Consider the following 72,089-nt stretch of genomic DNA (forward strand, 5'->3'; position numbering starts at 1 on the left):
CTTTTCCTGTGTAATGCCCACTGCCAGATTTCTGCCATGTTTCACATGGTGGAACTCCGCGTCATTATGCCGCAGCTATTAGGTTCTAACAATAAGATGAGCCAATGTTAGCTGTTAATAAGCCTGCCTCCCTAATATATAAGGCTCTGGATGTGATGGAAGAGGGACCCAGAGATTGGGATTTAATAAACAAACCTCCCTCTGGGTCCTGGACCTTACAATAAATGTGTGTTAATTAGCTATGTGCCCTGGGTATACAGCAGAGGTCAGATAGTAGATCAAGACCACTAAGGGATTTCTGACGGATGACATCTCAGGCACCTTCTGCAGTGACAGGAAGAAAGAAGCACAAAGTCCTGTTTGTAAGTTCATGTGAGAAAAAACCAGCAATGTTAGTGGTCAGGCGGCCCCCCTAACTGAGGGCCCGAGTGCAATTGAGACCCCTGTATGTGCGTGTGTGTGTGTATATATATATAATGAACAATAAGCTTGATGAACATCTACTAATAGAGTATCAAATTTAAATGAAGGGTAGGAGGCCCCCTGCATAAGTGTGAGGGGAGGAGGCAGTAGCTGGGGGTAGGTGCTCATCTTGTGGGGGCAGCGGGGTTACGGTAGGTTGTAGCTTGTCTGTGGAGGAAGGGTTTTCAGGTTCCTTTTAAAGCTTTCCCAGGTGATGGAGGGTCTGAGTATAAATCCTGGAGATGATTGTGTGAGGGGAGAGCAGAGGACATTTCGTGAGGACCGGAGGTAACATGTGGGGAGGTATCAGGATATTACTGTAGGTCAGAGATATATGGATGGGATAGGTTGTATATAGGAGGTTATATGTGGGGAGGTATCAGGATATTACTGTAGGTCAGAGATATATGGATGGGATAGGTTGTATATAGGAGGTTATATGTGGGGAGATAGGATATAACTGTAGGTCAGAGATATATGGATAGGATAGGTTGTATATAGGAGGTTATATGTGGGGAGATATCAGGATATTACTGTAGGTCAGAGATATATGGATGGGATAGGTGGGATATAGGAGGTTATATGTGGGGAGGTATCAGGATATTACTGTAGGTCAGAGATATATGGATGGGATAGGTTGTATATAGGAGGTTATATGTGGGGAGGTGTCAGGATATTACTGTAGGTCAGAGATATATGGATGGGATAGGTTGTATATAGGAGGTTATATGTGGAGAGGTATCAGGATATTACTGTAGGTCAGATATGTATGGATGGGATAGGTTGTATATAGGAGGTTATATGTGGGGAGGTATCAGGATATTACTGTAGGTCAGAGATATATGGATGGGATAGGTTGTATATAGGAGGTTATATGTGGGGAGGTGTCAGGATATTACTGTAGGTCAGAGATATATGGATGGGATAGGTTGTATATAGGAGGTTATATGTGGGGAGATATCATAATAATAATATAATAATAATCTTTATTTGTATGGCGCCAACTTATTCCGCAGCGCTTTCAGGCATGGATAAATGCAAAACAATACAACAATTGCAACAATTACAATGTGAGATACATTGGGTTAGACACAAATGGGTTGGGGGTGGTACAGGAGGTGCAGGGGGTGGGGAACACAGGCAATAGGAAATTTCATGTACAGATCATTTATCAGAAGGCAAACAGGGTGGAGCACCATAGGGAGGGGCGAGGGACTAGGTCAGGGGATTTGGTATGCCTCCATGAAGAGGTGCGTTTTTAAGGCACGTCTGAAATTTCGTGCATCTGGAATTGTCCGGATGCCTTGGGGTAGAGCGTTCCAGAGGATGGGTGCTGCTCTAGTGAAGTCCTGTAGGCGAGCATGTGAGGTTCGTATTACAGGGGTGTTAAGTCTGAGTGTGTTAGCCCATCGGAGTGAGCGGGCTGGGTGGTGTACTGACAGGAGGGAGGTGATGTATGGTGGCGCAGCGCCATGCAGAGCTTTGTGAGTGAGGTATAGCAGTTTAAATTTAGTTCTGCAGTGGATGGGCAGCCAATGCAGCGACTGGCATAGTGCAGAGGCGTCTGAATAACGGCTGGATAGAAAAATGAGCCCAGCTGCTGCATTTAGTATGGATTGGAGTGGAGCAAGTCTACTGCGGGGGAGGCCGATGAGTAGCGAGTTGCAGTAGTCAAGCCGATGAGGGCGGCCACGAGTGTCTTTAGCGTGTCCGTGGTTAGGAACGGACGTATTTTAGCAATATTTCTGAGGTGCATGTGGCATGTTTGGGCCAGAGATTGGATATGGGGGGCAAAGGAGAGGTCAGAGTCCAGTGTGACCCCAAGGCATCGGGCATACTGTCTGGGGGTTATGATGGTGGCAGACACTGGAATGGAGATGTTGAGGGGAGGTCGGTTAGAAGGTGGAAAGACAAGGAGGTCAGTTTTAGAGAGGTTTTGTTTGAGAAAAAGGGAGGACATAGTGTTAGAGACAGCGGACAGACAGTCGGTGATATTTTGGAGGAATGGTCCAGAGATCTCACGAGAGGAGGTGTATAGTTTGGTGTCGTCAGCGTAGAGGTGGTATTGGAGGCCAAATCTGTGGATGGTTTATCCAATTGGGGCAGTATAGATAGAGAAAAGAAGGGGACCAAGGACCGAGCCCTGGGGTACCCCGACAGCGAGAGGAAGTGGAGCAGAGATAGAACCAGCAAAGGAAACACTGAAAGAGCGGTCAGAGAGGTAGGAAGAGAACCAGGAGAGAGCAGTATCCTTTAGACCAATAGAGCGGAGCATAGTGAGAAGGAGATTATGATCGACAGTGTCAAATGCAGCAGACAGGTCAAGGAGGATTAGTAGGGAGTAATCACCTCTCGACTTTGCAGTCATCAGGTCATTTGTTACTTTTGTAAGGGCAGTTTCGGTCGAGTATAGAGAGCGGAAACCAGACTGGAGGGGGTCGAGGAGCGAGTTGTCAGAGAGAAAGCGAGTAAGGCGGGAATAGACCAGGCGTTCCAGTAATTTGGAGATAAAAGGAAGGTTTGAGACGGGTCGGTAGTTGGCAGCATTAGTCGGGTCAAGGGTTGGTTTTTTAAGCAGAGGGGATATAATGGAGTGTTTGAATGAGGAGGGAAAAGTGCCAGAGGTTAGGGAGAGGTTGCAGATTGTGGTAAGGTGAGTGATGAGAGCTGGGGAAAGGGAGCAGAGGAGGTGAGAGGGGAGAGGGTCGCTAGCGCAGGTGGTGGGGTGGGCAGCGGAAAGGAGCCTGGAGACTTCTTCCTCTGTCGTTGGTTCTAGCGTAGATAGTGAGTAGGTGCTGGATGCAGTGCTGATGAAACTGGGATCAGGGCTAACCATGCAGCTTTCAGAGATTTCTTTTCGAATGTGGTCGATCTTTTCTTTGAAATAGGCAGCTAGTTCTCCGGCAGTCAGGTCTGTCGCAGGGGCCTGTTCCTTGGGGCTGAGGAGGGAGTGAAAGGTCTCAAAGAGTTGTTTAGGGTTGTGGGATAGTGAGGAGACAAGGGAGGTGAAATAAACTTGTTTGGCATGGTGAAGGGCTAGGTTATACGTTTTAAGCATGAATTTGAAGTGGAGGAAGTCTGCCGGCAGCTTTGACTTTCTCCACAGCCGCTCGGCGCACCTAGAGCACCGCCGGATGAAGCGCGTTTGGGACGTGAGCCAGGGTTGCCGTGGTCTGCGTTTGACGGCTCGCGTCACAGGCGGTGCCACTTCATCCAAGGCGCGGCTGAGGGTGGTGTGGTAATATTCGGCTGCCAGGTTAGGGCAGGGGAGGTGAGAGATAGGCGATAGGGAGGATTGAACAGTTTCGGCAAACTGTTTAGTGCGGATCGCCTGGAGGTTCCTAGAGGTGCGATAGATAGGAGGGTCAGGAGAGATGCTAGAGTGCCTGATGGAGAAAGAGAGAAGGTTGTGATCTGAGAGTGGAAGGGGGGAGTTAGTAAAGTGAGAAGCAGAGCAGAGACGGAGGAAAACTAAGTCGAGAGTGTTACCATCTCTATGAGTGGGAGAGTCAGAGATTAGTGATAGGCCAAGGGAGGAGGTAAGCGTTAAAAGCCGGGAGGCAGATGAGGAGCTAGAGTTGTTAGTAGGAATGTTGAAATCACCAAGGATGAGGGTTGGGATTTCACAGGATAGGAAGTGGGGGAGCCAGGCAGCAAAGTGGTCTAGGAACAGGCGGGTAGGACCTGGGGGGCGGTAAATAACTGCGACACGCAGAGGCAGTGGGCGGAAGAGTCGCAGGGTGTGGACTTCGAAGGAGTGGAAGGTAAGCGAGGGAGCTGAGGGAATGACCTGGAAGGTACAGTTTGGGGAGAGGATGATGCCTACTCCGCCACCACGTCTGTCATCCGATCTGGGGGTGTGGGAGAACTGCAGGCCATCATAGGACAATGCAGCGGGGGAGGTAGAATCGGACTGCTGTATCCAGGTTTCCGTGAGGGCGAGCAAGTTCAAGCGTTTACTGGTGAAAAGGTCATGGATAGTTGGGAGTTTGTTACACGCAGATTGGGAGTTCCATAGGGCGCATTTGAATGGGGCAGGGGGGGCATTTTGGTAGAGAACAGAACGGGGTGGGCCTGGGTTGGGGGGAGATGTCCCCTGCAGCTAGGAGTAGCAGAGTAGCAAGGGTAAGCAAATGGCTAGGGGATTTGTGTGGGTGGCTAAGGTGTTTCTTTGCAGTATTGGGGGGTTGAAGGCGTCTTAGGAAGTTGAACAGTGCATGGGAGCCATACATAGGTGAAGAGAGGAGGGAGGGGCTGATGTGGATGGAGTGTGTTGGGGCTGGGCATTGGAAGAAAGAGTGAAGGCTTGAAAAGAGGATAGTGAAGGAGATTAGTGCAAAGAGGAGAATATTTCCCTTCAGGCTTTGGACAGTTGTGGATGTTACCTGTCTCCTGCTCTGTCGAACTGCGCTGTCTAACTGCATCATTCAACAGCATCAAACACCTGTTGCTGGACACTTAGTGCTGGAGACATCAGGTGAGGCAGCCTCTGGGGAGGCATGGAGGGTAGAACTGACTTTAAAGTTCTGGCTACAGGACTTCAGCTGGGAGTGGCTTGTTACATTTCACTAGTCAACCAGCTGACCTGACCCACCTTTAGATGGCTAATGAACAAGGTGTGTGCGTGCGTGTGTCTGTGTGTCTTTATTGCCCTCTTACAAAAACAAACTCTGTCCAGCAACACTAAGATGAGACAGGGAGAAAACTATTTGGGGGAGGTGATGAGGAAAATACATACAGTACAAATAGAGTCTATTCAATTTATATGAAGCAATGGGACATACCATTGCGCATAGATTATGACAAATTTAAAGGTATCACAGCAGAGTCAGTGGAAGGAAGGCGGAGCAGTCAAATTCAGATGGAGTGGAGCAATGGATGAGTGAAACATACCTGTTGGTGAAAGAGAGAAGGTAGATGATTATTAGTAACTGCGCTGTATAACTGCATCATTCAACAGCATCAAACACTTGTTGCTGGACACTTAGTGCTGGAGACATCAGGTGAGGCAGCCTCTGGGGAGGATATTACTGTAGGTCAGAGACATATGGATGGGATAGGTTGTATATAGGAGGTTATATGTGAGGAGGTATCAGGATGTTACTGTAGGCCAGAGATATATGGATGGGATAGGTTGTATATCGGAGGTTATATGTGGGGAGATATCAGGATGTTACTGTAGGCCAGAGATATATGGATGGGATAGGTTGTATATCGGAGGTTATATGTGGGGAGGTATCAGGATATTACTGTAGGTCAGAGATATATGGATGGGATAGGTGGGATATAGGAGGTTATATGTAGGGAAGTATCAGGATATTAGTGTAGGTCATAGATGTATGGATTGGATAGGTTGTATATAGGAGGTTATATGTGGGGAGGTATCAGGATATTACTCTAGGTCAGAGATATATGGATGGGATAGGTTGTATATAGGAGGTTATATGTGGGGAGGTATCAGGATATTACTGTAGGTCAGAGATGTATGGATTGGATAGGTTGTATATAGGAGGTTATATGTGGGGAGGTATCAGGATATTACTGTAGGTCAGAGATATATGGACAGGATAGGTTGTATATAGGAGGTTATATATGGGGAGGTATTAGGATATTACTGTAGGTCAGAGATATATAGATGGGATAGGTTGTATATAGGAGGTTATATGTGGGGAGGTATCGGGATTTTACTGTAGGTCAAAGACGTATTGATGGTTTAGGTTGTATATTGGAAGTTATGCGTGGGAAGGTATCGGGATATTATGGAAAATCTGAATTATATGGACGAAATAGGTTGCATATAACAGGTTATATATGGGGATGTATATACAGGTTATATACAATTGGGATGTTATGGAAGGTCAGAGATGTATGGACGGGATAGTTGTATATAGAAAGTTATGTTTGGGAAGATATCAGGATTTTATGGAAGGCATAGGTTGTATATGGAAAGTTGTGTGGTGAGGTATTGGGATAATAATGTACGTCAGGTGTATGGACGGGAAAGCCTGTATATAGGAGGTTATATATGGGGAGGTATCTGGATATTACTGTAGGTCAGAGATATATGGATGGGAGAGGTTGTATATAGGAGGTTATGTGTGGCGACTCTGGCGAGGTATTGAGATATTTTGGAAGGTCAGAGATGTATGAACAGGACAGCTTGCAGATAAGTGGTTATATGTGGGGAGGCATCAGGATATTACTGTAGGTCAGAGATATATGGACCGGATAGGTTGTATATAGGAGGTTATATGTGGGGAGGTATCAGGATATTACTGTAGGTCAGAGATATATGGACCGGATAGGTTGTATATAGGAAGTTATATGTGGGGATAACAGGTTAGAGATGTATGAACGGGGCAGGTTGTGGATGGCTTTGTACATCAATGATCATAACTTGAAATTAATTTACAGGCCAATATGCAGCCAGTGAGGGGGTTATCAGAGGGTAGACGTAGGGAAGTAACGGGGGAGTTGTGGATAAACTGGGCAGCAGCCTTGAGGATTGATTGGAGAGGCACAAGAGAGTTGAATGGGAGGGCACAGAGAAGAATGTTGCAGTAGTCTAGATGGGACATGATAGGGGCATGTATTGTTACTGACTTGGAGTTGAGGGTTGAGCCATATCTATCTTGGATACAAGATATGATACAGGTGGGCATGGAAGCATACAGTACAGGATCCGTATGGTATCCTGCGGTATATCGCTCCACATTTGCGGTAACTGAGCCTCTAGATTGTGTAAACTCATACACTGTGTAAGTTGTCATCCCAGATGGCCCCATACATGTTCTATTGCCAATAAATCTGGCAACCAACCATGCCATGGGAGTGTGCAAAGTTGTGAAGGCATTCCTTTGACACCCTTAAGTTGCGGTCAGGAATTATCCTGCTGGAAAAAGCCTCTTGGAAGCCGCCATTAGAGGAAACACATGTTGCGGCAGGATGCCCTGACCATTTCTCTGAGCTGTCATTGTCCCTTGTAAAAATACTAGAGGTGATCGACTGTCTTATGCCATTGTTACCCCAGATCATCACATCACCTAGATTGTGCAAACTCATAGACTGTGTAAGTTGTGATCTCAGATGGTCTCAGATGTTGTATTGCCAAAAAATCTGGCAACTAGGCAAGCCATGAGAGTGTGGCAATGCTGTGAAGGCATTCCTTTGACACCCTTAAGTTGCTGTCGGGCATTATCCTGCAGGCATTATCCTGCTAGCCCTGAGAGTGTGGCAATGCTGTGAAGGCCTTGTGTTGTGGTCGAGCATTATCCTGCTGCAAAATACCTCTTAGAAGCCGCCATGAGATGCAACACATATGGCTGCACGATGTCCTGAACATTTCACTGAGCTGTCATTGTCTCTTGTACCACTATTAGGGGGGACCGACTGTGTTATGTGATGGCCCCCTCATACCATCACAGCAGCTATGGCAGCAATGTGCTGCACCATTGCAAAGACAGAATTTAGGCGCTCACACCTAGGTCTTTAGACATGAACACAACCGTTGTCGGTGCGCAAACAAAAGCGGAATTTGTCACTGAAGACAACCTGGTTTTATTCCCTAGTTCATGACATTCCTGCAAACGGAGGCGACAGTGGTTGTCAAAGGTTGTACAAGTAATGGGCGCCATGAAACAAAATGTCCTTCAGCCAAATGCCTGGAAATGGGTCTGACAGACACAGGGGTGCAGCGATGGCACCGCCATCTTTGGATGGTGGACAGCGAAGCAGTTAGAGCTGCTCGTAGCTGTCGGATGATTGGACGATTCTCTCTACTGGTGGTCTGTCAAGGGCATCCTGAGCCTGGTCACCTTGTCTGCCCTCACGCATCCTCTGGTCCCACCAACCCCTACCAGCTTGGTCAGAACGGTGCGGGTAGTATGTCGTTTGTTGATACGACCATCCAGCTTCTTGTATTCCAATAATACCCCCCCCCCCTCCAACTCTGTTTAGGCCACTCTCACACAAGTATTGTTTTACTGTGTATTACGATTATTATTGCACTTTCTTGCATAATACTGCATTTTGCACGCAAATTACTATTACTCCAGGAGGGCATAAAAAAGTTGTGACATCATTAACTTGCATGCCGTCATTGTTACTGAGCAAAAAAATGCCGTAAAAGCGTTGGGAAATGCATTCAACCTCAAAGGGCAATCACCGCCTGCGGGTGACACCACTGCCTCTTCTCCTGGGTTACATGCTGGCATTGCTGTCCAATCCCCCGCACAAGCCTGCGTCCACAGCGCACACAAAATTTTCCCTGCACAGCATTCAGCAGCCCTCATGCCACACGCTTGCTTGATAGCCACACCACCCTCATGTCTATTTATAAGTGCGTCTTGGATGAGGAGAAACCGGAGACACACACTGCAGAGGGTTGGCAAGGCCTGGCAGCGACCCTCTTTGAAATTTTGGGCGATAGCCCACAATGCCCATGAGATTTGCTGATAAATTAATGTATGATCATAATTCCAATCCCGTGCCACCTCCATCACAAAATTGTCAGGAGCTGCAAATGAGGGCATAAAGGGGACTCAGATGCCAGTACTTTTACACATCTCCACAATGCAGCAGCGCATACTTACACCAAAGATTGGTTTGAAGCAGGAGGTGTCACAAAAATAGCCACCACAGGTATACAGTGACCCTGTGAAAGTCTCATTAAATCAGTTACGCATCCTGTGAATGCCCCAATCCAGTATCTCGGATAATTGTGGTAACAGAAAACATGAGAAATAATACATGCCGACCAGCGCTGACTCCCAGGGATGCGTGCGTTCATCACATCTAAACCAATCCGACTGTTTACCACTCAGGGCATTATACATCAGTGGACACCCAAAAACAGGCAGTGTACAATGAGTTGACCTGTTATGCAGCCAGGATGCTTGCGAAAGCCTAGTGTGCACTACCTGGTACAACAAACGTGGGCATAAAGTGGACTCGGATTCTAGTACTGCTGTCAACGTCTCATTAATTCAGTTACGCTTCTTTTGATTGGTCCAAACCAGTGTCTCAGATAACTGTGGTAACATGAGAGCAAATACATGTCGACCAGCGCTGATCCGCAGACCCCAAGCAGGAGGAGGAGGTGGCATAATAAGCCTGAGAAACCATGACCGAGGTAGGACCCGCAATCCTCTGTGTGAGAAGCACGTGAGTGGGCCTAGGGTCAGACTCGGTCCCAGCCTCCACCTTGTGTGACCCAATGTGCTGTCAGTTACGGTTTCTTTCATCGCTCCAAAGACTGGATGAACCACAAAGAAATTCCACAGGCCAAACCTGGCACAGTTGCATCCCCCCCAGGACCTCGGCCTCTACAATCGTGAGCATAAAGCGGACTCGGATGCTAGTACTGCTGTGAACATCTCATTAAATCTGTTCCAGCCTCCACCATGTGTGACACAATGTGCCGTCAGTTACATCACTATGGGAAACCCTTGTGTACCCACACAATTCATTCTGTGTGTGAGTCATATAGCTCAACACCGCAATGGGCAACCCTTCTGTACGTCTCACAATTCATTCTGTGTATGTGTCAGATAGCTGAACATCGCAATGGGAAACGCTTGTGTACCCACACAATTGTATGTGTCAGATAGCTGAAGACCGCTATGGGAAACCCTTGTGTACCCACAGTATAGGCGAGCCCCTGAAACCTTTCGGTAGCAAGAGTATAGGCAAACCCCTGAAACCTTTCTGTAAAAATTCCACAGGCCAAATCTGGCACAGTTGCATCCACCCCAGGACCTCGGCCTCTGCCCACACCCTCAACAATCGTAGGCATAAAGCGGACTCGGATGCTAGTACTGCTGTGAAGTCTCATTAATTCAGTTAGGCTTCTTTTGATTGGTCCAAACCAGTGTCTCAGATAACTGTGGTAACATTAGAGCATGTCGACCAGCGCTGATCCCCAGACCCCAAGCAGGAGGAGGAGGTGGCAAAATAAGCCCGAGAAACCGTGACCGAGGTAGGACCCACAATCCTCTGTGTGGGAAGCACATGAGCAGGCCCAGGGTCAGACTTGGTCCCAGCCTCCAACTGTTTGACCCAATGTGCCGTCTGTTATGGTTCCTTTCATCGCTCCAAAGACTGGATGAACCACAAAGAAATTCCACTGGCCAAACATGGCAAAGTAGCACCCCGCCCACGACCTTGGCCTCTGCCCACACCCTCAACTAATGCGGGCATAAAATGGACTTAGATGCTAGTACTTCCAAGCATCAGCGAAATTCAGCAACCCTTTCTAAAATGGAAGATTTTTTTTAAGCAGGAGGTGTTCCCAAAGTTGTCACCACAGCAATACAGTGACCCTGTGAAAGTCTCATTAAATCTGTTATGGTTCCTTTGATTGCTCCATTGACAGCATGAAGTATGAAGAAATTGGCGTGGGCAAAGCAGGATATTTCATTCTGTGTATGTATGAGATAACTCAACATAGCAATGGGAATCCTTTGTGTACCCACACAATTCATTCTTTGTATGTATCAGATAGCTGAACACCGCTATGGGAAACCCTTGTGTACCCACAGTATAGGTGAACCCCTGAAACCTTTCTGTAGCATGAGTATAGACCAACCCCTGAAACATCGATGTATCAAGAGTATAGGTGAACCCCTGAAACATATCTGTAGCAAGAGTATAGGTGAACCCCTGAAACATATCTGTAGCAAGAGTATAGGCAAACCACTGAAACATTTGTGTACCAAGAGTATAGGCGAACCCCTGAAATATTTGTGTACCAAGAGTATAGGCGAACCGCTGGAACATTGGTGTAACAAGAGTATAGGTGAACCCCTGAAACATTGGTGTACAAAGAGTATAGGCGAACACCTGAAAAAAATCTGCTTACCAAGAGTATAGGCAAACCCCTGAAAAATTGGTGTACCCAAACTGCAGGTGAAACCCAGAAAATATTTTTAAAGATAGAGCTCGTTGTTGTTTAATTTGCTAAAAGAGCCTGGAGGCAGCCCTCCAAAAAAATTAGTTTTAACAGAGCCTTTTAGCCCTCAGAAAAATTGGCTGTTCAGCGTAGTGTCATGCTGGTTTAGGAGGAGGAAGATCGGAGAGGGATAGACCAAACAACTTCTCCCCTTTTTTGGGGTGATAGAGGGTGCATGGTTCTCCTGTTCCCGCTTAAAGAATCTTTATGTTCCGCTTCACCGGTGGAGAAAAGAAGTCTGGGGAAATCCAGCCCTTGTTCATCTTAATGAGTGTAAGCCTGTCGGCACTGTCAGTGGACAGGCGGGTACGCTTATCTATGATAATCCCCCCAGCAGCACTAAACACCCTCTCTGACAAGACGCTAGCGGCAGGGCAGGCTAACACCTCCAGGGCATACAGCGCAAGTTTGGGCCACGTGTCCAGATTTGACACCCAATAGTTGTATGGAGCAGAGGAATCGCGAAGGACGTTGGTACAGTCAGCTAGGTACTCCCTCACTATCTTTTTAAAGTGTTCCCTCCGACTCAGCCTAGACTGGGGAGTGGTGACACAGTGTGGCTGGGGAGCCATAAAACTGGAAAAGGCCTTGGAGAGTGTTCCCCTGCCTGCGCTGGACATGCTGCCTGATCTCCGTGCCTCCCCTGCTAGTTGGCCCACTGAACTACATCCTCTACCGCTAGCGTTGTTAGATGGGAAGTTTAGCATCAGCTTTTCCACCAGGGCCTTGTAGTATTGCATCACTCTCGTACTGCTTTTCTCTTCAGGAATGAGAGTGGAAAGGTTCTCCTTATACCATGGTTCGAGAAGGGTGAACACCCAGTAATCCTAGTTGGCCAGAATGCGTCTAACGCGAGGGTCACGGGAGAGGCAGCCTAACATGAAGTCAGCCATGTGTGCCAGAGTCCCAGTATGCAACACATCACGGTCTTCACTAGGAGGATGACTTTCATGATCCTCCTCCTTTTCAGCCCATACACTCTGAACAGATGTGAGGGAAGTAGCATGGGTACCCTCTGCAGTGTTGCCAGCAGTCTCTTCCCCCTCCTCCTCCCCCTCCAATATGCACTGAGAAACAGGCGTGAGGATGGTCTGGCTATCAAGCAACATATTTTCATTCCCTATCTCCTGTTCTAACCGCAAAGCGTCCTTCCTTTATGTTTAGCAGGGAACTTCTCAGCAGGTAAAGCAGCAGGATGGTAACACTGATAATGGCCACATCGCCGCTCACCATTAGTGTAGACTCCTCAAAGTTTACTAGGCCCTGACAGATGTCTGCCATCCATGCCCACTCCTCTGTGAAGAACTGCGGAGGCTGACTACCACTCGGCCGGCCATGTTGCAGCTGTTATTCTATGGCACTACGCTGCTCGTACAGCCTGACCAACACGTGCAACGTAGAATTCCAGAGCGTGGGCATATCGCACAGCAGTCGGTGCACTGGCAGCTGGAAGCGATGCTGCAGTGTCCTGAGGGTGGCAGCATCTGTGGTGGACTTCCTGAAATGGGCACACACGCGACGCAACTTGCTGAGCAGCTCAGACCAATGGGGTAATTTCTCAGAAACTGCTGAACCACCAGATTGAACATGTGGGCGAGGCATGGCTCGTGTGTTAGTCTGCCAAGTTGCAGAGCCGCCACCAGGTTACGGCCATTATCACACACGACCATGCCTGGTTGGAGATTTAGCGGTGAAAGTCACTGGTCGGTCTGCTCTGTCAAACCCTGCCAGAGCTCTTGTGCGGTGTGCTTCTTGACTCCCAAGCTGAGTAGTTTCAGCACTAGAGATGAGTGAGTATACTCGCTAAGGCACATTACTCGAGCGAGTAGTACCTTAGCCGAGTATCTCCCTGCTCGTCTCTAAAGATTCGGGGAGCGGGGAACGGAGGGGAGATCTCTCTCTGCCCCCCGCGCCGGCCCCCGAATCTTTAGAGACAAGCGGGGAGATACTCTGTTAAGGCACTACTCGCTCGAGTAATGTGCCTTAGCGAGTATACTCGCTCATTTCTATTCAGCACGTCTGCTAACGCTTGCACACTGCAGTGCCTCAAGCTTCCGACTGTCGTCGACGTGCTCAAACGTAGTAATTGTGAGGTGGAGGGGGTGGAGGAGGGGGGTGTTTGGAGGAGGTGGCATAATAAGCCAGAGAAACCTTCACCTAGGTGGGACCCACAATCCTCGGTGTGGATAGCATGTGACATGGGTGGACCCAGGGTCAGACTCGATCCCAGCCTCCACCAAGTTCCCCCAATGTGCCATCAGGGAGATGTAGTGTCCCTTTCCGCCAGTACTTGTCCACGTGTCCGTGGTTATGTGGAGCTTCCCAGTAACCGCGTTGGTGAGGGCACAGTTTATGTTGCGACTGGAAAAATTGTGGGGACTGAATACGGACGGACCGCCATCATGTTGCGGAAAGCCTCCGTTTCAACTAGCCTGTATGGGAGCATGTCCAGGCTAAGTAGTTGTGCGATATGCACGTTTAAAGGTTGTGCATGCGAGGGGGTGGCCGTGTATTTCAACTTTCGTTCTAACAATTGTGTTAGCGACAGCTGAACGCTGCGCTGGGACACATTGGTGGAGGCAGTGGAGGACCATGGAGGTGAGGGTGTGGGTGCAGGCCGGGAGGCGCTCATGCCTGCGTCCTGGGAGGGGGATGGCATTTCTGTGCCAGGTTGTGACACTGGGAAAGAGGCAGTGGTGTGACCCGCAGGCGGTGAATGGCCTTCGTGCCATCTCGTGGGGTGCTTAACCATCATATGCCTGTGTATGCTGGTGGTGGTCAGGCTGGTAGTGGTGGCTCCCCGGCTGATCTTGGTGCGGCACAGGTTGCACACCCCTGTTCGTCGGTCGTCCGTACTCTCAATAAAAAACCTCCAGACCTTTGAACACCTAGCCCTCTGCATGGAGGCTTGCCATGCAGGGGTGCCGTGTGGAACAGTTGGTGGATTTTTCACTCTGGCCCTGCTTCTCCCCCTGGCCACCCCCCTGCCTCTTCCAACCTGTTCTGCTGCTGGTGTTGCCTCCCCCTCTGAAGCCCTGTCTTCAGTAGGCTTTGCAAGCCAGGTGGAGTCAGTCACCTCATTGCCCACCAGCTCTTCCTCTGACTCCTCAGTCCGCTCCTCCCTTAGACTTACTGCTCTAACAACAACCTCACTGACAGACAACTGTGTCTCGTCCTCATCATCCACAAATTGCTCTTGAGACAGTAATTCGAAGTCCCCACCCTCATCACTGTGAAAGTTCCAATGTTTTGGCATTGGTCCAACAAACTCCTCACGTGGCTGTGGAACCGTTTTTTCAGACTCAGGGCAGGGACCCGAGAAGAGTTCTTGGGTGAATGCCTCTTCAGAATATCTCCTTTTCATGGAGTGAGCAGGCTGGGAGGAAGGAGGAGCAGCTTGAGGATTCAGAGGTGTAGTACCTGGGCTGGCATGAGTGGACAGTGTGGAAGACTGGGTGTTGGATAAAGTACTTGAGGCCTTATCCGCTATCCACGTCAGCACCTGATTACACTGTTGTACTTTTAATAATGGTCTGCCACGCGGACATGCAAAATGTAAGATGAAGCTGCGGAGGGGAGATGCATGGAGCTCTACTAATCTCTCAGCAGCACGCACAGTATCACCCCACCCAGGACCTCGGCCTCTGCGCACACCCTCATTGAGACGCCCGCGTCCTCGACCCTTACCCCTAGTCTTCATCATTTTTGATAAGGGATAGAGCAGGGCCAGAAAAAATTAACCCACTGTATAGCGCTGATACCTAGATCTATTTAACCGGCCACAGAGACTGGTTGATTTGAGAGGCTCTTTGCAGGGACAGACAAAATTAACCCACTGTATAGCGCTGAGAAGTAGGCCTAATTCACCGCACACGGAGACTGGTAGCTTTTATAAACTCTGCACAGGGGCAGAAAAAATTAACCCACTGTATAGCGATGAGAACTACGGTCTAATTAGCTGCACACAGAGAATGGTAGATGTGAGATACTCTGCACAGGCCCAGAAAAAATTAACTCAGTGGATAGCGATGAGAACTACGGTCTAATTCACCGCACACAGAGAATGGTAGCTTTTATAGACTCTAAGGCCAGAAAAAATGTAAATTAAAAATGGTAATTTTCTATGTACTGTGTGTACACCCCTGGCAGTACACTGCATAAAACCTCTACCAGTGGGTAGAATACAGCCGGGATGCTTGAAAAAAAAAAATTGGTGCACTACTGGTCCTAGCCAGCCAAAATGCTAATGCACACAATGAAGAGTAGCCCTAAGAAGGACTGTTGGGTTCTTGAAGTCAGGATCCCTGCCTAACCGCACTCTACACTAACACTTTCCCTATCTCAGCAGCTCTTTCCCTAACCTCTGCCAGCATGCGTCTGAGGCGAGCTGCGGGCGGCACCAGTTTACAGATCCCGTCAGCCACTCACTGCTGTAGACGTGCACAGAGTTGGCATGTCACAGCAGGAAGTGGTAAGGCCTTCCCTGCATGTTTAGTGACTAAAAAATGGCGCTAAACATGCGGGGAGGGGAAATGAAATTTACTCGATTACCGCGTGGTGCTCGACTGGAGTAGCGAGCATCTCGAGTAGCCTAATACTCAATCGAGCATCAAGCTCGGACGAGTGTGCTCGCTCATCTCTAGTTATCTCCCTTTTATTTCTTTATTTGTATTTCTGGTTGCTGGATTCTTGACACCAAAGGGTTTGGATCTTTTGATGGGATACCTTATAGGTTTCTCCCTCCTTCCTTGGTCTTCCATCCTCCCTTTTTTCCTTCTCGTGTTTCCTTCATTTGTTTTGGAGCTTAGACCAATACAATGTATCTATGAAGATAATCCTGCGCTGATTTGGTTAAATCTTGTGAGAGCGTTTGACGTGTTACATACAGATCATGTGATAAGATAGGCGTAGGAGATTTAATTTTTGCACAGAGGCTCAGCTCTCCCAGTTATGTTTTTGTAATTTACTTTCTTTGTATTTTCTGATTTTATGTGGTTCTGCAAGACCTGAAGTTTGCAAGACCTTCCAGTCTTCCCTGAACCCCATCTCTCTCCTCTCATGCTCCAACCTTGCTGTCGAACACTATTCCACCGCCCTCAGACACACGCTGGATGAAGCGGCACCGTCGTGACTAGAGTCGTCCACTCATACCCCAACATACTACATTCAGTGATGCTCTAGGTGTGCTGAACGTCTGTGGCGCAAATCCAAACAGCATGCAGACTTCACCCACTTCAAATTTATGCTCAAAACCTACAACTTCACCCTCCACCACCTGCAACTAGTTTATTTCACCTCTCTTGTCTCCTCACTATTCCACGACTCCAAACGACTCTTTGACACCTTCCACTCCCTCCTCAGCCCCAAAGAACAAGCTTCCATGACGGTTCTCAGTGCTGGAGAGCTGCCTACTTCAAAGAAATAAAATCGAAGACATCCAGAAAAAAATCTCCAAACATCACATGGCTAGCCCTGATCCCAGTCTCTTCAGCACTGCATTCATCACTCACCCACTATCTATACTAGAACCAAATAAAAGAGGAAAGTCTCCAGATTGCTCTTCGCTACTTGCCACACCACCTGCACTAGTGACACTCTTCCCTCACATCTCCTCTGGTCCCTTTCCCTGGTTGTCATTACCCATCTGCCCACCATCTTCAACCTCTCCCTGACCTCTGGTATTTTCCCCTCCTTATTCAAACACTCAATCATATCCCCTCTGCTAAAGAAACCGACCCTTGACCTGACAGACACTGCCAACTACCGACCTATCTTCAAACTACTTGAACGCTTGAGCTATTCCTACCTCACACGCTTTCTCTCTGATAGCACTCTCCCCAACCCCCTCCAGTCCAGCTTCTGCCCCCTATATTTGACCAAAACTGCCCTCATAAAAGTATCAAACAACCTGCTGATGGCCAAATCACGGGCAACTACTCCCTACTAATCCTCTTTGACCTTTCTGCTGTGCTTAACACTGTCGACCATGACCATCGGTCTATTAGACACTGCTCTCTCCCAGTTCTCCTCCTATCTCTCTGACCACTCTTTCAGCTCCCCGTCCCTGTTGGGGTCCCGCCGGGATAGGTCCTAGGCCCGCCTTCTCTTCTCTATCTACACTGCTCAAATCGGACAAACCATCCATAGATTTGGCCTCCAATATCACCTCTACACTGACAACACCCAGTTATACAGCATTTCCCGTGATATCACAGCATCATTCTTTCAAAACATCACTGCCTGACTCTCTGCTGTCTCTAAAACCATGTCCTCCCTTTTTCTCAAACGTAGCCTCTCAAAAACGGACCTCCATGTATTTCCACCCTCAACCAGCCGATCTACCCTCAACATCTCCATATCAGTATCGGGCACTATCATAAGCCCCAGATAGACCTCACCTTTACCCCCATATCCAATCTCTGGCCCAAACATGCCATCTGCACTTCAGGAATATTCCTAAAATCTGGCTGTTCCATGGCACCGTGCCACCATACATTGCCTTCCTTCTGTCCATACATCACCAGCTCCACTCTTCTAACACAGACTAAACTCCTTTCTAATATGAACCTCACATGCTCTTCTCCAGGACTTCTCTAGCGCAGCACCGATCCTCTGGAACGCTCTATACCTCAAAACATCTGGACAATCCTTAATGCGCAAACCTTTAGATACACCTCTTCATAGAGGCATACCAAACTACCTAATCTAGTCCCCCATCCCCACAATATGCCCCCTGCCCCTCCCTACGGCTTTCCACTTTCACCTATTATGTGCACTTCCTGCCCCACACATTCTGTACTACCCCCACCCTGTTTGTGTCCCCTCTGAAAAAATGTATATCACATTATCACTGCATTGCTGTATCCCTCTTGCTCCACTGCCTGTCCCTGTACCTTCTGTATAACAACCACCCTCTTTGTCTTCAAATAATTGAATACCACATGTAAATTTTGTAATTTTGTATTGTTTGTGTTCCCCATGTGCCTCGAAAGCGCTGCGGAATAAGTTGGTGCCATACGAAAAAAGATTATTATTAGGTCGGAGCGGAAGCCTCCACACCGACCTCCGTATCACTTGGAACTGTAGATACCACTCCCTTTTCCCTGGAAAACCCCTTTATGCAAACTGGATTTCCACCATGTTCTTAATGGATTAGTTGTGCCACTGAAGTATCCCTTCTATCCATCACAACACATATATGTTCTAGGATCCTTTGCAAGAAAACTACAAAAAGAAAAAAATTAGCTTTTGTGTCACCGCATTCCAAGAGCAATAGCAATTTTATTTTCCCAACAATACTTAATGAGCGGCTTTCTTCTGCAAAAGAGTTTGTCTTAATTAATCCCATTTTTGGGAACATGTAACATTTTGATCACTTTTAATGCCAATTTTTTTGGAGGCTTGATTAACAAAATCTGCAATTCTGAGGTTTTTTAAATCAGGTTTTTTTTACGGCGTTCACCGTGATATTAATGTTCAACAAGAATGAATTGAATGCCATAACGTTCCCACGTTTTGAACATGAAAATGGCTTTGTCCCATGTGGAATCTCTGATGTCTAACCAGATCTGATTTCAAGGTAAAACATTTCCCACATTCAGGATCTGAACCTGGCTCTGCCCCTGCGTGAGCCCTCTAATGTCTAACAAAATAGGATTGCTGGGTAAAATATTTCCCACATTCTGGACATAAATATATAACTGCTCTTGTGTGTGAATTCTCTCATGTAGAATAAGTCTGGATTTTAAACTAAAACATTTCCCACATTGGCGACATGAAAAATGAGATCTCTGATAATGTCTTACAAGATCTGATTTCCAGATAAAACATTTCCCACATTCTGAACATGTAAATGTCTTCGGGTGAGGGCACTGATGTGCAAAACGATCTAATTTCCTGGTAAAACATTTTCCACATTCTGAACATGAAAATGTCTTCGTGTGAGTTCTCTGATGACCAACAAGATCTGATTTCCGTGTAAAACATTTCCCACACTCCGAACATGAAAATGGTTTCTCCCCTGTGTGAATTCTCTGATGTGTAACAAGTTGTGATTTAAACATAAAACATTTTGGACACTCAGAACATGAAAATGGCTTCGAGTGAGTTCTCTGATGACTAACGAGATCGGAAGTCTGTGTGAAACATTTCCCACACTCAGAACATGAAAATTGTTTTTCCCCTGTGTGAGTTCTCTGATGAGTAAGAAGATCTGATTTCCACATAAAACATTTCCCACACTCAGAACATGAAAATAGCTTCGCCCCTGTGTGGCTTCTCTCATGTGGAACAAGATCTGATTTATTTATAGAACATCTTCCACTCTCTGAATGTAAAAATGCCTTCTCCGCCGTGGGAGCTTTTTGATATTCAACATCCCTGCTGTGACTTTTATCTGGCTCAGTAGTCTGTGATGCATCAGAAAGCAGGACCTGTGTAGCAGGATCAGATGATAGATGTTTGCTGTGAAGGGCTGAGGGTATATATGGGATAATAGTGGGCTCTTCTAATGTATCCTGGGCAATATTGCAGTCTTCTGCGTTAAGATCTGAAGACATCCGATATTCCCCTGAGCTCCTGGTACCGGCATCTGCCAACAATAAAATGCATTTTTGTAATTTTTTAATAAAATAAAGTATAAATTTGATATTCTATAACATTTGCATATAAAATTTCTATACAAAATTTGAAGGCTTGAAGCAAATTTCGATAATTAACCCATTGCCCCTCTGTGACTTACCCCAGTGGGTGCTGGTTAGTCACAGTAACAGTATGGGGTAATAATCACCCAAGTTATCACTGGTGTAAGAGTAATCTAGCAGCTGCTTCTGCATATTATCCCCCAGAGTTAATAAAAGTCACTTGACTTCTGGACATTATCCTCCAAGGCTAATATGGGTCACTTAAAAGACTCATGACAATGGTCAGGAGTAGAACAGGCTGGCTAGAAGCAGTTTGTGGAGGGGATGTGAAATGAACTAATATATGCAAACGTAACAGAAGACCTTGTATGTGATTTGCCACAAAATGCTGCACTTGCGTAACTTTCAATAGTTGGACGATTATTATCACTGCTTATATTATGAAATTGCCCTAGGAATACTCCGGGTTATATAAAGACAATTCTAATTGCCAATGGTAAAAAGTACCCATAGGGGATATCCCCTGAAATATAATCTAAATACTTTTTTTATTTAAAAAGACAACATTGAATGATATTTAAAATAAAGGGGCAAATGGTGGCAGTAATGGGATGGGACCAGAAGTCATCAATTAGTATCATGTATGTAACTGTGCATATACACACCAAAACATAGGCCTGGATGGCCAACTGCCAAACGCCTATGTGGAAATTTATAAATCAGCACCACCAAACCCCTATTAAAAATCTAATCTAAAGTCACCCCGACATGTTTCACCTTGCGGCGTCCCAGAGAGAGCAAAAAACCAGGGCTTGATAAAACTGACAACTACTGCTGCTAATGGGAAGCCTTTGATGATTCAGAGGGCTCCCCCAACTATGTAAGTCTGCTTTATCCATTCTTGTTTTATTTACAAAGTTAGCACAGACCTGGTAATTATTTTTACTATCTTTCTAATAGTTTTTGTTGGAGATTACTCCTTCCATATGGAATGCATAGATGGTATCCTTGTTGTATCTGGTGTTAGATCTTCCCAAACAGGTAGTGGTTATCAAGGTCCAGGCTCATCCCAAGGAAACGACTCTGGAGGCTCTAGGGGATCGAAGGCCAGATACAGCAGCCAAGGTGGCAATCCTTCTCCCACAGGATGCATCATACAGCCACCTGACTGCAACTAAATCAAGTTTAAATATTTGTTGTTGCTTTTGCAGAACCAATGCTTTGGGGTGAAGAGGACAAATAGAACTGGGTGAGAAAGGACTCTGGAGGAAAGTTAAACCTCTGTGCCTCTGCGAGACGCTCTACTCTAGGATGTCACATTTGAGCCATGGACCCACACATCAGTCAATGCAGATAATGTGTGGTGTAGTGTCTTCTGCTTGGATTGCCCCAGGCTTCAACAATGCTTCGACCAGGTTTGTCCAGAGATGCATAGCTTTTGCCCGATAAACCCAGCCAAAGTTACCAAAGTACCTCCTAGCTGTTACTCAAAAGCCAGACTACCTGTTCCAGTGACTGCAGATTGCTATATACAGCTACTTAAGGTAAGTTTCTGTGAGTTTGTGTTGGTTTGCATAGACCATTTCTCAGGTTGGATGGAGGTGTAGCTTGTAAAATTAAAAAATAAAAAAACAAATTCCAACGTCAAGACTACAAGTAAGAAAATATTGAACACAGAAAAACATTGCAGGTGATGAAAGAGCAGAAGATGTGACTGTTCTCTGCATTACTCCGTGGTTACTACTCACCTGGGCGGGTGTCTGTAGGGATCTCCTCCTTCCACCGCTCATCACCCCTCACATTTACCTCTTCTTTTACCACTATGGCTGCAGCATCAATATTCTTCAGATCATTACCCTGAGGGAAAAGCTGGGAAACAAATACTGTAAAAGTCAGACAGATGTAGAGGAACGTGTTAGATGAGCGGAGAAGATGGGTAATTAGCATAATGACCAGTAATGACAGGACAGCAGTAGTTATATGAGGGAGCCAGCTGCAGGTCTAACTTACATTTCCATACATAGTAGGAAGGAACAGCGAGATGAACGACTGTTGGAAACCTTTCATGTATGGGAAACCCCAGAATTCTCCAGACGGCCTCAGAACTGCTGATGTATCAACCACTTCATATAATGTGATCTCATCGCTATCATTTACAAGACCAAATGAAGCCCGGCCGCTGCCTTTATTACCATATTTACATGTATTGTATAGATCTTACAGAACTGCAATACTCTATGTTATATATGGGAACAAATGTAGGTGAAGGAACAGGATTATTAGGCCACCCCAGCAGTTATCCAGGGTTACACAAGGATCTCACCGGTGAAACCACCGTCCTTTGGGGCTCTTCGCCGGCACTGGGGTATCTGTTGTCTCCTGTGTGTCTTTCAGGAGGGTCGAGGATACTTTTTGCTGCAGCGACCTTCTTTCATACAGGGTGCATTGGGGGTTAAATTACCGCGAGGCCCATGGACAGGGACTTAGAGCAGTGGAAGGCGATCTAGAGGGTTGTGATTTATCCTGTGGTTGCTGTGGCTTTGTCCTGTCACTGTTGGGTACATCCTCTCAAACAATTATTTTTTGTTTGAGAGGTGTGGGAGGGGGGAGGGGGGGTGTACTACCAGCAGGAACAGGGCACAGCCATGCGCTCTAACGTGCCACCAACGTATGCCAACGTGTACATGCACGAATTTAAACAAGAGTCTGTGTACACGTCGAGGTTTTGGGATCTGCCGAGATGCTGGTACCGCTATATAGATGATTTTTTTCATCATATGGTTGGGTACCAAAACAGAACTGATGGAGTTTCAGCAGTATATGAACTCCATCTATACTGAACTTAAATTTATAGTGTTCTAGAAAGCAGATACAATTCCTTGATGTGTTGGTGATTGCAGAGGGAGAGTGTTTAAAAACTGACCTGCATGTAAAACCTACAGATAAAAACAGCCTTCTACTTTTTGACAGTCAACATCCAAGGAAAATGGAGCCAGTTGCTTCATGTGAGATTTACCAATGATGAGACCATTGACAGGCGTCTGGATGATGTTTGTCAGAGATTCATAGTGAGAGGATACCCTCCTGAGAGGTTGGTAGATCAGACCAGGTGTAACGTGAAGGAATTGGCGCAAAATGATTTATTGGCTGAAAAAAACTCGGAAATCTAACACTAAAAGGATTCCTTTTACACCTACATAAGATCCTTATAGTCGGAGGATCAGTGGCATAGTTAAAAAACATTGACCTTTATTGTCTAAATGCTGTAGTATTTAGGAATTCCTAGGACCCCCAATAATGGCGTACAAAAGAAGTTCCAACCTAAGAGATAAGTTGGTTGGCTCCCTGGTGATCCCCAGTGTGGGACCAGTACAACACACATTATTACCAACCAAGAATGGAGATTTTCCATGTCTTGGCTGTGCGTGTTGTGGCAATATCCAAAAGGGTGACACATTTAGCCACCCGTTGACAGGCAAGAAATAGCCTATTAGGGGGAGATTCTCGTGTGCCTCATCACATGCCCGGGCGGGTTGGCATATGTGGGACTGACATGTACTGAAATCCATGTGCGCATAACAAAGCATGAAAACAAAATTCGGACACAGAAGAATTAATTATGGAGGCTAACCATGGAGTGAGCCGGCAAAAATTTAAAATGATAGATTGTGTGCCGGTGCTACCAAGAGGAGGGATAGGCTTAAAATACTACAGAAGAAAGAGTTAGGCTGGATTTTTGAGCTGGATACTATGACACCGAAGGGGCTCAATATGAAATACCACTACAGGCCACACTTGTAGGGTGGGTTTTCCACATACTGTTTAGGATGTGGTGTTGTTGTTCTCTCTTCGGCTCTTATTTTGAACATATATACTATCTTGTGTGTATTTGTTTTAATACTTAAGTTTTGTTTCTTTTATTCTTTTCCTTTTTTCAGGTGATGTTTTTATGTGACCTCTATGTGACTCCATCCCGTATGCATACTGCATGACTACTAGAGTTGAGCGAACATACTCTGCCGAGCTTGATGCTCATTTAAGTATTAGCATACTCGATGGTGCTCGTTACTCGAATGAGCATCAAGCGGTGTTCGACCCTGCCCCAGCTTTTGGCTCCTCCCCACCGCGCGCCATTGGAAATTTTTTTGTCGAGAGAGAGAGAGAGAAAGAGACAGAAAAAGAGACAGAGAGAGAAACGGACATACGTCATGGCATCTTGAGTGTTTCATGCATATATCCATCCTTGGCGAGGTCATCAGAAAAATTATCTCATATGGAAGATATCAACGGATGAAACTATGATTCAGCATAGATAGATGAGCCTTAAGTTGTTTCAGTGCGGAAAGAAACTTCTGTTAGGGCACTTTTGCACTAAGAGATTTATCATTTACAGGAGCAGCTTGTTTATACAGTGAATGTGAATGACTAAACGCTCGCTGTTTACACGCAGCAATGTGTAAATGAGCGAACAATGATTTTTCTACTTGCATGTAACAAATGAGAAGCAAATAAATTCTCGTTTGTCTTCCAGTTCTTGGCTGTGTTTACACTGAGCGCTTATCGTTCCATGTAAAAGCACAATTCTTCTTTGCCCGACGAGCGAATGAGCTGCTAACGCCATCACCAGCACATCCGCACTCGGCAGCCTGTTTCTCGTTGACAATCCTGCAGTTCTCGTCTGCTAATCATTCATTGTTCCACATTCCTATGTCACACAGTGAACGATCAGGGGTTAAACTGCAGGATAAGCGCACAAGCCGCCGCTGATCCTTATGCCGGCTGAAACTGAGCAACAAACGAGAAGTGCATGATTCTTGTTCGCCATTCAGTCGTTTTCTGCTATTAAACTGAACGTTCGTCTCAAAGGGTTGGGGACAATTTGGTATTGAATGCAGAACCTTCAGAGCCTTCTACAGATTATAGGGAGTTTCTCCACGTACCGGATAATCCTGTGGATGGAGAGGACTGGGGCGGCTCTCTGGTGATGTCCTCTTACCGGATCTATCTGTAAGACACACATACAGTGACTGGACTCCATCTTCAAGTACTTAAGGTCATGTGTTCTTCTATATGTCTATTACCTTGTGATGTGAGGGGCTGCTGATCCTCCATCATGACCTCCTTGTACAGATCCTTGTGTCCTTCTAAATACTCCCACTCCTCCATGGAGAAATAGACGGAGACGTCCTGACACCTTACAGGAACCTGACAACACAATATACAGTCATCCTCCACAGCCCTCCTGTTACTGTATAATGTCCCCCATTCCCCACAGTGTCACCTCTCCTGTCAGCAGCTCAGTCATCTTGTAGACATGTTCCAGGATCTTCTGCCCATCGAAGTCCTCATGTATCGGGTAGTGAGTTGAAGGCCCCGTTATTGAGCTCAGGGTTCTTCCATAACCTTCAGACACAAAGTTCTGCCAGCGCTCACTAGAGGTCTTCTTCACTGCTGTATAATCCTGATGAGAGACGGACTAATAAATGGTGTTACATATATCTACAGAGTCCCTCACCTTCTCAGTCATGTCCATCTGTTATCATAGAGAAGAAACAGCTTTTGCCCGTGACCTCGTCTTCGTGAAATTCGTATCACACTTTCTAGATGCTACAAATCGTAACTATCTTCATAATTATTATGCTGCTAACCCATCGCTAATTAACTTATGTTATAAACCTCTTTCTTTATCATATATCTTTGGTGTTTATTATATAAACCATTCTAATAATCCCTGTATTATAATCCTATTAGTGAAGGACCTCTTTGTAAACTACATTCGTAGTATTACCTTCAGGTACAAGGACCACCAGACTGCAGGAGGAACTCACTCTGGAACAGCCACATAGAACTGACCTGGTGAAGAACAGTCCTTCTTCAAGTCTATTCCGGATACCTTCAACGATTGTCCCTGCGATTTATTGATTGTCATTGCAAAGCAGACCTTGAGGGGAACGGCAGGCTTTTGAACTCAAATGGCTACTTAGTGGGTATTAGTGGTATGAATACAGTTTCCCCTTTAGCACATCCAGTGATTACTGTGGTCTCAATGACATTTAAATGGAAAACTTTTATTTGCAGTCTGGTGCCATTATATAATTTTGGAGGGTTTGGGTTTCTTCGTAACATGACTGGTGCGCAAACCTTAAAAATGAGGTTATGCAGGGGAAATACCAGTTGGGTTGGGGTGTGTAGGAATTCCACAGGATAGTTTACTGCGTCATCAGTTTGTAGTACTGAATCTGTAGATTTATAGGTTAAGAAAATTGTAGATCAATGTATCAGTTAATTATTCTTTTATTGGATTGTAGACTAGAAAGATATAGCCTGCTAGTATAAGTAGTGAAGGGGTTAAACGAAACCTTTTCTATACCATTATGGGTAGACAGACAAGATAAGAGTCTGCAGACTGCCTCTCTTGCATTCCTTTTCACTGAACTCATAACGTCTCATTGTATGTTATAGTAACACCTCAAAAGGTGTAACTATGTTAATCATTTTAGTTTCAGCCTATTATGTATTATTATTAATCTTGGAGGTATGTACTTTTTCTGTGATGTCATTTATAGTATAAAAACCAAATACACCTTAGAATAAATTAGAAATCATCTGATACCGCACAGGCTGGTGTGATTTGTATTTCTCCTGGGCCCAGACTTCTGCACGAGATCTGGGATCATCTTCTCTTTGATAAACACATACATTCTCCTTACATTATATAACTTTTTTTCTCCTTTTAATGATTTCAACAAAAGATCGTTAATAGCAGCAGCTTTGTCATTTTAGGAAGTTAAAAAAAAGTTATAGGCTTCGCTGTGATGTCAGAGATGTCGGGGTACACCTGAGCAGTCAATTCTGTAAGAGATGTCACCACTATGGCTAAGCTTGGCGTTATACTAATCTTACCTTCAAGTGTAGAGTTTTCTCTGTCTCCTATTTTAAGTAAAATCTCTGAAAAATGCCCATCGGAAGCGTCACCTCTTAAGAGAACTCTCACATCTGTTATTAGGGAGAGCTTCTGAATATGAGGCCTTCCAAATATGAAGATTTTAAACATGTTCTTACTTTTTCGGCTCTTGTTCCCCTGGGCACGATTGGTAAAGTTTGTCTGGACAGTCTCCAGCTAAGAGAACAGTAACACCCCCATTAACCCCTTCAGCACGCCTGGAATTTTTCCGGGGCGAGCTCCACTGCCCATAGTGATATAGCCCAGAAGATTTCCGGGCTATGTTTCACTAAGGGAGCTGCAGAGCACACTGCCACAAGCTGTGGCATTTTGTTCTGCCTGCACAGTCCCACACAGAACCGTGCAAGACTTTAAGAAAAGGAAGCAGAAAGATAGCTGCCAGCAACTTCCTGCTTTTTTTTCTTTAACTCCTGCACTGTTTACAGGTTGCCATGGAGACCATTGGCTTGTCAGAAGTCGGCCGATGGTCCGCGTGGCGGGGAGAGCTGGTGCTCGGCTGTCAGTTGACAGCCAGGCACCAGCTCTTACAGCGGAGAACAGAGAAAACCTACCATCTCTGCTGTTTAATCCTTTACATGCCGCGATCTGTGCATTTAAAGGGCTGTCCCCATTGGACTCTCCGCAATGTGATGAGGGGGTCCTGATGGGTCTCTGTGGCACCTGGAGGCTTGACTATAGCCTCTGGGTTTGCCAGCGATCTCCTGCTGTTTAACCCTTTACATGCCGCAGTCTGTGTGACCGCAGCATGTAAAGGGCTGACAGAGGGAGGGAGCTCCCTCTGTGGCACCCAGAGGCTTGAATATAGCCTTCGGGTCTGCCAGCTAAGTCAGACTTTGTCTAAGTGTCATAGCCTGTCTAAAACCCTGCTATGCCTCACCATAGCAGAGTATTAGAAGAATAAAAAAGTATTATGCAAATCCCCTAAATAAAAGTGCCAAAACCCCACCATTCTCCCTTTACTTTCTAAAAAATAAAAAAATGAAAAACAAAATTACACATGTGGTATCCCTGCGTTCGTAATGACCCAGAGAAGGAAGTTAGTACATTATTTAACCCCTTAATGACGCCGCCCTTTTTTGTTTTTTCCTCCATCCTTTAAAAAAATCTTAACTCCTTTATTTATTCATGGACGTCGCTGTATGAGGGCTTGTTTTTTGCAGGGCGAGTTGTATTTTTCAATGGTGCTATTTAAAGTCTCATATAATGTACTGAAAACAATATTACTCTGCTTTGATATGTTGCACAGATGTGACTCCATATGTATCAGATTTAAAGGGGTTGTCCCGCGCCGAAACGGGTTGTTTTTTTTTCAATAGCCCCCCGTTCGGCGCGAGACAAACCCGATGCAGGGATAAAAAAAACAAAAAACGGGTAGTACTTACCCGAATCCCCGCGCTCCGGTGACTTCTTACTTACCTTGTGAAGATGGCCGCCGGGATCTTCACACTCGGTGGACCGCAGGTCTTCTGTGCGGTCCATTGCCGATTCCAGCCTCCTGATTGGCTGGAATCTGCACACGTGACGGGGCGGAGCTACGAGGAGCCGCTCTCTGGCACGAGCGGCCCCATTCAGAAGGGAGAAGACCGGACTGCGCAAGCGCGTCTAATCGGGCGATTAGACGCTGAAGATTAGACGGCACCATGGAGACGAGGACGCTAGCAACGGAGCAGGTAAGTGAATAACTTCTGTATGGCTCATAATTAATGCACAATGTACATTACAAAGTGCATTAATATGGCCATACAGAAGTGTATAGACCCACTTTGTTTCGCGGGACAACCCCTTTAAGTTCAGCTGATGATGTTCTGTGGACCTCGGGGTTATTCAGCTGATGATGTTCTCTGGACCTCAGGGTTATTCAGCTGATGATGTTCTGTGGACCTCGGGGTTATTCAGCTGATGATGTTCTGTGGACCTCGGGGTCATTCAGCTGATGATGTTCTGCGGACCTCGGGGTCATTCAGCTGATGATGTTCTATGGACCTCGGGGTTATTATCTTGGTATTTAGCTGCTACAGCTCTATGAACCTGAGGATTTGTTTGCTGGTAATCTGTCACTGCGGCGCGGTGAACTTCCTTATCCCTGTGTACTTAGTAGCGGCTTCCTTGAGCCATCTTCTTCTTCTTCTTCTGTTCCCATCAGTAAATTTAGCATGGCATTTTTTAACTTCTCAGAATTACAAGTACTTTCAAGCTGAGGAATGGGGAGTGCGTTCAACACAGCTTCATAAGGCAGGAAACACGGAAATGTCCGTTAGAGAGATGTTACGAAGACGTAACACGCAGTCTATTTACGGGCTTCCCTTTAACGCCAAACTTCCCATACAACTCCCCATTATGATAGGCTTCAAACACTGAACAGCTGCTACTAACTCGCACAAACCCCCATAGGTGTGCGGCCGCGACATATCAGCTAAACTGTTCTATATATTTCCATCACTATCCTGAGATAAAATAGTGAAGTCATCCCAGTGATTCCCCACGTGCTCCAATATCTCCTCACGCACCTCTCTGGCCATGACCGAAGTATAGTACAATGTATAGGATATTGCTCAGATATATGTATGGAAATATGATTTTGTTTGTTACCCTCATTACAGTCATCTACTCCTTATTCTGAAATCGCTGATAACAGGGAGCAATAGAGATGGGAATAATTATAACAGTTCTGCTGACCTCACACTTATGGTGGTTTGTGCGAATTAGTAGCATCCGGGCAAATATTTAGGTCGGTGTTTTTGACAATCAGTAAAATACGTGTTTAATTATTCGTTCAATAGATTATCAGGTTCATAGGTGCATTAGATATTGCTTACACACTTTGCCGCCCTTATCACCCCTTAAAGGTTGAATTTTCAAAACTCCTTTCTTAGAGGATCTCTATGTTTTACAATGAATCTACTGTGCTAATGTCAGTAGTTTTGGTTCTGCAATGATGAATCAGTCAGTCAGGACATTTCATTATATGTATAGACTAGCTGATATACCCAGCTTCACCCGAGTTAATTTGGTACTGGTGTTTATCTGGTGTTCACACAGAAAATCTTATGAAGTCGTGGTTACTTTAGAGATACTGGGAAAAAAATATGTTTGCCATTTTGCATGGTTCTTTGCGTTACCCAGAAAACACCACGGGGAGGAAACCATGTGACGTTTCCTTTATATAAAATGACATTGGGAAATGAAAGAATTACATTACGTACAGAAAATTTGTACGCTAATTGTTTTGTGCTTAGAACTGAATAATCGAGTTGGGACCTCTTTACTTTTCCTATTTATGACATAATCAATGTTCGTGCCAAATTTCTATGACATCGGGAAGTGAGAGAATTAGATTACGTACGTAAAATTTGGACGCTAATTATTTTGTGCTTAAAATTTGAATAATCGAGTTGAGACCCATTATCTTTTTCTATTAATGAGATAATCAACTAGTGCCAAATTTCAAGTTTGTATGACATTGAGAAGTGAGAGAATTAGATTCTGTACGTATAATTTGGATGCTAGTTCTTTTAGGCTAGACTTAAATAATCGAGTTGAGACCCATTAGCTTTTCCTATTTATGACATTATCAATGCTCGCGCCAAATTTCAAATTTCTATGACATCGGGAAGTAAGAGAATTAGATTACGTACGTAAAATTTGGACGCTAATTCTTTTGCGCTTATAATTGAATAATTGAGTTGGGAACCATTAACTTTTCCTATTTATGAAATAATCAATGCTCGTGCCAAATTTCATGTTTCTACGACTTCGGGAAGCTGGAGAATTAGATTCTGTACGGAAATTTTGGACGCTAGTTCTTTTACGCTAGAATTGAATAATTGAGTTGGGACCCAGTAGCTTTTCCTATTTATGACATAATCTATGCCTGCGCCAAATTTCATGTTTCTACGACATCGGGAGGTTGGAGAATTAGTGTTGAGTCTGTGAGTGAGTGAGTCAGTGAGGGCTTTCGTCTTTTTATATATAGATAAAGATGATGTCGTGTGACGTCATTAGAATCTCTCACCTCTCCAGTAAGCTGATAGAGGATCTCTAGGGTAAGATGTAATAGACTCTCTGCCATCTCCTTCCTCTTCCCATCCATCCCTGGCAGGCTCATCAGAAAACCTCTCTCATATGGAAGATCCCAACAGATGATACCAGGATGCCGGAGCCTGAATGGAAAGAAGAGGAACGAATGTAAAAACCACAAAAAATACCTTTTATGGGGATAATAATGAGAAATCTGTTAGGAGATACTAGGGGCGGGCGCACACAAGCGGAATTTCCTCGCAGAATTTGCGCACATAATAGGTGGTGAATGAAGTCAATGAAAGTACATTCATTTTCATTGATCCACTCAGACTAGCAGTTTTTGATTGCGTATAAGACATGTGTACAAAGAGAACGTAACATGCTCTATTGTACCGCGTGTTATGCGCAATATAGCCCTATTCACTATGTGCCCGTAACAAATGCTGTACATATGCAATTACATTGTGTATGTGCTGAGTTTACATGCAATGCCACTAAGAGCGGGAAACTGGAAAAAAAAGAAACTAGTCAGACTGCGCATGACAGCGGGTGTGAGATACGCCATCATGCTCAGTGCAAAATCACTGCCCTATGCAGCGATATGCCTGCTCACTGCCCGCTCACAGTCAGCGGTAAAATGCTGCGTTTTACATGTGGCATTTTACAGATATGCTCATGTAAACAGGCACCGAAGTGTAGATTTTGTGTTCTCGCTTTGAATAGACTTATGGGGTGACAACGGTAGGTGATATACCCGCCCGAGTAAGCTTGCTACAGGTGTTTACTGGTTGTTGGCACTGAAAATTTTGTGAAGTCGTGGTTTCTTCAGGGTAACCGAAGAATAAAATATGTATACACAAAGAGGAGAGCTAGATTCTTCTCAGACTGCATGTACCGATGTCCCTCTGCAAAATGTGCCACCCCTCCCATTTTTTTTCAATTTTTACCCTTAAATGTAATGCCCCTTTTTATTCAAATTGAACCCCTGACTTGAGATTGCAGCCCCTTCTTTGCCTTAAAGCCATGCTCCATCCCTGCAGTTCATGGACGCTTCCTTATGTACTTTATAGCCTTTCAGTATATGCACACAGAGGTCAGCTAGATTCTCCTAAGTATATACACATAGAGGAGCATTACATTTTTTACAGTATATACACAGAGGAGCATTAGGGCTAATTCCCCCGGGCGGATTTCTGCCGCATATGACGCGGAGGAAGTCCGCGGCAATGCCCCGAAGCTATTAGCTTCTATTGAACCTAATAGCACAATGCTTCTCATATGCCTGCGGCAAATAGAACACCGATGAATTCCGCCCCGTGAATTCACTCGTACTCACCCGCAGCATGTTCTATTTGCCGTAGGCATACGAGTGGACGGTTTCCATTGCAGTCAATGGAAGCCGTCCGTCACGCTATCTTCTGCTGTAGCACAGGAAAAGATAGCGTGAAAACGCTGTGGGCGTGTCATATAACGCTACCGGCGCGTCATGCGCTCTACTGCACATCAGCGCTGGAGCGTCACGTGGGACGTCGGGGGGCAGATCCGGAGGTAAGTATGGGGTCTCTGGGGGGCACCGTGACAGACTCCGCTGCGGCATTCTGCTTGCGAAGCCCATCACGGCCATGGGCACTAGGCCTTAGATTATCCTCAGAATATACACATAGAGGGGCATTAGATTCTCCTCAGTATATACACATAGAGATGAGGTAGATTCTCTTCAGTATATACACATAGAGATGAGGTAGATTCTCATCAGTATATACACATAGAGATGAGGTAGATTCTCCTCAGTATATACACAAAGAGGTGAGGTAGATTCTCCTCGGTATATGCAAGTAGAGGTAAGGTGTATTCTCCTCATAATATACACACAGGGATGAGGTAGATTCTCCTCGGTATATACACATAGAGGGGAGGTGGATTCTCCTCGGTATATACACATTGAGATGAGATAGATTCTCCTCGGTATATACACATTGAGATGAGGTAGTTTCTCCTCGGTATATACACATAGAGGTGAGGTAGATTCTCCTCAGTATATACACATAGAGGTGAGGTAGATACTCCTCAGTATATACACATAGAGGTGGGGTAGAATCTCCTCAGCATATACATTTAGAGGTGAGGTAGACTCTTCTAAGCATATGCACATAGAGGTGAGGTAGATTCTCCTCAGTATATACACAGTCGTCAGTTATATTCTCCTCAGTATATACACACAGAGATCAGGTAAATTCTCCTCAGCATATACACACAGAGGTGAGGTAGATTCTCCTCAGTATATAAACAGAGGTAAGTTATAGTCTCCTCAGTATATACACATAGAAATTAGGTAAATTCTCCTCAGCATATACACAGAGAGGTGAGGTAGATTCTCCTCAGCATATACACAGAGAGGTGAGGTAGATTCTCCTCAGTATATACACATAGAGGTGAGGTAGATTCTCCTCATCATATACACAGAGAGGTGAGATAGATTTTCCTCATCATATACACATAGAGGTGAGGTAGATTCTCCTCAGCATATACACATAGAGGTGAGGTAGATTCTCCTCAGTATATACACAGAGGTCAGTTATATGCTCCTCAGTATATACACATAGAAATGAGGTAAATTCTCCTCAGCATATACACAGAGAGGTGAGGTAGATTCTCCACAGCATATACACATAGAGGTGAAATAGATTCTCCTCAGCATATACACATAGAGGTGAGGTAGATTCTCCTTAGCATATACACATAGAGGTGAGGTAGACTCTTCTCAGCATATACACATAGAGGTGAGGTAGATTCTCCTCAGTATATACACAGAGGTGAGGTAGATTCTCCTTAGTATATACACATAGAGGTGAGGTAGATTTTCCTCATCATATACACATAGAGGTGAGGTAGATTCTCCTCAGTATATACACAGAGGTCAGTTATATTCTCCTCAGTATATACACATAGAAATTAGGTAAATTCTCCTTAGCATATACACATAGAGGTGAAATAGATTCTCCTCAGCATATAGACATAGAGGTGAAATAGATTCTCCTCAGCATATACACAGAGAGGTGAGGTAGATTCTCCTCAGCATATACACATAGAGGTGAAATAGTTCTCCTCAGCATATACACATAGAGGTGAAATAGATTCTCCTCAGCATATACACATAGAGGTGAGGTAGATTCTCCTCAGTATATACACAGAGGTCAGTTATATTCTCCTCAGTATATACACATAGAAATTAGGTAAATTCTCCTCAGCATATACACAGAGAGGTGAGGTAAATTCTCCTCAGCATAAACACAGAGAGGTGAGGTAGATTCTCCTCAGCATATACACAGAGAGGTGAGGTAGATTCTCCTTAGTATATACACATAGAGGTGAGGTAGATTCTCCTTAGTATATACAAATAGAGGTGAGGTAGATTTTCCTCATCATATACACATAGAAGTGAGATAGAATCTCCTCATCATATACACATAGAGGTGAGGTAGATTCTCCTCAGTATATACACAGAGGTCAGTTATATTCTCCTCAGTATATACACATAGAAATTAGGTAAATTCTCCTTAGCATATACACATAGAGGTGAAATAGATTCTCCTCAGCATATAGACATAGAGGTGAAATAGAATCTCCTCAGCATATACACAGAGAGGTGAGGTAGATTCTCCTCAGCATATACACATAGAGGTGAGGTAGATTCTCCTCAGTATATACACAGAGGTCAGTTATATTCTCCTCAGTATATACACATAGAAATGAGGTAGATTCTCCTCAGCATATACACATAGAGGCGAAAGAGATTCTCCTCAGCATATACACATAGAGGTGAGGTAGACTCTTCTCAGCATATACACATAGAGGTGAGGTAGACTCTTCTCAGCATTTGCACATAGAGGTGAGGTAGATTCTTCTCATCATATACACATTCGTCAGTTATATTCTCCTCAGTATATACACACACATAGAGATCAGGTAAATTCTCCTCATCATATACACACACAGAGGTGAGGTAGATTCTCCTCAGCATATACACATAGAGGTGAGATAGAATCTCATCATATACGCAGAGGTGAGGTAGATTCTCCTCAGTATATACACATAGAGATTAGGTAAATTCTCCTCAGCATATACACAGAGGTGAGGTAGATTCTCCTCATCATATACACATAGAGGTGAGGTAGATTCTCCTCAGCATATACACACAGAGGTGAGGTAGATTCTCCTCAGCATATACACACAGAGGTGAGGTAGATTCTCCTCAGCATATACACACAGAGGTGAGGTAGATTCTCCTCAGTATATACACACAGAGGTGAGGTAGATTCTCCTCAGTATATACACACAGAGGTGAGGTAGATTCTCCTCAGTATATACACACAGAGGTGAGGTAGATTCTCCTCAGTATATACACACAGAGGTGAGGTAGATTCTCCTCAGTATATACACACAGAGGTGAGGTAGATTCTCCTCAGTATATACACACAGAGGTGAGGTAGATTCTCCTCAGTATATACACACAGAGGTGAGGTAGATTCTCCTCAGTATATACACACAGAGGTGAGGTAGATTCTCCTCAGTATATACACACAGAGGTGAGGTAGATTCTCCTCAGTATATACACACAGAGGTGAGGTAGATTCTCCTCAGTATATACACACAGAGGTGAGGTAGATTCTCCTCAGTATATACACACAGAGGTGAGGTAGATTCTCCTCAGTATATACACACAGAGGTGAGGTAGATTCTCCTCAGTATATACACACACAGAGGTGAGGCAGATGCTCCTCAGTATATACACAGAGAGGTGAGGTAGATTCCCCTCAGCATATACACATAGAGGTGAGGTAGATTCTCCTCAGTATACACACATAGAGGTGACGTAGATATTCCTCAGTATATACACATATAGGTGAGGTAGATTCTCCTCAGTATAGACACAGAGGTGAGGTAGATTCTCCTCAGTATATACACATAGAGGTGAGGTAGATTCTCCTCAGTATATACACATAGAGGTGAGGTAGATTCTCCTTAGTATATACACATAGAGGTGAGGTAGATTCTCCTCAGTATATACACATAGAGGTGAGGTAGATTCTCCTCAGTATATACACATAGAGGTGAGGTAGATTCTCCTCGGTATATACACATAGAGGTGAGGTAGATTCTCCTCAGTATATACACATAGAGGTGAGGTAGATTCTCCTCAGTATATACACATAGAGGTGAGGTAGATTCTCCTCAGTATATACACATAGAGGTGAGGTAGATTCTCCTCAGTATATACACATAGAGGTGAGGTAGATTCTCCTTAGTATATACACATAGAGGTGAGGTAGATTCCCCTCAGCATATACACATAGAGGTGAGGTAGATTCTCCTCAGTATATACACATAGAGATGAGGTAGATTCCCCTCAGCATATACACATAGAGGTGAGGTAGATTCTCCTCAGTATATACACATAGAGGTGAGGTAGATTCCCCTCAGCATATACACATAAAGGTGAGGTAGATTCTCCTCAGTATATACACATAGAGGTGAGGTAGATTCTCCTTAGTATATACACATAGAGGTGATGCCGATATTGATATGGTGTGAGATTTAATTCCGCAGCATGTTCATTTTAAATATAATGTATAGCAGTAGCCCATCCGGAGCTCTAGCCGGTTTTTAAAAATTTTTTTAAACGGCCCTGTCGTTTATATAACGACTAATGTAAAAATCATATATTGTGATAAGCCACGCCCCTAACCACGCCCCTGACCACACCTCTGTCCCGCTTTGTGACAAATGCGTGCTTCAAAAAGGGCTCAACTACTGGAACAGTTTGGGAACCAAGATAGAGACGTCCCTGCATGTACTAAAGGCACTAATCAGTAAGAAAAGGAGCAACAAGTTCTGATAAATCAGGCGACCTTTAGTGTTTATCTTGAGGCGCCGTGTGACGTGTCAGCGATCCTCCGAGCTGCTCGAATTGTAACCCTCAATTTGGAAAATAAGAATGAATCTGTAACGTTCTCTTGTGCTAACAGAGGAGCCGCTAATACTTATGGGGACGTGCAGAGGGGCCGCTAATACTTATGGGGACGTGCAGAGGGGCCGCTAATACTTATGGGGACGTGCAGAGGGGCCGCTAATACTTATGGGGACGTGCAGAGGGGCCGCTAATACTTATGGGGACGTACAGAGTGGCCGCTAATACTTATGGGGACGTGCAGAGGGGCCGCTAATACTTATGGGGACGTACAGAGTGGCCGCTAAGACTTATGGGGACGTACAGAGTGGCCGCTAAGACTTATGGGGACGTACAGAGTGGCCGCTAAGACTTATGGGGACGTACAGAGTGGCCGCTAAGACTTATGGGGACGTACAGAGTGGCCGCTAAGACTTATGGGGACGTACAGAGTGGCCGCTAATACTTATGGGGACGTACAGGGGGGCCGCTAATACTTATGGGGACGTACAGAGGGGCCGCTAATACTTATGGGGATGTACAGAGGGGCCGCTAATACTTATGGGGATGTACAGAGGGGCCGCTAATACTTATGGGGATGTACAGAGGGGCCGCTAATACTTATGGGGATGTACAGAGGGGCCGCTAATACTTAGGGGAGAAGTATAGTGGGGCCGCTAATACTTATGGGGACGTACAGAGGGGCCGCTAATACTTGGGGGAGACGTACAGAGGGGCCGCTAATACTTGGGGGAGACGTATAGAGGGGCCGCTAACACTTGGGGGAGACGTATAGTGGGGCCGCCAATACTTGGTAGAGACATATAGTGGGGCCGCCAATACTTGGGGGAGACGTATAGTGGGGCCGCTAATACTTATGGGGACATACAGATGGGCCGCTAATACTTATGGGGACGTACCGAGGGGCCGCTAATACTTATGGGGACGTACAGAGGAGCCGCTAATACTTGGTAGAGACGTATAGTGGGGCCGCTAATACTTGGTAGAGACGTATAGTGGGGCCGCTAATACTTGGTAGAGACGTATAGTGGGGCCGCTAATACTTGGTAGAGACGTATAGTGGGGCCGCTAATACTTGGGGGAGACGTAAAGTGGGGCCGACGTACAGAGGGGCCGCTAATACTTGGGGGAGACGTAGAGTGGGGCCGCTAATACTTGGGGGAGACGTAGAGTGGGGCCGCTAATACTTGGGGGAGACGTAGAGTGGGGCCGCTAATACTTGGGGGAGACGTAGAGTGGGGCCGCTAATACTTGGGGGAAACGTAGAGTGGGGCCGCTAATACTTGGGGGAGACGTAGAGTGGGGCCGCTAATACTTGGGGGAGACGTAGAGTGGGGCCGCTAATACTTGGGGGACACGTATAGTGGGGCCGCTAATACTTCGGGGAGATGTATAGTGGGGCCGCTAATACTTCGGGGAGATGTATAGTGGGGCCGCTAATACTTCGGGGAGACATATAGAGGGGCCGCTAATACTTGGGGGAGACGTATAGAGGGGCCGCTAATACTTGGGGGAGACATAGAGTGGGGCCGCTAATACTTGGGCGAGACGTACAGAGGGGCCGCTAATACTTGGGGGAGACGTATAGTGGGGCCGCTAATACTTATGGGGGAGACGTACAGTGGGGCCGCTAATACTTATGGGGACGTAAAGAGGGGCCGCTAATACTTGGGGGAGACGTATAGTGGGGCCGCCAATACTTGGGGGAGACGTATAGTGGGGGTCGCTAATACTTGGGGGAGATGTATAGTGGGGCCGCTAATACTTCGGGGAGACATATAGAGGGGCCGCTAATACTTGGGGGAGACGTACAGAGGGGCCGCTAATACTTGGGGGAGACGTAGAGTGGGGCCGCTAATACTTGGCGGCGACGTATAGTGAGGCCGCTAATACCTGGGGGAGACGTATATTGGGGCTGCTAATACTTGGGGGAGACGTGTAGTGGGGCCGCTAATACTTGGGGGAGACGTATAGTGGGACCGCTAATACCTGGGGGAGACGTATAGTGAGGCCGCTAATACTTCGGGGAGACGTATAGTGAGGCCGCTAATACCTGGGGGAGACGTATAGTGAGGCCGCTAATACCTGGGGGAGACGTATAGTGAGGCCGCTAATACCTGGGGGAGACGTACAGTGGGGCCGCTAATACTTGGGGGAGACGTATACTGGGACCGCTAATACCTGGGGGAGACGTATAGTGAGGCCCCTAGTACCGGGGGGAGACGTATAGTGAGGCCGCTAATACTTGGGGAAGACGTATAGTGAGGCCGCTAATACCTGGGGGAGATGTATAGTGAGGCCGCTAATACCTGGGGGAGACGTATAGTGAGGCCACTAATACCTGGGGGAGACGTATAGTGGGGACGCTAATACCTGGGGGAGACGTATAGTGGGGACGCTAATACCTGGGGGAGACGTATAGTGGGGACGCTAATACCTGGGGGAGACGTATAGTGGGGACGCTAATACCTGGGGGAGACGTATAGTGAGGCCGCTAATACTTGGGGGAGACGTATAGTGGGTCCGCTAATACTTGGGGGGGGGGGGGCGTATAGTGGGTCCGCTAATACTTGGGGGGGACGGATTGTGGGGCCCCTAATACTTGGGGGGGACGGATTGTGGGGCCTCTAATACTTGGGGGGGACGGATAGTGGGGCCCCTAATACTTGGGGGGGACGGATAGTGGGGCCCCTAATACTTGGGGGGGACGGATAGTGGGGCCCCTAATACTTGGGGGGGACGGATAGTGGGGCCGCTAATACTTCGGGGAGACATATAGAGGGGCCGCTAATACTTGGGGGAGACGTATAGAGGGGCCGCTAATACTTGGGGGAGACATAGAGTGGGGCCGCTAATACTTGGGCGAGACGTACAGAGGGGCCGCTAATACTTGGGCGAGACGTATAGTGGGGCCGCTAATACTTATGGGGGAGACGTACAGTGGGGCCGCTAATACTTATGGGGACGTACAGAGGGGCCGCTAATACTTGGGGGAGACGTATAGTGGGGCCGCCAATACTTGGCGGAGACGTATAGTGGGGCCGCTAATACTTGGGGGAGACGTATAGTGAGGCCGCTAATACCTGGGGGAGACGTATAGTGAGGCCGCTAATACCTGGGGGAGACGTATAGTGAGGCCGCTAATACCTGGGGGAGACGTATAGTGAGGCCGCTAATACTTGGGGGAGACGTATAGTGAGGCCGCTAATACCTGGGGGAGACGTATAGTGGGGCCGCTAATACCTGGGGGAGACGTATAGTGGGGACGCTAATACCTGGGGGAGACGTATAGTGGGGACGCTAATACCTGGGGGAGATGTATAGTGGGGACGCTAATACCTGGGGGAGACGTATAGTGGGGACGCTAATACCTGGGGGAGACGTATAGTGGGGACGCTAATACCTGGGGGAGACGTATAGTGGGGACGCTAATACCTGGGGGAAACGTATAGTGGGGACGCTAATACCTGGGGGAGACGTATAGTGGGGACGCTAATACCTGGGGGAGACGTATAGTGAGGCCGCTAATACTTGGGGGAGACGTATAGAGTGTCCGCTAATACTTGGGGGGGGGGGGGGGCGTATAGTGGGTCCGCTAATACTTGGGGGGGACGGATAGTGGGGCCCCTAATACTTGGGGTGGGACGGATAGTGGAGCCGCTAATACTTGGGGGGCCTCACTATTACAGGGGTGGAGGGGGGACACAGAGGGACCACTCATACTTGGGGGAGACTTACAAAGAGAGCACTATTATTGGGGGAAACGTAGGGGAAGCACTATTACTTGGATGAGGAAGCAAGAAGGTTCTGCTGTCACTTGATGGGACACAGAAGGACCAATGCTACTTAGAGGGAGGACACAGAGGGGCTGCTGTTACTTGAGGGGGGAGGGAACAGAGGGGCCGCTGTTGCTTGAGGGGGGGAGGGAACAGAGGGGCCGCTGTTGCTTGAGGGGGGGAGGGAACAGAGGGGCCGCTGTTGCTTGAGGGGGGTAGGGAAGAGAGGGGCCGCTGTTGCTTGAGGGGGGGAGGGAAGAGAGGGGCCGCTGTTACTTGAGGGGGGGACAACACAGAGGCGCCACTGTTACTTAGGGGGGGGGGGGGGCGGGGAACAGAGGACGCCACTGGTACTTAGGGGGGGCGGGGAACAGAGGACGCCACTGGTACTTAGATGGGGGAACACAGAGGAGCATTACTTTGTAGGGGGGATTATTACTGTGTGGAGGACTGAGTTGGAAGTTACACACGTCTTGGGGTCCCTCATCTTATAGGACCCTAGTACAGACCCCGCTCACTGCAGACAAGCAGCATTAGCTACACTGCGCATGTTACAGAAGACAGACATATTACTTACCCTGCGCAGCCGTGTACTTACAGGACCTGTGGTGATGTCACAGTCATGTAGGCAGTCACATGGGTGGGAGGAGGAGAGTCACATGATCAGCACAGTGTGTCATATGCCCGCCGGAGAACTGCGGTTGAAAAGGGAAATATGCGTCCTTGGATACACTGAGCTGATCATGTGACGCCCCTTCCTCCACCCATGTGACCGGTCACATGACTATGACATCACCACAGGACCTGTAAGCTATCGACTGCAGGTAAGTATTATGTCTGTCTCCTGTAACATGCGTAGTGTATCTAATGCTGCATCTCTGCAGTGAGCGGGGTCTGTACTAGGGTCCTATAAGATGAGGGGCCCCAAGACACCTTCTTGCTTCCCCACCCAAGTAATGGTATTTCCCCCAATAATAGTGCTCCCTTTGTAAGTCACTCCCATGTACGAGTGGTCCCTCTGTGTCCCCCCTCCACCCCTGTAATGGTGTGTCCCCGCTAAGTATTAGCGGCCCCACTATATGTCTCCCCCAAGTATTAGCGGCCCCACTATATGTCTCCCCCAAGTATTAGCGGCCCCACTATATGTCTCCCCCAAGTATTAGCGGCCCCACTATCCGTCTCCCCCAAGTATTAGCGGCCCCACTATATGTCTCCCCCAAGTATTAGCGGCCCCACTATCCGTCTCCCCCAAGTATTAGCGGCCCCACTATATGTCTCCCCCAAGTATTAGCGGCCCCACTATCCGTCTCCCCCAAGTATTAGCGGCCCCACTATATGTCTCCCCCAAGTATTAGCGGCCCCACTATCCGTCTCCCCCAAGTATTAGCGGCCCCACGATATGTCTCCCCCAAGTATTAGCGGCCCCACTATACGTCTCCCCCAAGTATTAGCGGCCCCACTATACGTCTCCCCCAAGTATTAGCGGCCCCTCTGTACGTCCCCCCCAAGTATTAGCGGCCCCTCTGTACGTCCCCCCCAAGTATTAGCGGCCCCTCTGTACGTCCCCCCCAAGTATTAGCGGCCCCTCTGTACGTCCCCATAAGTATTAGCGGCCCCACTATATGTCTTCTCCAAGTATTAGCGGCCCCTCTGTTAGCACAACAGAGCGTTACAATTCGAGCAGCTCGGAGGATCGCTGACACGTCACAGGGCGCCTCAAGATAAACACTAAAGGTCGCCTGATTTATCAGATGCAGACCTTGTTGCTCCTTTTATTACTGATTAGTGCCTTTAGTACATGCAGGGACGTCTCTATCTTGGTTCCCAAACTGTTCCAGTAGTTGAGCCCTTTTTGAAGCACGCATTTGTCACAAAGCGGGTCAGGGGTGTGGTCAGGGGTGTGGTCAGGGGTTTGGTCAGGGGCGTGGCTTATCACAACATATGATTTTTACCGTTTAAAAAAAATAAAAACCGGCTTGAGCTCCGGATGGGCTACTGCTATACATTATATTTAAAATGAACATGCTGCGGAAATATATGTGTATATACAAAGGAGAATCTACTTCACCTCTATGTGTATATACTGAGGAGAATCTACCTCACCTCTATGTGTATATACTGAGGAGAATCTACCTCACCTCTTTGTGTATATGCTGAGGAGAATCTACCTCACCTCTTTGTGTATATGCTGAGGAGAATCTACCTCACCTCTTTGTGTATATGCTGAGGAGAATCTACCTCACCTCTATGTGTATATGCTGAGGAGAATCTACCTCACCTCTATGTGTATATGCTGAGGAGAATCTACCTCACCTCTATGTGTATATGCTGAGGAGAATCTACCTCACCTCTATGTGTATATGCTGAGGAGAATCTACCTCACCTCTATGTGTATATGCTGAGGAGAATCTACCTCACCTCTATGTGTATATACAAAGGAGAATCTACCTCACCTCTATGTGTATATACAAAGGAGAATCTACCTCACCTCTATGTGTATATACTGAGGAGAATCTACCTCATTTCTATGTATATGTACTGAGGAGAATCTAATGCTTCTCTATGCGTATATACTGAGGAGAATCTACCTCACCTCTATGTGTATATACAAAGGAGAATCTACCTCATTTCTATGTATATGTACTGAGGAGAATCTACCTCACCTTTATGTGTATATACTAAGGAGAATCTACTTCACCTCTATGTGTATATGCTGAGGAGAATCTACCTCACCTTTATGTGTATATACTAAGGAGAATCTACTTCACCTCTATGTGTATATGCTGAGGAGAATCTACCTCACCTCTATGTGTATATGCTGAGGAGAATCTACCTCACCTCTATGTGTATATGCTGAGGAGAATCTACCTCACCTCTATGTGTATATGCTGAGGAGAATCTACCTCACCTCTATGTGTATATGCTGAGGAGAATCTACCTCACCTCTATGTGTATATACAAAGGAGAATCTACCTCACCTCTATGTGTATATACAAAGGAGAATCTACCTCACCTCTATGTGTATATACTGAGGAGAATCTACCTCATTTCTATGTATATGTACTGAGGAGAATCTAATGCTTCTCTATGCGTATATACTGAGGAGAATCTACCTCACCTCTATGTGTATATACAAAGGAGAATCTACCTCATTTCTATGTATATGTACTGAGGAGAATCTAATGCTTCTCTATGCGTATATACTGAGGAGAATCTAATGCTCCTCTGTGAGTATATACTGAGGAGAATCTAATGCTCCTCTGTGTGTATATACTGAGGAGAATCTAATGCTCCTCTGTGTGTATATACTGAGGAGAATCTAATGCTCCTCTGTGTGTATATACTGAGGAGAATCTAATGCTCCTCTGTGTGTATATACTGAGGAGAATCTAATGCTCCTCTGTGTGTATATACTGAGGAGAATCTAATGCTCCTCTGTGTGTATATACTGAGGAGAATCTAATGCTCCTCTGTGTGTGTATATACTAAGGAGAATCTACCGCTCCTCTGTGTGTGTATATACTAAGGAGAATCTACCGCTCCTCTGTGTGTGTATATACTAAGGAGAATCTACCGCTCCTCTGTGTGTGTATATACTGAGGAGAATCTACCGCTCCTCTGTGTGTGTATATACTGAGGAGAATCTACCTCACCTCTATGTGTATATACTGAGGAGAATCTACCTCTCCTCTGTGTGTGTATATACTGAGGAGAATCTACCTCTCCTCTGTGTGTGTATATACTGAGGAGAATCTACCTCTCCTCTGTGTGTGTATATACTGAGGAGAATCTACCTCTCCTCTGTGTGTGTATATACTGAGGAGAATCTACCTCTCCTCTGTGTGTGTATATACTGAGGAGAATCTACCTCTCCTCTGTGTGTGTATATACTGAAAGGCTATAAAGTACATAAGGAAGCGGCCATGGACTGGAGGGATGGAGCATGCCTTTAATTCTAAGAAGGGGCTGCAATCTCCAGTCAGGGGTTAAATTTGAATAAAAAGGGGTATTACCTTTAGGGTGACTACCCACTAGCGTTTTTTTCCGCTGCGAATTTGCTCCTTTTTTCTCTTCCAATTGTTAATGGGACTTTCTAATGTTAAAAACGCAACGTTGCTTTGCGCCGCATTGTGTTTTTAACATTAGGAAGTCCCATAGGCATCTGGGGAAAAAAACGCTGCGAATTCGCAGTGGGAAAAAAAACGCTACTGGGTAGTCACCCTTAAGTGTAAAAAGTGAAAAAAATGGGAGGGGTGGCACATTCTGCAGAGGGACATCGGTACATGCAATCTGAGAAGAATCTACCTCTCCTCTATGTGTATACATATTTTATTTCTCGGTTACCCTGAAGTAACCACGACTTAATAAAATTTTTTAGTGCGAACAACCAGTAAACACCTGTAGCAAGCTAACGCAGGCGAAGCCGGGTATATCGGCTAGTCACCCCATAAGTCTATGCAAAGCGAGAACACGAAATCTACACTTTGGTGCCTGTTTACATGAGCATATTTGTAAAATGCCACATGTATAACGCATAGGGCAGTGATTTTGCACTGAGCATGATGACGTATCTCACACCCGCTGTCATGCGCAGTCTGACTAGTTTCTTTTTTTTTTAGTTTCCCACTCTTAGTAGCATTGCGTGTAAACTCAGCACATACACAATGTAATTGCATATGTACAGCATTTGTTACGGGCACATAGTGAATAGGGCTATATTGCGCATAACACGCGGTACAATAGAGCATGTTACGTTCTCTTTGTACACATGTATTATATGCAATCAAAAACTGCTAGTCTGAGTGGATCAATGAAAATGAATGTACTTTCAGTGACTGAGATATCTGATGAACCTGCCAGGGATGGATGGGAAGAGGAAGGAGATGGCAGAGAGTCTATTACATCTCACCCTAGAGATCTTCTATCAGCTTACTGGAGAGGTGAGAGATTCTGATGACGTCACATCATGACATCATCTATACGTATAATGAAATGTCCTGACTGACTGATTCATCAATACAGAGCCGAAACTACTGAAGCTAGAAATTTGGACAGTAGATTCATTGTAAAACGTAGAGATCCACTAAGAGAGGTTGATATCTAATGACCTATGAACCTGATAATCTATTGAACAAATAATTAAACACGTATTTTACTGATTGTCACAAACACCGACGTAAATATTTGCCCGGATGCTACTAATTCGCACAAACCACCATAAGTGTGAGGTTAGTAGAACTGTTATACTGATTCCCACCTCTATCGTGATATAAAGTCACACTATCACCCCAGTGATTCACCGCGTGATCCAATATCTCCTCCTGTTAAATGTTATCTATTGCTCCCTGTTATCAGCCATTTCTGAATGAGGAGTAGATGAAGGTAACAAACTAAACCATATTACCATACATATATTTGAGCAATATCCTATACGTTGTATCATACTCCGGTCATGGCCAGAGAGGTGCGTGAGGAGATATTGGAGCACGTGGGGAATCACTGGGATGACTTCACCATTTTATCTCCTGATAGTGATTGGAATAATTAGAACAGTTTAGCTGATATGTCGCGGCCGCACACTTATGGGGGTTTGTGTTAGTAGCAGCCAGGCAAATATTTAGGTCAGTGTGTGAAGCCTATCACAATGGAGAGTTGTATGGCAAGTTCGGCGTTGAAGGGGATCCCGTGAATAGACTGCGTGTTACGTCTTCGTAACATCTCTCTAACGGACATTTCCATGTTTCCTGCCTTATGAAGCTGTGATGAACGCACTCCCCATTCCTCAGCATGAAAGTACGTGTAATTCTGGGAAAAATGCTAAAAAATGCCGAGCTAGATTTACTGATGGGATCAGAAGAAGAAGAAGAGGATGGCTCAATGAAGCCGCTACTAAGGACACAGAAATAAAGAAGTTCACCGTGCCGCAGCTACAGATTACCAGCAAACAAATCCACAGGTTCATAGAGCTGCAGCAGCTAAATACCAAGATAATAATCCCAAGGTCCACAAAACATCATCAGCTGAATAAGCCCGAGGTGCACAGAACATCGTCAGCTGAATGACCCCGAGGTCCACAGAACATCGTCAGCTGAATGACCCCGAGGTCCACAGAACATCGTCAGCTGAATGACCCCGAGGTCCACAGAACATCGTCAGCTGAATGACCCCGAGGTCCACAGAACATCGTCAGCTGAGTGACCCCGAGGTCCACAGAACATCGTCAGCTGAATGACCCCGAGGTCCACAGAACATCGTCAGCTGAGTGACCCCGAGGTCCACAGAACATCGTCAGCTGAGTGACCCCGAGGTCCACAGAACATCGTCAGCTGAGTGACCCCGAGGTCCACAGAACATCGTCAGCTGAATGACCCCGAGGTCCACAGAACATCGTCAGCTGAATGACCCCGAGGTCCATAGAGCAGCTGTTAATAGACAGAAGTAATCCAAGACGATCAGAAAGGCGATTGCTTCCATGGAAGGTTAGAGGTTTGTCCGGAATGTTGTACGATTCTGATGTGGATTATGAATCTGATAAGACTGTTGCTCTGGGAACTATGACTCATAAATGTATGTATTGTAACGTCCTTAAGTGGAAAGAAGAGGCCCCTGGTATGTGTTGCAAATTCTGACTTTTGAGCCTTTGCCTCAGCCGCTCTATAGCTTAATTATGGGTCTTCATTAGGAGCACTTTCAAAGTGCAAGGACAGATGTACCACTTAGTTGGTAGTCTGCTGCCTTTGTCCCAGCAAAAAGCTCAATTTTTGCAGAATATGTCCTAAATCTACCACTTGCCAGAATACGGAAATGTTGTGGGTAGCCTTGGCTGTCGCCTCTTCTGGCATTGCTGCCGCATTATTAGATGGAGGTAAGACGGCTCATTGTGCTTTTAGATTGAACTTAAATCTGATACATATGGAGACACATCTGTGCAACACATCAAAGCAGAGTAATATTGTTTTCAGTACATTATATGGGACTTTAAATAGCACCATTGAAAAATACAACTCGCCCTGCAAAAAACAAGCCCCCATACAGCGACGTCCATGAATAAATAAAGGAGTTAAGATTTTTTAAAAGGGTGGAGGAAAAAACAAAAAAGAGCGGCGTCATTAAGGGGTTAAATAATGTACTAACTTCCTTCTCTGGGCCATTACGAACGCAGGGATACCACATGTGTAATTTTGTTTTTTAATTTTTTATTTGTTACAAGGTAAAGGGAGAATGGTGGGGTTTGGCACTTTTATTTTTATATTTTTTGTAATTTCTTAAATGTGTTTTTTTTTTTTTTTACTTTTTAAAATTTTTTGTCCCTTTAAGGGATTTGCATAATACTTTTTTTTAATTCTTCTAATACTCTGCTATGCTGAGGCATAGCAGGGTATTAGACAGGCTTTGATGCTCAGACGGAGTCTAAGTGTCATAGACTAAGCTGGCAGACCCGGAGGCTATATTCAAGCCTCTGGGTGCCACAGAGGGAGCTCCCTCCCTTTGTCAGCCCTTTACATGCTGTGGTCGCACAGACTGCGGCACGTAAAGGGTTAAACAGCAGGAGATCGCTGGCAAACCCAGAGGCTATAGTCAAGCCTCTGGGTGCCACAGAGACCCATCAGGACCCCCTCATCACATTGCGGGGGGTCCGATGGTGACAGCCCTTTACATGCTGCGGTTGCACAGACCGCGGCATGTAAAGGATTAAACAGCAGAGATCGGAGGTGTTCTCCGTTCTCAGCTGTAAGAGCTGGTGCCTGGCTGTCATCTGACAGGCAAGCACCAGCTCTCGCTGCCACAGGGGACCATTGGCCGGCTTCTGCCAAGCCAATGGTCTCCGTGGCAACCTGTAAACAGTGCAGGAGTTAAAAAAAAAAGAAGCAGGAAGTTGCTGGCAGCTATCTTCCTGCTTCCTTTTCTTAAAGTCTTGCACGGTTCTGTGTGGGACTCTGCAGGCAGAACACGATGCCACAGCTTGTGGCATTGTGTTCTGCAAGTCCCATATTGAGACATAGCCCGGAAATCTTCTGGGCTATATCACTATGGGCAGTGGAGCTCGCCCCGGAAAAATTCCAGGCGTGCTGAAGGGGTTAATGGGGGTGTTACTGTTCTCTTAGCTGGAGACTGTCCAGACAAACTTTACCAATCGTGCCGAGGGGAACAAGAGCCGAAAAAGTAAGAACATGTTTAAAATCTTCATATTTGTGGCCTCGTATTCAGAAGCTCTCCCTAATCACAGATGTGAGAGTTCTCTTCAGAGGTGACGCTTCCGATGGGCATTTTTCAGAGATGTTACTTAAAATAGGAGACGGAGAAAACTCTACACCTGAAGGTAAGATCATCCTAACCCCAAGCTTAGCCATAGTGGTGACATCTCTTACAGAAGTGACTGCTCAGGTGTACCCCGACATCTCTGACATCACAGCGAAGCCCATAACATGCGATTTTTAACTTCCTAAAATGACAAAGCTGCTATTAATGATCTTTTGTTGAAATCATTAAAAGGAGAAAAAAAGTTATATATATATAAGTCTATAGATTCAGTACTACAAACTGATGACGCAGTAAACTATCCTGTGGGATTCCTACACACCCTCAACCCAGCCGGTCATAACCTCATTCATAAGATTAGCGCACCAGTCATGTTACGAAGAAACCCCAAACCCTCCAAAATTATATAATGGCCCCAGACTGCGAATAAAAGTTCTCCATTTAAGTGTTATTGAGACCACAGTAATCACTGGATGTGCTGAAGGGGAAACTGTATTCATACCACGAATACCACTAATACCCACTGAGTACCCATTTGAGTTCAAAAGCCTGCCGTTCGCCCTCCAGGTCTGCTTTGCAATGACAATCAATAAATCGCAGGGACAATCGTTGAAGTTAGCCGGAATAGACTTGAGGGAGGACTGTTCTTCACCCGGTCAGTTCTATGCGGCTGTTCCAGAGTGGGTTCCTCCCGCAGTCTGGTGGTCCTTGTACCTGAAGGTGATACTACGAATGTAGTTTACAAAGAGGTCCTTCACTAATAGGATTATAATACAGGGATTATTAGAATGGTTTATGTAATAAACACCAAAGATATATGATAAAGAAAGATAAAGGTTTATAACATAAGTTAATTAGCGATGGGTTAGCAACATAATAATTATGAAGATAGTTACGATTTGTAGCATCTAGAAAGTGTGATACGAATTTCACGAAGACGAAGTCGCGGGCAAAAGCTGGTTCTTCTATATGCTAACAGATTGACATGACTGAGAAGCTGAGGGACTCTGTAGATGTATGTAACACCATTTATTACTCCGTCTCTCATCAGGATTATACAGCAGTGAAGAAGACCTCTAGTGAGCGCTGGCAGAACTTTGTGTCTGAAGGTCATGGAAGAACCCTGAGCCCAATAACGGGGCCTTCAACTCCCTACCCGATACATGAGGACTTCAATGGGCAGAAGATCCTGGAACATGTCCTTAAGATGACTGAGCTGCTGACCGGAGAGGTGACACTGCGGGGAATGGGGGACATTATACAGCAGTGGTGGCGAACCTATGGCACGCGTGCCAGAGGCGGCACGCAGAGCCCTCCCTACTGGCACGCGCCCCATCAGCCGCTCACCACTTGTGAATACCAGCAGGGGCCGCGGCTCCCCTGCCGGCATTCACAGACGGCACTGCTAGCCGCGCTGATCCCGGCACACACTAACTTCAGTGTGCAGCTGGAATCCTTCTCCCTCCTGCCCCGAAGTCTCCTGCTACTTGGTTCCGCCGGGAGGCTCCAGCAGCGTGTGTGTCAGAGTGTGTGCCGGGAACATATTAACACTTTCTTCCCCACTTCTGCAGCAATCAGCAATTCCCAGCAACCTGATTGGTTGTTTGGGTTGGCTGATTCACCAAACAATCAATCAGGTTGCTGGGAATTACCTATTGAGGCAGAAGTGGGTAAGAAAAAGTTAATATGCGTGCTCGGACCATCGCTGACCAGAAGAGGAGCTGAGCTTCCAGGAGGGGGAGGAGGAGGGGGTAAGTATGTGGGTCTTGGGAGGGGCACTGTGGGGTGTCACTACTGCACTGGGGGGCCGCTAGGGGTGTCATTATTGCACTGGGGGGCTGCTGGGGGGTGTCACTATTGCACTGGGGGGCCGCTGGGGGTGTCACTACTGCACTGGGGGGCCGCTGGGGGGTGTCATTGTTGCGCTGGGGGGGTGTCACTATTGCATTGGGGGGCTGCTGGGGGGGTGTCACTATTGCACTGGGGGTCCGCTGGGGGGGGTGTCACTATTGCACTGGGGGGCCGCTGGGGGGGTGTCACTATTGCACTCGGGGGCCGCTGGAAGGTGTCACTATTGCACTGGGGGGCCACTAGGGGTTGCCCCTACTGCACGGGGAGGCCGCTGGGGGTGTCGCTACCGCAATGGGGGGCCGCTGGGGTTGTCACTACTGCACTGGGGGGCCGCTGAGTGTGTCCCTAATGCACTGGGGGCTGCTGGGGGTCACTATTATTGCTGCGGGGTGGGGGACACTATTACCGCTGGGGCCGCTGTGGGGTGGGGGTCACTATTACCGCTGGGGCTGCTGTGTGGTGGGGGTCACTATTATCGCTGTGGGGGCGGTCACTATTACCGCTGGGGCCGCTGTGGGGTGGGGGTCACTATTAACCCTGGGGCTGCTGGGAGGGGTGTCACTATTACTGCTGGGGCTGCTGTGGGGGGTCACTATTACCACTGGGGCCACTGTGATGTGGGGGTCACTATTACCGCTGGGGCTGCTGGGGGGGGTGTCACTATTACCGCTGGGGTATGTTTACATGTGGCGGAAATGGGCAGGGCTATTCAAAATAGACCGGGTGCAGATTTTGACTGCTTTTTGGATGCGGAAATGCTGCAGAATTTTCCACAGAAATTTCTGCTGAGGACATTCTGCAGCATTTTCGCGTCTAAATAGGAGTCGAAATCTGCACGCTGTCAATTTAGATGCGGCCCTGTCCTTTTTAGAACGACGGGGGTAAAATCATACGCCATGATAAGCCCCGCCCCCTGACATGTTGGCACTTTGCGATAAATAAGTGGGTTTTAGGTTGCAGTTTGGGCACTCGGTCTCTAAAAGGTTCGCCATCACTGTTATACAGTAACAGGAGGGCTGTGGAGGATGACTGTATATTGTGTTGTCAGGTTCCTATAAGGTGTCAGGACGTCTCCGTCTATTTCTCCATGGAGGAGTGGGAGTATTTAGAAGGACACAAGGATCTGTACAAGGAGGTCATGATGGAGGATCAGCAGCCCCTCACATCACAAGGTAATAGACCTATAGAAGTACACATGACCTTAAGTACTTGAAGATGGAGTCCAGTCACTGTATGTGTGTCTTACAGATAGATCCAGTAAGAGGACATCACCAGAGAGCCGCCCCAGTCCTCTCCATCCACAGGATTATCCGGTACGTGGAGAAACTCCCTATAATCTGTAGAAGGCTCTGAAGGTTCTGCATTCAATACCAAATTTTCCCCAACCCTTTGAGACGGACGTTCAGTTTAAACGCAGAAAACGACTGAATGGCGAACAAGAATCATGCGCTTCTCGTTTGTTGTTCAGTTTCAGCCACCATAAGGATCAGCGGCGGCTTGTGCGCTTATCCTGCAGTTTAACCCCTGATCGTTCACTGTGTGACATCGGAATGTGGAACAATGAATGATTAGCGGGTGAGACCTGCAGGATTGTCAACGAGAAACAGGCTGCCGAGTGCGGATGTGCTGGTGATGGCGTTAGCAGCTCGTTCGCTCGTCGGGCAAACAAGAATTGTGCTTTTACATGGAACGATAATCGTTCAGTGTAAACACAGCCAAGAACTGGAAGACAAACGAGAATTGGTTTGCTTCTCATTTGTTACATGCAAGCAGAAAAATCATTGTTCGCTCATTTACACATTGTTGCGAGTAAACAGCGGTTGTTTAGTCACTTACATTCACTGTATAAGCAAGCTGCTCCTGCCAATGATAAATCTCTTAGTACTCTAACAGAAGTTTCTTTCCGCACTGAAACAACTTAAGGCTCATCTATCTATGCTGAATCCTAGTTTCATCAGTTGGTATCTTCCACATGAGATAATTTTTCTGATGACCTCGCCAAGGATGGATATATGCTTGAAACACTCAAGATGCCATGACATATGTCTGTTTCTATGTCTCTTTCTCTCTGTCTCTTTCTCTCTGCCTCTTTCTCTCTGCCTCTTTCTCTCTGCCTCTTTCTCTCTGCCTCTTTCTCTCTGCCTCTTTCTCTCTGCCTCTTTCTCTCTGCCTCTTTCTCTCTGTCTCTTTCTCTCTGCCTCTTTCTCTCTGCCTCTTTGTCTCTCTGCCTCTTTGTCTCTCTGCCTCTTTGTCTCTCTGCCTCTTTGTCTCTCTGCCTCTTTGTCTCTCTGCCTCTTTGTCTCTCTGCCTCTTTGTCTCTCTGCCTCTTTGTCTCTCTGCCTCTTTGTCTCTCTGCCTCTTTGTCTCTCTGCCTCTTTGTCTCTCTGCCTCTTTGTCTCTCTGCCTCTTTGTCTCTCTGCCTCTTTGTCTCTCTGTCTCTTTCTCTTGACAAAAATTTTTCCAATGGCGCACAGTGCGGAGGAGCCAAAAGCTGGGGCAGGGTCGAACACGGCTGTTTTTATCTGTAGGTTTTACATGCAGGTCAGTTTTTAAACACTCTCCCGCTGCAATCACCAACAGGCCAAGGAATTGTATCTCCTTTCTAGAACGCGGTAAATTTAAGTTCAGTATAGAGTTCAAATACTGCTGAAACTCCATCAGTTCTGTTTTGGTACCCAACCATATGATGAAAAAAAATCCTCTATATAGCGGTACCAGCATCTCAGCAGGTCCCAAAACCTCGACGTGTACACAGACTCTTGTTTAAATTCGCACATGTACACGTTTGCATACGTTGGAGCCACGTTAGAGCCCATGGCTGTGCCCTGTCCCTGCCGGTAGTACACCCCCCCCCCGACCCCAAACAAAAAATAATTGTTTGAGAGGATGTACCCCAACAGTGACAGGACAAAGCCACAGCAACCACAGGATAAATCACAACCCTCTAGATCGCCTTCCACTGCCCTAAGTCCCTTTCCATGGGTTATAAATGTATACAACACAGTCACATCCAGGGACGCCACTACATATGGTCGTGTTTTAAATCATTAATTTTCTGAAGAAAATCCCCGATATTCTTTATGTAGGACATAAGAAAGAATCTAAGGACCGTATCTAAAAGGATGGTGGAGATATTGCTGCCTGCTCCACGATGGTCATGACATCATATCTGGAGGATTTCACATAGCAGTTAAATAATTAATGGCATGGTTAACAAAGGGGCATTAGTTTGGAGGGTGCGCTGTTTTATGTATTCTGTGGAATGGCAGAAGAGAGGTCTTCCTCATACACGTTGTTGGGGCTAGAGCAACGCATTTCTCCGAACAGAATAGATGATGTTATCTGTGCGGAGATCCCAAAACCTGAAGAAGATCCTTCCCTTCATGAAATCGTCAAGGTGAATATGATCCATGGGCCTTGTGGTAATTTAACCCCCAATGCACCCTGTATGAAAGAAGGTCGCTGCAGCAAAAAGTATCCTCGACCCTCCTGAGAGACACACAGGAGACGACAGATACCCCAGTGCCGGCGAAGAGCCCTGAAGGGCGGTGGTTTCACCGGTGAGATCCATGTGTAACCCTGGATAACCGCTGGGGGGCCTAATAATCCTGTTCCTTCACCTACATTTGTTGCCCATATATAACATAGAGTATTGCAGTTCTGTAAGATCTATACAATACATGTAAATATGGTAATAAAGGCAGCGGCCGGGCTTCATTTGGTCTTGTAAATGATAGCGTTGAGATCACATTATATGAAAGTGGTCGATACATCAGCAGTTCTGAGGCCGTCTGGAGAATTCTGGGGTTTCCCATACATGAAAGGTTTCCAACAGTCGTTCATCTCGCTGTTCCTTCCTACTATGTATGGAAATGTAAGTTAGACCTGCAGCTGGCTCCCTCATATAACTACTGCTGTCCTGTCATTACTGGTCATTATGCTAATTACCCATCTTCTCCGCTCATCTAACACGTTCCTCTACATCTGTCTACATTCCCAGCTTTTCCCTCAGGGTAATGATCTGAAGAATATTGATGCTGCAGCCATAGTGGTAAAAGAAGAGGTAAATGTGAGGGGTGATGAGCGGTGGAAGGAGGAGATCCCTACAGACACCCGTCCAGGTGAGTAGTAACCACGGAGTAATGCAGAGAACAGTCACATCTTCTGCTCTTTCATCACCTGCAATGTTTTTGTGTTACATTTTTAAGCTCTGCGTTCTGTCAGATTGTTCAGCTGCGTATTCATCCATTTAGCTGAAACACAAATTAAATGTGGATGAAAATGTGATATCGCTACAGGAGATAAACCGTGACGAGCATTTATATATGCCGATCTCTGCTGATCTCTTAAAAAGGTGTGTTAGGGATTCCCATAAATGACAGATCAGCCAAGCGTTTTCATACCATCTAACTCCTGAGGATACATATTCCTCCTGTGATAATTTGCTGGAGCTCACCGCTATGTTTGGGGTGTTGGCAGGTCTTACAATTCGGACATATTGAGGGTAATGGCTATATATGACATAGTTTCTGCAGCTGTGGGACTATGTGTACGTCTCCACCAATATTTTTGTGTCCCTGATTTATGGAAAGCCTTAACAATAATCTCATGATGCTTTACAACTTCTTGTCCCAACTCTTCATTTAGCACATCATAGATTCCCTCTATACTGAGGATTGTCCATAACCGTAGAGACAGCCGTCCAAGCATTCCTCCGGCTCTGGAGCTAAAACCTTTTTTGCAATGACTAGCTTGTATCCAGGTTTCCTGTCCTTCCAGTTTTACTGAATTGGCAGTTGTCAACTGGATCCGGTATGGACTATCAAATGTTGGTTCAAAACTTTTTCTGCCATGTCTTTTGAGGACAACCCGGTCCTGGAAACAAAATATGTGACCTTTCTTTTGAGTCTGAATCTGCAATCAAGGAAAATTCAATATATAATTTCATATGGGGACAGCTTGGTGTTCCTATTATGTATAGTTCTTGCTAAGTAGAGAGCTTATAAAATGTCTACCTCTATTACTTTGTATGATCTGTGGTATACCATCTATACAAATTTCTGTGTTCAATATTTTCTTACTTGTAGTCTTGATGTTGGAATTTGTGGTTTTGTTTTTTTTTTTTTTTTTTTTTATTTTACAAGCTACAACTCCAGCCAGCCTGAGAAATTGTATATGCAAACCAACACAAACTCACAGAACCTTGCCTTAAGTAGCTGTATATAGCAATCTGCAGTCACTGGAACAGGTAGTCTGGCTTTTGAGTAACAGCGAGGAGGTACTTTGGTAACTTTGGCTGGGTTTATCGGGCGAAAGCTATGCATCTCTGGACAAACCTGGTCGAAGCATTGTCGAAGCCTGGGGCAATCCAAGCAGAAGACAGTACACCACCCATTATCTGCATTGACTGATGTGTGGTTCCATGGCTCAAATGTGACATCCTAGAGTAGAGCGTCTCGCAGAGGCACAGAGGTTTAACTTTCCTCCAGAATCCTTTCTCACCCTGTTCTATTTGTCCTTTTCACTCCAAAGCATTGGTTCTGCAAAAGGAACAACAAATATTTAAACTTGATTTAGTTGCAGTCAGGTGGCTGTATGATGCATCCTGTGGGAGAAGGGCTGCCACCTTGGCTGCTGTATCTGGCCTTCGATCCCCTAGAGCCTCCAGAGTCGTTTCCTTGGGATGAGCCTGGACCTTGATAACCACTACCTGTTTGGGAAGATCTAAAACCTGATACAACAAGGATACCATCTATGCATTCCATATGGAAGGAGTAATCTCCAACAAAAACTATTAGAAAGATAGTAAAAAAAAATTACCAGGTCTGTGCTAACTTTGTAAATAAAACAAGAATGGATAAAGCAGACTTACATAGTTGGGGGAGCCCTCTGAATCATCAAAGGCTTCACATTAGCAGCAGTAGTTGTCAGTTTTATCAAGCCCTGGTTTTTTTGCTCTCCCTGGGACGCCGCAAGGTGAAACATGTCTGGGTGACTATAGATTACATTTTTAATAGGGCTTTGGTGGTGCTGATTTATAAATTTCCACTTAGGCTTTTGGCAGTTGGCCATCCAGGCCTATGTTTTGGTGTGTATATGCACAGTTACACACATGATACTAACTGATGACTGCTGGTCCCATCCCATTACTGCCACCATTTGCCCCTTTATTTTAAATATCATTCAATGTTGTCTTTTTGAATAATAAAGTATTTAGATTATATTTCAGGGGATATCACCTATGGGTACTTTTTACCTTTGGCAATTAGAATTGTGTTTATATAACCCGGAGTATTCCTAGGGCAATTTAATAATATAAGCAGTTATAATAATCGTCCCACTATTGAAAGTCACACAAGTCCAGCATTTTGTGGCAAATCACATACAAGATCTTCTGTTACGTTTGCATATATTAGTTCATTTCACATCCCCCCCACAAACTGCTTCTAGCCAGCCTGTTCTACTCCTGACCATTGTCATGAATCTTTTAAGTGACCCATATTAGCCTTGGAGGATAATATCCAAAAGTCAAGTGACTTTTATTAACTCCGGGGGATAATATGCAGAAACAACTGCTAGATTACTCTTACACCAGTGATAACTTGGGTGATTATTACCCCATGTAAATGTACCTTAGCTGTCAAACACCAGTGATTGTAGCTGGCAGGTGTCATCTGCTGTGACTAACCAGCACCCACTGGGGTAAGTCACAGAGGGGGAATGGGTTAATTATCGAAATTTGCTTCAAGCCTTCAAATTTTGTATAGAAATTTTATATGCAAATGTTATAGAATATCAAATTTATACTTTATTTCATTAAAAAATAACAAAAATACACTTTATTGTTGGCAGACGCCGGTACCAGGAGCTCAGGGGAATATCTGATGTCTTCAAATCTTAACACAGTAGACTGCAATATTGTCCAGGATACATTAGAAGAGCCCACTATTATCCCATATATACCATCAGACCTTCACAGCAAACATCTATCATCTGATCCTGCTACACAGGTCCTGCTTTCTGATGCATCACAGACTACTGAGCCAGATAAAAGTCACCGCAGGGATGTTGAATATCAAAAAGCTCCCACGGCGGAGAAGGCATTTTTACATCCAGAAAGTGGAAGATGTTTTATAGATAAATCAGATCTTGTTCCACATGAGAGAGGACACACAGGGGCGACGCTATTTTCATGTCTTAAGTGTGGGAAAGGTTTTATGTGGAAATTACAACTTGTTAAACATCAGAGAACTCACACAGGGGAGAAACCATTTTCATGTTCAGAATGTGGGAAATGTTTTATCCAGAAATCAGATCTTGTAAGACATTATCAGAGATCTCACTTTTCATGTCGTCAATGTGGGAAATGTTTTGCTCTGAAATCCAGACTTATTCTGCATGAGAGAATTCACACACAAGAGAAGTCGTATATTTATTTTCAGAATGTGGGAAATATTTTACCCAGCAATCCTATTTTGTTAAATGTTGGAGGGCTCACACAGGGGCAGAGCCAGGTTCAGGTCCTGAATGTGGGAAATGTTTTACCTTGAAATCCGATCTGATTTGACATCAGAGAATTCACATGGGACAAAGCCATTTTCATGTTCAGAATGTGGGAATGTTATGGCATTCAATTTATTCTTGTTAAACATTAATATCACGGTGAACGCCATAAAAAGTGACTTAAAAAACCTCAGAATTGCAGATTTTGTTAATCAAGCCTCCAGAAAAAAATGGTATAAAAGTGAACAAAATGTTTTATGTTCCCACAAGTGGGATTAATCAAGACTAGAACTCTTTTGCAGAAGAAAACTGATCATTAAGCATTGTTGGGGGAAATAAAATTGCTATTGCTCTTGGAATGCGGTGACTCAAAATCAATTTTTTTTTCTGTTTTTAGTTTTCTAGCAAAAGCTCCTAGAACATATATGTGTTGTGATGGATAGAAGGGATACTCCAGTGGCACAACTAATCTCTTAAGAACATGGTGGAAATCCAGTTTGCATAAAGGGGCTTTCCAGGAAAAAGGGAGCAGTATCTACAGTTACAAGCGATACGGAGGTCGGTGTGGAGGCTTTTGCTCCAACCTAATAATAATAATCTTTTTTCGCATGGCGCCAACTTATTCTGCAGCGCTTTCAAGGCACATGGGGAACACAAACAATACGAAATTACAAGAGTATCATATTGGTATTCAATTATTTGAAGACAAAGAGGGTGGGCGTGATACAGAAGGTACAGGGACAGGCAGTGGAGCAAGGGGGATACAGCAATGCAGTGATAATGTGATATACATTTTTTGGGAGGGGACACAAACCGGGTGGGGGTAGTACAGAATGTGTGAGGCAGGAAGTGTACTTGATAGGTGAAAGTGGAAAGCCATAGGGAGGGGCAGGGGGCATATTGTAGGGATGTGGGACAAGATTAGGTAGTTTGATATGTTTCTATGAAGAGGTGTATCTGAAGTTCTGATTGTTGGGAATTGTCCAGATGTTTTGGGGTATAGAGCATTCCAGAGGATCGGTGCTGCTCTAGAGAAGTCCTGGAGACGAGCATCTGAGGTTCATATTAGAAGGGAGTTTAGTCTAAGTGTGTTAGTAGAGTGGAGGTTGTGATTTATGGACAGAAGGAAGGCAATATATGGTGGCACGGTGCCATGGAACGGACAGATTTTAGGAATATTCCTGAAGTGGAGATGGCATGTTCGGGCCAGAGATTGGATATGGGAGTAAAGGTGAGGTCATAATCCAGTGTGACCCCAAGACAGTGGGCTTGCTATCTGGGGGCTTATGATAGTGCCAGATACTGATATGGAGATGTTGAGGGGAGATTGGCTGGTTGAGGGTGAAAATACAAGGAGGTCTGTTTTTGAGAGGCTACATTTGAGAAAAAAGGAGGACATGGTGTTAGAGATAGCAGACAGTCAGTCAGTGATGTTTTGGAAGAATGATGCTGTGATATCACGGGAAATGTTGTATAACTGGGTGTTGTCAGTGTAGAGGTGATATTGGAGGCCAAATCTGTGGATGGTTTGTCCGATTTGAGCAATGTAGATAGAGAAGAGAAAGGGGCCTAGGGCCGATCCCGGTGGGACCCCAACAGCGACGGGGAGCTGAAAAAGTGGTCAGAGAGGTAGGAGGAGAACAGGGAGAGAGCAGTGTCCTTTAGACCGATGGAGCGAAGCAGAGCAAGGAGGTCATGGTCGACCATGTTAAACGCAGCAGAAAGGTCAAAGAGGATTAGTAGGGAAAAGCTGCCTTTTGATTTGACCATCAGCAGGTTGTTTGATACTTTTGTAAGGGCAGTTTTGGTCGAATGTAGGGGGCAGAAGCTGGACTGGAGGGGGTTGAGGAGAGTTCTATCAGAGAAAAAACGTGTGAGGTAGGAATAGCCCAAGCATTCAAGTAGTTTGGAGATGAAGGGGAGGTTGGAGATGGGTCGGTAGTTGGCAGCGTCTGTCAGGTCAAGGGTCAGTTTCTTTAGCAGAGGGGATATGATTGAGTGTTTGAATTAGGAGGGGAAAATACCAGAGGTCAGGGAGAGGTTGAAGATGGTGGGGAGGTGGGTAATGACAACCAGGGAAAGGGACCAGAGGAGATGTGAGGGAAGAGGGTCGCTAGCGTATGTGGTGTGGTAAGCAGTGAAGAGCAGTCTGGAGACTTTTTCCTCTGTTGTTTGGTTCTAGTATAGATAGTGGGTGAGTGATGAATGCAGTGCTGAAGAGACTGGGATCAGGGCTAGCTATGTGATGTTTGGAGATTTCTTTCTGGATGTTTCGTATTTTTTTCTTTGAAGTAGGCAGCTAGCTCTCCAGCACTGAGATCTGTCATGGGAGCTTGTTCTTTGGGGCTGAGGAGGGAGTGGAAGGTGTCGAAGAGTCGTTTGGGGTCGTGGGATAGTGAGGAGACAAGAAAGGTGAAATAAACTCATTGGCATGGGGGGGGGGAGGTTGTAGGTTTTAAGCATACATTTGAAGTGGGTGAAGTCTGCGGGCTGTTTGGATTTGTGCCACAGACGTTCAGCACACCTAGAGCAACACTGAACATAGTATGTTTGGGGTGTGAGTGGTTGACTCTGGTCACGAAGGTGCCGCTTCATCCAGCGAGATGGGGGGACAGGGAAGACTGTAAGGTCTTGGCAAACTGCAAGTCTTGCAGAACCACATAAAATCAGGAAATACAAATAAAAGTAAATTACAAAAACAGAGCTGAGCCTCTGTGCAAAAATTAAATCTCCTACGCCTATGTTATCACATGATCCGTTTGTAACACGTCAAACGCTCTCACAAGATTTAACCAAGTCAGCGCAGGATTGTCTTCATAGATACATTGTATTAGTCTAAGCTCCAAAACAAATGAGGGAAACACAAGAAGGAAAAAAGGAAGGAGGGAAGACCAAGGACAGAGGGAGAAACATATAAAGTATCCCATTAAAAGATCCAAACCCTTTGGTTCCAGGAGTCCAGCAACCAGAAATACAAATGAAGAAATAAAAGGGAGATAACCTATAAAGAACCAACGTTCGAGATTGGAGAGAAAATAGAATACTTCTTGAGTAAAGGAAAATAATAAAAGGGAAGGTTGGCAGTTGGGTAAGGGTGGAAAGGCAGGATACAGAAGGAGTGTTGAGGGACAATCTTAACTATTCTCTTCTTGGGCTATCAAGGTTCATGAAAATTTATGTAAACAGGGTCTCGAACTCCGCAGTGGACACAAGTCCAGCCAAGGCAGCCATAGCATTAGACATTTCTCTGTCTCTCTTATTATGTTCAATAACTGTATGTGAGAAGCAGCACACACTTTTACCACAAACATGGTGGGAAGCGAACAGCTGATGCACGCTCCAAGTAGATCCCGACCACGGATCCAATCTTCAAGCACTTCCAAAGAAAGTAAAAGGAGCAGCAGACTGGTGCAAAAGTAGAAATTCACATCCTCAGAGCACAGAGGATGCCTCTTTATTAGATGTCACTGAGAAACATAGACAACGTTTCGGCTGGACACCCAGCCTTTTTCAAGGCTCTTATTATGTTTAGCATAAAGTTCTTCTATGTGGCATAGTTGTGCCATTTCCTGCTGCCACTCACTCATGCAAGGCATGTGGGCCATTTGCCAGTGTCATGGGATCACCACCCTCACGCCTGCCTGTCAGAAAGAAGCTGAACTCTGAGCGAGCCTGGCAGGATAGAGAGTAATACTATTTGTGGGGTGTTTTGGATTGTCTTCCTACTCATCAAATTGTATATTGAAAACACTTTGTCCCAGAAAGTTTTACCTGATCACAACTCCACCATACGTGGATCATCATGCCCCCGTCAGTCTCACAGCACCAACACTGGTCTGACACAGAAGGAAAAATGTGCTTCAAACGTACAAGGTATCTATACCATCTTGACAAGGTCTTATAACTTTTTTCTTGAGTGACACATGCAATGGACAGCTTGTGTGTAAACAGGCATGCCTTCTGCCAATCCCCGGTGGATATTGCAGCCCTCAGGTCATTTTCCAGGGCCCGCTTAAAACCAGGGTCCATATCACAGGATTCCAATATAAATAGGCTGTATATTAGGAAAACTATAAATGCCAGAATAGATTGCAAGGTGAACAACTTCTTAAATGGTGTTAGTGCCCTTTCGAAGGAGCCACCAAGTCCACATGCTGTGAGGAATAAACACAACTGGAAATATGCAAACCAGGAGAGGTCCAGTCCCCCAAGTTTATCTCTAAGTTACTGAAAAGTTGGCAATGATGCCCCATTGAGAATATGGTGTACCTGTGTGCCTTCCTGTTCCTCCCAACCCATGAATCTGTCTCTAATCTGGCCTGGTGGAAAAGCCAGGTTGTGAAATACAGGAGTGAGAGGGCTATTCTTCCCTGATAGACTTTGTTCTCGTATTTTATGATCCAAGATTCTTAGTGTCTCCTGCAGTAGGAAGTTAGGAGAAATGGCCTGAGCCCTGTTACCGGCTCTAATCAATGGGACAAGATTTATAGGGATGAAGCAATCTTCCTGCCACCAGGGCCACCCATTGCTTGCTATTCACTTGGTATTGCCAGCCTACCAGATGCATTAAGATTGCTGCTCTGTGGTATTGCCTGAAGTTAGATCTTAGAATGGTAGAGTTGGAAGGGACCTCCAGGGTCATCAGGTCCAACCCCCTGCTCAGTGCAGGTAACTCCACCCCTCCCCTAATTTTGGGAAATGATAGGTACCGACTTCCCAGTCAAGGTCTTTGTCTGCCCCATACAAACTTGATCATGGCCTATCTTAGTCTATTAAAGAATTGTAGTGCAGGGGTGATAGGGATCGCTTGAAAAAGGTATAGGAACCTCGGGAGTATGACCATTTTAATGGCGTTTATTTGTCCAAACCAGGACAAATGTCAACAGCATATGTGGGCAGGTCTTTCATTGTTTTTATTCTAGAAGCATCATATAATTCAGAGGGAACGGTTTAGTTTGGTGAGCAGGGATATGCACTCCCGGATATTGTATAGCCTCTTTTTTTCCATTTAAGCGGGCCATTTTCTGCGATATGCCTCTACACTACCAATGTTAAAGAAATGTTCAGAGTCTCTGATTTAGGGTTATTAGTTTTAAAGTTAGACAGATGCCAAAACTTCTCAAATTCCTGCAACAGGGATGGCAGAGTGGTAAAATATCGCAAAATATTGTCCACATATAATGTCACCTTGTATTGAGCAAAGCCAATTTATACTCCCTTAATAATAGTGTTATTCCTGATCGCCACAGCCAGATGTTCCATAACCAGCACATATAACAATGGAGATGGGATATTCCTGCTGGGTGCCATTTTTAATGCTAGTTGGGGATGCCAGTCTTCCATTTACTCTGACCTTAGCTGTGGGATAAGTTTACAGAGCAAGGACCCTGGACAGAAATTTGGGGCCCAACCCAATCGGTTTCAATGTCTCGGTCAGGAACCCCCTAATGTACCCTCTTAGGCTTTTTCAGCATCGACGGATAGTAGGCACATGGGGTCTGATCTATTTCTCACCCTAGATGTTACCAGTATGGTTTTAATAATGCTGTCTCTGGCTTCCCTGTCCCTGACAAAGCCCGCCTGGTCTGTATGGATAATGGAGGACATGTGGGAAGTTAGTCTGTTAGCCAGGATTTTTAAGAATTTCACATCCACATTTATTAATGATATTGGTCTAGAATTAGTGGAGATCTTGCCCAGTTTTGGTATGACGTTTATATGCACCTCCAGAGAATGCTGAAAAGAACCTGCTAAGAACAGGAATAACTGTTGCCGCAGGAGCTAATAAAAAGCAGGTGTAAAGCCATCTAGCACCAGGCTCTTCCCTTCCATGGTAGACTTAATAACCTCCTCAATCTCCTCTGTGGTGATGTAATGGCAAAGCTGTGTCCGTTATATATTCTCTTATGCAGTCTCGTAGAGCTCTCGGCTCCAAATCTGTGAATTGACTCCTTATCTCATAGAGTTGCGCATAGTAACCCCGGAAGGTCTCCAAAATCTCTTTAGGATTGTGTCAATTCCCGCTGCGTTCTTAATGTGAGTATTCATAGTAAAACCTTCAACACTGATCTCTATAGTGTAAGTAACTTTAGTCTAGTTTAGCTTTGAGCTCGATTCTGGTCTTCATCGGATCCGGCAGTGTGGATAGTGATAGTGTTTGTGCGTGGTTTCTAGCACATGTATCTGCTGGAGTAAAACAGATATCTTGGCTGCTCCATTTCTTTGGGGTGTATCGTCTGAGGCATGTACCGCCGTAAACCTATTGATATGTTCCTTTATTTCGGCGGCACGCACACTGTCCCTCAATAAATTATCATTCAGACGTCAAGTCCACTAACGGTTGACCTGGTCAGGTAAAGAAAGGCTCAGAAAAATCGAGACATGGTCTGACCAGATTATGTAGCCAATGCTAGCTGTAGGGTGCCAGGACAGCATGTAGTGGCCCAACAAAAAGAAGTCAATCCTACTTTAAGAGTTGTGTGGGTGCGAGAAGAAGGCATAGTCCCAGTCTTGTGGATGTAAAATGCGCCAGTATCCACAACATGAAGTGTATGTAATGTACACTTAAGAAATCTCAGTTGGTTAGTGGAGACCCTGCCTCTACCCACTGATGTGTCAATGTCAGGGCTTAGAGTCAGGTTGAAATCTTTCCCAGCAACAAGCACTTCCTCTGCTACTCAGCCAGGATATTCAGAAAGGAGATGTATGCTGTGGCTTGTTGCTAATTTGGTGCATACCAGTTAGCTATGGTGAATTTGGTAGCCCCTACTGATATCTTAATGATTGCATATCTGCCCTGAGGGTTACGTCATTGGTCTATTAAGCAGTGGGACACTGACCTATGGAGAGCAATAGATACCCTCCCCCCCCCCCCCCCCCCCCTCCCAAGAACGACTTTCCGGGTTGGCACTGTGGAACCAGTGAGCAAAATAACTGTCTCTAATATGTGGGACGTGTCCGACTTTGAAATGCATTTCCTGCAGCAGTAACCTATGAACCCGTTGCTTGTGCATATGGTATAACATCTGTGCTTTTTCTGAGAGGTGTTGAAACCCCTGAAATTAAGGGAACTAAATTGGAGTGTTGCCATGGGTGGTTATAAGGGGTAAGTTGGGGGACCAAAGATAAGTGGCCTCACCAGTAGATATATGTATACAGGTGGGCAGATAGGGGAAATTAAAAAGAAAAGACAAACAGACAAATCAATTGAAATCAATTCCAATTTAGTGTCTGCACACCAAGATGCAAATTCCAGCTGGATAGCGGGCTTGCAAATAAAGGAGCCTCCCGTTGCCCGGGGAGAACGGCCATATGTAAAACTATAAAATGCAATTAAGGCATTAGTTGTGACCTAACATAATGCAACTTGAAAAGGACATCACAATAATAAATACTGCACCCCAGTACCTCCACCTCGCCCCCAAACTGATAAGCATTGTGAACATTCTTATCCCTCCTGTGTTCAGTCCTGCTCATCGACTAACTCACGTGTCATTTGCAAAGTTCCAACTGGATCATCAGTAGTGAGTACTCGACTCTGTGTAGTGTCTGAGTGGGGGAATCGCTAGCATCTCCTGTTGGAAGTCCTTTACCCTGTGCATGTTCAGTAGCGGTCACCAGCATCATGATGCTCGCAGCTTGTTCTTCTTCCGCCCACTGGTAGCTGGCATTACAGGTGGGAATGGAGTCTGGGAGAAAGTCTTTCTCCTCTTGCTACCCATTGAAGCAAATATGGGTGCCTGCCAGATTGTAACGGCCAATTTTTTTCTTAGGTAGCGAGAGCAGAAGGGCTCAGCATCCTCTCTCCTTAATAGCTAGGCTGCACCCCCGTCCCCTATTGTATTTATACATAGCTATTTGGTCGCCCCTCAGCCATCTTTTTTTCTAGGGTGAATAAACCTAATTTTGATAGCCTCTCTGGGTATTCCAGTCCCTTCATTCCATGTTTTAGTTTATTTGCCCTTCTTTGAACCCCCTCCAGCACTGCAACATCATTCCTGAGCACCAGCGTCCAGAACTGTGCACAGTATTCCATGTAGGGCCTGACAAGTGCCTTATATAGTGGAAGAATAATGTTCTCATCCTTCGCCCCTATACCTCTTTTATGCATCCCAAGACTTTATTTGCTTTTGCAGCATCTGACTGGCCTTAATTACTCCAATTAAGTCTACACTCAACTTGTACCCCCAGGTGTTTTTCCACATCACTTTTCCGTAGCAGTACCCCATTTAGTGTATATTGGTGACATCCGTTTCTCCTGCCCATGTACATAACCTTACATTTATCAATATTGAACTTCATTTGCCATTTTTCTACCCAAGTCCCCAGCTTGTCTAGGTCCATTTGCAGCCATACAATGTCCTCCTATGTATTAATTATCTTGTATAGCTTCGTATCATCTGCAAATATTGATGTTTTACTGTGCAGTCCCTCTATCAGGTCATTGATCAATATATTGAACAGAATGGGGCCTGATACTAAACCCTGTGGAACCCCCTAGCAATGGTGGCCCAATCAGAGTATGAACCGTTTATTACCACTCTCTGCTTTCTATCTCTGACCAAGTTCTTTACCCAGATACACAAGTTTTTTATCCAGACCGAGCTGCCTCATTTTATATATTAACCTATTATGCGGCACGGTGTCCAATACTTTAGAAAAATCCAGATATATGAGATCAATAGACTCTCCCAGGTGCAGCCCAGAACTTACTTCCTTGTAGAAGCTTATCAAATTCATCTGACATGATCGATCTCTCATGAACCCATGCTGATGAGGAGTTATACCGTTGTTTTCCTTGAGGTATTCCAGGATGGCATGTCTCAGAAACCCCTCGAATATTTTTCCAATTATTGAAGTGAGACTTACTGGCCTGTAGTTACCAGGCTCTCTTTTAGATCCCTTTTTGAATATTGGGACCACATTGGCAATGCGCCAATCCAGTGGTACAACCCCAGTCTCAATAGTGTCCCTAAATATAAGAAATAGTGTTCAATTTGTCACGTCACTTAGTTCCCCTAGAACTTGTATGTGAAATCAATATGACTCCATGTTCTATCTTATGTGTAGCCATTTTGTGAGCAAGTAGTCATCTTCTGTGTCTGTTTTCTTTGTATTTATTTGTTATTTAATAAGCCTTGAGTGAATCACTAAGACTTTTGTTCCAGAAGATAGCTACTGTGGCCTTTAGACTGGCGGGCGGGGGAAACTGACATGTTCCTAGCTGTTCACATATGTTCCTAAATATTCTCTCTAAACAACTTATTGTTTAGATTTATTGTTCCAAGAAGTTAATCATGTATGGTCAACTCTGCGTCTGTGTGCATTTGGTTGGCATTTTAGATGTTAAATCTTTTATCTTGTATATTTATATTTTGTTTATATTTCTTTGACCAATGGTAACAAATGAACTATAGTAGATTTGAATTATTGTAATTGAACATGTGACCCTATAAAAGGTGTCTTTTGTCACTCAATAAACTGATTACTTTGGATCACATCCTCTGTTGTGTGATTTAATATTAGTCTCCTGAGCTCAGCTTATCTCTAACAAACTAAGAATTTGGACCCCAATAGCATATTGTATAGCAAATATTGGTTTGCACTAACAAACTCTTTGGTGTATTCCATCTGGGCCTGATTATTTTATCGAGTTTAATCCTTTTAAACCAGCTCTGCACTTTTTCCTGTGTTCGGCAAGCAATATTTAGTGGGAGGTTTGTTTTATTAACCTGCATCTTGTGTGACATTTCTTTTTCATTCATGAATACACTTGAGAAAAAGCTATGTAATAGATTTGCCTTCCTGCCATCATCTTCATTGGTTTCTCCTGTATTATTTGTTAAAGGGCCAAATAGTTTAGGGATATTTTTGCTCTCTTTCACTTCGACCTCTGTGTATTTGTGGTGCTGACAGCTTGCGCCCACTCAGCTGCCCGGTCGGGGTCCCGAGCGACGGACCCAGGCCAATCAACTATTGATGACCTATCCTGATGATAGTATTTCCCTGGAAAACCCCTTTTAGGTTTCTAGCATTAGAGATACTATGTCTTTCCTTGTGGTGGGTGGATATAAACCGATTTTGCACAGAGAGAGTTAGTGGGACTTTAGATTAAGGGCACCATTACACGGAATGACCTGTTGGCTACAGATGCTCAACAGGTTGTCCCAGCAATAATCGTTCCTGAGCTTTTACAACATGATGTTCAGGTCTGGTGACTGTGCTGGCTAGGGAAAATGCTGAACCCCATCTTCATAGTCCTGAAACCACACCAGGACATAGCAAGCTGCATGGATAGGGGTTTTACCATCATGGAAAATAGCATCTCTGTGAGGAGACCATGTGTGCCCTGTCTGCGCCAGTGGTTGGGCCTGATCATCCAGAATGTCACTATAGTCCTCGGCAATTGCCCTCCCTTTTAACCATGACCGATCCACCACCATGCTTGACTGTGGGAAGTAGGTGGGATGACAGCCTTTCCTCGCCGTTCACCAGGCATAAACACATTCTAGGGTGGGAAATAACATAAGGGAGTATTCATTGGACCAACCACATCAGCAGAGCAGGAGTTGTGCTCATGGCACCACTGTACTTGTCTTCGTGTATTCATTTACGTATTGCTGCTCTGCTATAATAACTCAGTTTGTGGAGTTCTCTCCTCGCTGTAATGGTCGAGAGGATGCTGGAAATAATGACTGAGCTCAGCAGTCCCTCTGGCTACAGTTGTCTTCCTATTAGAAGTCACAATCCGCTTCGCCGCCCTTCTGTCTTTCACCGAGTCTACACTTTACGCCACCATTGTGGTTATCAGATGATGTTTTGTCTTCAAGGTTGTATTCTGTCACTACTTTTGATACTGTACCTCCTGGCATACCAAGTAAACTGGTGGTTATGCTGACAGATGCAATGGTTAGCATGGCACCATAATACCTAATGTAGCTGTAATGTCCCAGAACAAGAGTTCATGTTACACCCCAGTGCAAAGTTGCCGTGTGGTAGTGTGAGGGGTTAATTCTAGATTTTCCCTTGTCTTAGAATTAATAAGAAAAATACATTTAATTTCTCTTCCAAGCTTACCCTTTATCTGTCTTCTTCCCACTATGTGACCCTGAAACTTGTCTTATCTGTCCTTTCACATGCGATTCTGTTTTTCTGTTCATGTTCCGAGAATCTTATCCGAGGACATATTCTGCTTTGATACAACTGTCACCGAGCGTTGATATATTGTTTATGTAGGAGACGTCTTTGAAAGATGTATTGTTCATTAAGAATTTCCAGGTGTCCAGCGACCCCGGGCATGCGCAGTAATTAAATCATTACGTCAGCAAACTTCTTCTATAACTTCTGTAACTCTGTGAATAAACCTTCACTTCGCTTATGACAATCCCATGGTGCATGTGGCTGTCTATTTGCGTCGTCTGAGTACTCACATCTAAGACTAATTTGGACCCAGGCAACATTAGCATTTGGTCTCCCTTGAAAGGACCCCCAACAGTAGCATAAAGCATATTTTTCACATGTATAATAATATATATTGTTTGTACCTTGCATTGTACTTTTTTGTACTTGCAGATCCTTGCATAAACTCAGGCTATACAGAGATATAAGGGTTAAATTGTACAGATGAGATGTGATTTTGGTCTTCAGGCAGAACCTCAGCGAATTTTGCAAAGTTGCGTTAGTTTTTGCAAAGTTAAAATCTGGTAGATTTACAAAGCAACACAATCCCCGGGAATGTGGAGGGGCCAGACCGCAGACAGACAGGCTGAGTTCAGTTTAGGATGGAGGATGGGAGAATCAGCAACCTAACAGCCCAGTGAGAAGACCAGAGAGAGATCTCAGTCAGCAAGAGGAGCAAACGGAATACAATAAAGGAACCTATCCCTCTGATATTGTAATCACTTACTTATATCAATGTTACAATCACACACAGTTTCATTTGATTCCAGCAACTCCGAGGTTACATGTTTTATGATGAGTGTATACATTACACGGGAACCGCGAGCAGTCCAGATGATTGGAGGCAACACTGGTCACAACTTACTTTAGAAGATCTCATCATGGATTCTGTAGTGATTGATACATTGTAGGCAATGAGCTGCCCTCTATCAGTTCACCTAATCAGCAATGCCTTTGGTCATAACAGTTTACAATCAATTTCAGAGCTACAGTGATTATTTGTACACAGATACACAAAAACATGTTCCCTACCTGCGCATCCACACCCACAGCTCTGCTGCATACACTGCAAAGCTCTTGGATATGACAAACCCACAACTCCAAGTCAGTAACAATACTAGTGCATGCCCCCATCATGTCCCATCTAGACTACTGCTACACCCTTCTCTGTGGCCTCCCATTCAACGCTCTTGTGCCTCTCCAATCAATCCTCAAGGCTGCTACCCAGTTTATCCACATCTCCCCCATTACTTCCCTGCCTCCCTCCTCTGATAATCCCTTCATTGGCTGCTTATTGGCCTGCAAATCCATTTAAAGTTATGATCATTGATGTACGAAGCCGTCCACAACCTGCCCCGTCCATACATCCCTAACCTGTTATCCCGACATCTCCCCATATATAACCACCCATATACAACCTATTCCATCCGTACATCTCTGACCTACAGTAATATTCAGATACCTTTCTACATATAACCTCCTATATACAACCTATTCCATCCATATAGCTCTGACCTACAGTAATATCCTGATACCTCCCCACATATAATCTCCTATATACAACCTATCCTGTCCATATATCTGACCTACAGTAATATCCTGATACCTCCCCACATATAACCTCCTATATACAACCTATCCCGTCCATATATCTCTGACCTACAGTAATATCCTGATACCTCCCTACATATAGCCTCCTATATACAACCTATCCCATCCATATATCTCTGACCTACGGTAATATCCTGATACCTCCCCACATATAACCTCCTATATACAACCTATCCCGTCCATATATCTCTGACCTACAGTAATATCCTGATATTGTGCTGGATTATGTTTTTCTCCAGCAGGCTTTTGGGGTATTTTGTCGCTTTCCTAATTGTGTGGAAGCAGTATGCGCACACTGACCAAGTCAAACACAAGGTATGAATCTCATGTTAAAAATGGCTCTCCTGGCAGAGACGTCCCGACAGGCCTTTTTATTGAAAAAGGATAACACCTGCCCTTTATGGGCGTTTAACAGATTACATCACTAACATATATATATTCTTATTCGCTAGATTATACAGAGTCTCCCGCCTCCCTACCCTCCCGTCCGCCAAGGTATGGACTTTGTATTCTTTAGCATGCAGACAGCCTTAAGGAATTCTGTGTAGTTGACAAATGATGTGTTTAACTAGCTTGTGTTTGAAGAGTGGAAGGGGCCTAGGTAAACACACAGTATTGAACACAGGATATACACGACGCTATGGCCCTTAACTCTTAGAGGTTTCTTGTGCAATCCCTATGTACTTAGAGCAAATACATCACCCATCCATTGGCTAGCAAATACCATGATTAGATTGTGTGTGTCCTTTAAACTCTTGAGCTAAAAGTCATTACAACAACAAAATACATTTGGGTTATATACAAATATCGATAGACATTTTATACTAAATAATTATCATGTCTATCACAATCCCCCCTTAAAATGTCTATCCTCTAATTCTCTATCTAATTTTCACAGTTTTCTGCG

The 72,089-nt window shown here is 45.3% G+C and overlaps 2 protein-coding genes across 2 annotated transcripts; one reads left to right on the forward strand and one right to left on the reverse strand.

Moving 5' to 3' along the window:
- Window positions 1–18,682: 18,682 nt before the first annotated feature.
- LOC136620466 (gastrula zinc finger protein XlCGF57.1-like) lies at window positions 18,683–41,380 on the reverse strand. The gene is made up of 6 exons (XM_066595251.1): window positions 41,358–41,380; window positions 31,029–31,176; window positions 25,134–25,513; window positions 24,993–25,057; window positions 21,801–21,921; window positions 18,683–20,000 (listed from the first exon to the last, which is right to left on the reverse strand). Exons 3-6 carry the CDS (start codon window positions 25,216–25,218, stop codon window positions 18,985–18,987), a joined length of 1,287 nt encoding a protein of 428 aa, XP_066451348.1. The 5' UTR covers window positions 25,219–25,513; window positions 31,029–31,176; window positions 41,358–41,380; the 3' UTR covers window positions 18,683–18,984.
- A 199-nt stretch (window positions 41,381–41,579) lies between these two features.
- Window positions 41,580–58,743, forward strand: LOC136620467 (oocyte zinc finger protein XlCOF7.1-like). The gene is made up of 7 exons (XM_066595252.1): window positions 41,580–41,604; window positions 45,613–45,720; window positions 50,091–50,270; window positions 51,939–52,062; window positions 52,139–52,203; window positions 54,891–55,011; window positions 57,743–58,743. The coding sequence occupies exons 2-7, from the start codon at window positions 45,628–45,630 to the stop codon at window positions 58,438–58,440; spliced, it is 1,281 nt and encodes a 426-aa protein (XP_066451349.1). The 5' UTR covers window positions 41,580–41,604; window positions 45,613–45,627; the 3' UTR covers window positions 58,441–58,743.
- Window positions 58,744–72,089: the final 13,346 nt, after the last annotated feature.

Source organism: Eleutherodactylus coqui, chromosome 3 (genome assembly GCF_035609145.1).
Source record: "Eleutherodactylus coqui strain aEleCoq1 chromosome 3, aEleCoq1.hap1, whole genome shotgun sequence".
Lineage (NCBI taxonomy): Eukaryota > Metazoa > Chordata > Amphibia > Anura > Eleutherodactylidae > Eleutherodactylus > Eleutherodactylus coqui.

Coding starts and splice junctions, on each gene's coding strand:
- LOC136620466 (XM_066595251.1), bottom strand. CDS start 25,218: ATGGAGGAGTGGGAGTATTTAGAAGGACACAAGGATCTGTACAAGGAG. Junction 21,922..24,992: donor TCCATCCACAGGATTATCCG/GTACGTGGAGAA, acceptor TTTGTTTCCCAG/CTTTTCCCTCAGGGTAATGA. Junction 20,001..21,800: donor CCCTACAGACACCCGCCCAG/GTGAGTAGTAAC, acceptor TATTGTTGGCAG/ATGCCGGTACCAGGAGCTCA.
- LOC136620467 (XM_066595252.1), top strand. CDS start 45,628: ATGAACCTGCCAGGGATGGATGGGAAGAGGAAGGAGATGGCAGAGAGT. Junction 50,271..51,938: donor CTGAGCTGCTGACCGGAGAG/GTGACACTGCGG, acceptor TTGTGTTGTCAG/GTTCCTATAAGGTGTCAGGA. Junction 55,012..57,742: donor CCCTACAGACACCCGTCCAG/GTGAGTAGTAAC, acceptor TATTGTTGGCAG/ACGCCGGTACCAGGAGCTCA.